Below are 72,089 nucleotides of genomic sequence, written 5' to 3'. Positions count from 1 at the left end.
GTTTATTTTGGTGACTGCCAAGTAATCAGTAGCTGATTCTGCAACTTGAGTTTGATAAAAAGGCTGCTCTTACTTCACCATGAACTATGCTATACAATGCAGAATTGGGTGTAAAATACATTGGCGTTCCATCTACAAAATAAGATGAAAGTTTTGTAATGGGAAGTAATGCTCAGAGAGATCTGGAATGCATCTCACTGTCTAGCAACAGAAACAAATTTACTGCTGTTAGTGTTGCAAAAGACAATAGTAATGTAAAATTTCTGTTCTAACATAAAAAAATCAGTTAGTATTTGTGTCACAATCAATCTGATTCAAGCTCCTTTACAGTATGTATTTATTTATTTATTCTTCCCTTGAAAGTAATTTTTCAGGTTTCATCTGTAAATAATAATGACTTGTGAGGCCTTGTTTTATGAAAAGTCCATTTGAAGGCTGCTAATGCAGGTGCTGGGAATAAACTGAAACACCAATGGAGGAAGCACTGGAGCCATTCAGATTACTCAGTGTTTTGAGAGCAGGTCACTGAGATAATGTCCCAAAGGAAAGACAGAGAGAAAAAACTGACAAAATAGATACATTTTTTGTTACTATTTGCTTGATTCCCAAAAGTTAGTTCAAAAGTTAATTAAAGTTCTGAATAAAATGAAGCTCACTAACAATTTCAGAAAGATATAGAGGAAAGAACACTGGATTAAGAAACAGAAGATTCTTCCACCAGTAAGGGTTTTCTTATTTGGGAAGATAGTCAAAAAGCCAGTCTTAGAAATGGTAGAAAGGAGGATGAATGGAGATTTTCACTAACATAGAATCATAGAATGGTTTGTGTTGGAAGGGACCTTAAAGATCATCTGTTTCCATCTCCCAGCCATGGGCAGGGACACCTTTCGCTAGACCAGGTTGCTTAGAGCTCAATCAAACCCTGGTTTTAAACACTTCCAGTGATAAGCCATACACAAGTTCTCATTTAGCAATTTCTATTAATCTAGGATGTTTTCTCCCCTTTATATTACAGTGGATTTACAAGCTACACTTTTGAAATTTTTTTCTGGCATATTTCATAGTTCTAAATAATGTTACCATATTCAAATAGGATTTGGAGCTTATCCTCTTCTGTTCTCATCAGTAGTAAACAAAAAGAAAACAAAAATAAGGCATAAATGCCATCATTTTATGTCAAGACCATCTGCTACATCATTTTGAATTTAATCCCTGTTACAGTCATTTCATTCAAAGAGTGTAGCAGATGGTGTGGAACCATCACATAAAGTACCTGAGTCTTCTTTTGTTTACAGGTATTCTAAAAAATCTGTCAATAAATCACTGGTAACTAGATACTCTGTAGGAAACCAATAAAGTTAGGTGACTATAATTAACAATTAATGACTCACATCCTGATGTCTTCACTTATTTTAAATTCCAAAGTCTTTACCAGTGGAAAATTCTCCCTGAAGCATTACCAGAGAATGGAACAACTAAAAAGACCATTAAAGTTTCAGAATTTTCTCTAAAAAACTGTTATTGCATTCACTTTCTGCTTGTGCTTTGTGAAATCGTACCTTTTTTAGCAACAAACAATGTTCTTTGGTGAAATTCAGTTTCATGTAAGTCTACATGTCTCCAGTTACCTTTGCGTAAGGATCTGCAAATAAATACAGCGCCAGGAACAGAGACTGAAGAAAGGAATTATAAAAGACAACATGGAATATTGACTACAAATTCTCTTTGAGACTTTGTCCTCTGATGTTTTAATGAGAAAGTTATTCTGAAGTTGTGCATGCTAGATAGCCCTTGGCATTTAACTTAAGTGCCCTAGTTAGAAAACCATGATCAATTAAGAGAGAGCAAAAGAAAACAAATTAGTCACAATGAGATTCAGAGTTGCAAAATTAGTCCCTGCTCTTACCCTTTTTTTTCAGGCAGAGCTCATCTTAGTACAGAATGATCTTCAAACGACAAACCAGTGGCTGTAGGTGGGTGTCACGAATCCCTCAGAAGGATTTCTGTTAAGACAGAATGGGAAACAACATCGCATGTCACTTGTGTTTAGACAAAACTACGTCAGCTCAGAATTTGAACCAAGGTTTTTTTATTGCTTATGCAGTATAATTGTATGTGCACAATAAGCAGGGTAAGTCTTGCAGGGATTATGTTTTAGTACTGCTGAATTGCAAACAAATACAAAAGCAGGAAATAGTAGCTGAAATAAGTAATGAAAATAACCTCTAACCAAGAAGCAATTTAATTTCACTCTTTAGTCATTTTACTTAAAAGTGGCAACAACAGCTGAAATACCATACAAATAAGTGTGGTATAGTTACATTATTTTTCTAATTAAAATATTTTTATGACTTTTTTACTAAGAAAAGAACTTAGATTATGTTCTAGCACGGGGACATTTTTACTTGTGTTTGTGAACAAAATAACAAATGTTAGTAGGTATTTTAAACTGTAAGATTGAACACACTAGTAAATTCTATCAGAAAATCTGTACACAAAATCCTTTCTATTAATGTACTGTATCCTGGGCATGTAGAAACTTAAGCCTTCAAAAAAAAAACGGCCATGGGATATTTCTGAAGCATTAGATTCTAAGGTTAATGTGCTCAGTTGTTAAGCTTGAATTTTAATGGATTTTTAAAGGTTTAGTTTGTTTTCTGTTTTTCATTATTTTTCTTGAGAAAATAGCAGATGCATGGAATTTTAAAGGTGTCTATTAGGCTCCAAGAGATGACCTGTAAATATGAAAGTAAATTAGAGAATTAAGACTGTCTTTGTAGCTTTTGTGAGAACATTGGTCTCAGATGCAGAAGTTTCTGATAACTTACTCCATTTTGACATTGACAATAAAACTACCAAAGATACATGACGGAGAAAAATGCCAGCAAACACCTGTGATGAGGGCACAGCACAAGAAAGGAAGGACACCTGTTAAGTGTGTATTGCTTTTCATTCTTAGATCAAGCAAGCTGACAAAAAAAAAAAAGATGCTTTCATATCTTGAAGATAATCGATTTCTTTCATCGTGCAAGAATAACTTGGAAGTTAAAGCAGATTTTGCTGTTGACTTGAAGCACAGACAGAATTTTCTTTGCTCCTGTTTATGTCGTAGAGATGGAAAATCAAGGAATAGTTTTAAGAAAATTATTCAAGTGAAATCTAAGAGGATACTGAGTTTATAGGGACCAGAAAAATTGTCGCAATGATTTCAAGGATATTAAAACTGTTGTTGCCTCTATGTTTATGCCTATGTTTTCATTTTAGAAAATAATTTGTAGCTAGTAAGAAAGTCAGCCTGTAGGTTTTTGCTAGTAAAAAATCTCTGTTTCACAGACATGAATTGAGTCAAATACATGAAAATTGTTTGATTGTGCGAAGTTTCATTGTCCAGAATTTTCTTTTGAGAACACTGATGGTTAGCTGTTTGAAAATTTGCCATAGTAGCTAAAGACATTTTTTTGTTCTACAGGATGTGACTAAATTACTTCTTCTACATTTCTTTTTTTTTTTTTGATCTTCATGTGACATTTATTTCTTTTAATGTTTCTACTTGTCATTCTGCTTCTCGTTTGCTTTTGCAATACCCAATTTTACAGACAGATGATTAAAATTCTGTTTATTATACAAGCAGGGCTTCTATACTCCACATGGAAGTCAGATAGAAAATGCTTTTGATGACTAATGGTATGTCTGCGCAATCTTGTTATTTTGAAATACATTCCAGCATCCCATTATGGAAAAGTAATGAAATCAACTGAGTAGAACAGGTTCTGTTAAAATAAACAAAAATGCCAGTAGGGAATTTCTGTCCTGTTTTGAGGCCAGATTGTTTAAAGAATTCTGCTTTTCTCACTTTTAAATTCATTTCTCACTCCTAAATTAATTAGGATTTTGATTCTTGACTGCATACATTACTGCCCTTAGCTACTTCAGCAAACTCTTGTACAGAGGTTTTTAAGCATAGTGCATAAATGGTGATGATATTAGGCAGAATGAGTAGTGCTGACTTGTTTTTATAATTTCAGAATTTCCTTTTCTTGAAAATGTGTTGCAAAGTGTTGTAAAACATGCTCTTCAAAGTCATACAGATTGCTATGCTCATCTGGCCCAGTTGTTCAGACTGACCAGGCTATATCATTAGCAGAAAATATTATTGTTGATCTATAAACACCATCCTCAATCATATTTAAGACAAAAAGATACTGAAGATAGCATATAATCACCACTGCATCACTTTACATTTGTAGATAATAAACATCTGGTTCTTGAAATGAAGTTTTAAACCAGCAAATACAGTTTTGTGTATCAAAAAGGATCTGTCCACTGATATGAATTCTGTTTTTCTATGTACCTTGCATTATTTTTAAGATATGGCTTCTTCTCTGGAAGGCCTTCTCATCTGACTGGCATCAAAACATCCACCTAAAAAGCACAGAGATCTTTTCTATAAACATTTTCAATCTCAAAGGCTAAGAGCATCAAGACAGCACCCTAATGCAGTCAATTTCTCCAAATGTGTTTAAAAGGCTTCTTTGGTGATTTAAGCTGTCTCCAGTGGTGGAATGTGTAGGTGGAAGACAACAAAATCTAAAATTATAGAAAAGGTCTTCTTAAAGATTCCTAAGACAGATCAAATCTCTTATCTCTTAAATTTTGAATAATGTTATTTATATTTCTCAGGACTTAGTAGTTAGGGCTATATGTCAAGAAGATACTTCTTAAAACAGAATAAGCTAGTTCTTAATTTAAGTCATACATTAGGAATGATTGCAAAGAAGAAACACAAATCAGGTTACAGTCAAGTTTTCTTCCCCTGCCCTCCAAAATCTTCTTCCCTATTGATCCAGAGGAAATATTGTCAGCTGTCAGCTGTCACAGATTGTTTGTGTTGGTTATTTTTTATATTGGATCCTGCAGCTAGAAGTCGTCCTAATCCCACTTTCTGTCTGCCTGCAAAAGAGTACATCCCTCACTGTCTCTGCCCTCACTGTCTACTTCTGCCAGAAGCAGAGTACAAGGGACAACACTTTCTGCTACCTTATCTCTCATCCTGGGCAGACATGAGAGCAAGCAGGCTTTAATTCAACACAAATATCATAAATATATTTTAGAAGCTCTTCCATTGGTTCTACCATCAGTCTTGGAGAGTTCCACAAGAGGAGCACCTGATTTTTAATGTAAAAACTGCTATTGTTTTAGAAAAATAAGTGCAACTGTTGACTCTTATTTCTTCATGAAATGTAAAAGTAATTACTGTTTATAAGGAGAGAAAAGAATTTCACTACAGGTGTTTTTCTGGTTGTATATCTTAGGACAAAATGACCTCATTTTACTGTTCATTTTTAACAAAAAGTCTTCTGATTAAACAACTCAGCTTGTGTAACAAATTGCATTAGGCTGAGATTTTTGGAAATAACCTTTTCCTGATTGTATCATCCTGTTAGATGCTACTACCATCAGACCTCCCCCTGTGAATGTTCTCGCTTAGAAAAAATCAGCACAGCCTTGGAAAGGAAGATGTGATCAGAGCTTGCCTTTTGAGGGAGAAGCCAGGTAATTTGAAGAACAGATTTTCTGATTTATACTTCTGTGTGATTTCAAAATGTTTTAGTTAAAAGGCAGGAAAATGGAGTAGCTTTTAAGTATTAAATAAGGCTCCCAACTCTTTTCTCAGTGACTTGACTAGAATGAGCATTGCCAAACATTAGTCAATTACTCCACTTATTATAATCTAAACTTAGCCTAGAAAGAGAACATTGAGATCCTATTATAAATTTCACCCTAAAGAAGTGAAAGAGAAATAATAGTATTGAGTTTAAACATGTTTTGATTCCTTAACTTTCCCAGCAAAATATACACCAAAATCTGAGGGACAAGAGGAAATGGCCTTAAGCTGAGGCAGGGGATATTCAGATTAGACATTAGAAGAATTTTCTTCGCTGTTCAGGTGATCAGGCATTGGAATAGGTTGCCCAGGGAGGCAGTGGAGTCACCATCTCTGGGGGTGTTTAAGACACATCTGAATCTGGTGCTGGGTGATGTGGTTTAGTGGTTTAGAGGTTAAAGTGATAGTACTGATTTGAGGATTGAACCTAAAGGTCTCTTCCAACCTTGGTGATTCTATGACTATATTTCTTTTGGTAAATTTTTTCCTCTGGAAAGAAATAATGGCAACCCCCTTACCATGTAGAAATACTTGAAAAGAGTTTAATTAACAAGTTTATTTTTACTCAGGTAATTAATCACTAGATTTGTTATGAGAAAGTGATAGAAAAGGAGCACTGTTTTTGTAAATTGAATTATGGGGACTATTTTTGCCTGCTTTTACCTTCATTTCCATCATAAAGCAAGTGCAAACATATATTTTTAGTACAAATATTGCTAGCATTTTTAGCCATATACTACAGGGACCTACTCCTAGTATGTACTTCAATTCAAACTACTTGGTTTGAAATTGTAAAATATTCATGGTGCCTACAGACATTTCTTTTCAGAGCTTCCTTTTGATGTGTATAAATAAAACTTAAATGTTACTAAACTTATAATGTTAAATGTAACATTTATTTTAACATTATATGTTAAAATGTTAAATATGTAATTAAATTTGAACACTACTCTGTGGAGCTAACATGAGTGCTGGTAAACTATGTTGTCTTTTTGATTAATTTAAGTTTAGATAGATAGAGTTTAAAATTTTAGGAATAAACATGCTGTCATGTACCCACTTTGGCAAAGTGAGTAGAGATAAAAACATACTCAAAATATTTTTTTCCACAATATGAGACTGCTTACACTAAAGGCAGTTTGCATTAGTTTGTGTGGCATTAAGTTTGATATTATCATAGGTTTAATTAGAGGTAGCCATGAAGAAACTAATCTAGTGCCTATTAAGAATTCAATCCTCTAGTCAGTTCAGTTTGTTGATCTGCAAATTCAGGCTCATCTGACATTTCTGGCCATTAGTTTTCAAGATCTTGAGATCTTGACTTAGTTTTTCCAGAGGAACATGTTTTCCACTAACTTGCAGAGTTTTGCATGATTTATGTGCTGTGAGGTTTTTCACTGTAGTGGTTTTCCAAAGAAGAACAGATGAACTGAACAATTTCTAAATTTTAAGATACATTACTTTTTTAATATCTCACTTTTTGGATGAGGGACAGAAGCTAGATTATCATTTGTGTATGCTGGCCATGGATACTAGAGAAGGCAAAAAACATATGACAGAAGTACTCAGTTGAAAAAAATAGGTGGTACAATTCTATTTATTAAAAATAGATTCATATTATTTTATTAGAAATGGTTGTGTCACAGAACAAAACATCTAGGAAAGCATACTCAGTTTCTTAATCAGCTGTTTCATGAAAGAGAAGAACAGAATAAGTTGAGAAAGTTTAGAAAGTATCATCACAGACATAATTCTTGAATTCCAATTCACCTAAAACCAAATGTTTCAATGTATATTATTCAGAAAAGCTCAATTAAAATCAATGTATTTTATTACTCAGTAAAAAATTAGTTGGCAATTAATATTTTGGAGTTCATGATAATTCCAAATCTTTGAAAAACTTTTTTTTCTGTTAGGAATTGGATGAAATTAATATTTCAGGATTGAAAATGCAGACTCTTTTGTGTGATTTTTTCTTTCATACATTTTGAAACCAAACAAACATAACGTTTGCACAAAAAGTGCAAATTTCAGGGTATATGGAGTACTGGGGAATTGTTAGTGAGAATGAGTGATCTGGAAAAGAAGAAAGTAATGGTGACAGATACAAGCTGGTATGGTACCAGGAATAATGTGACCAGACTTGGGTACCTGCCAGAACTGTGACTGCTTCAAAGCCCCATGCACAAAGAACAAATGAGAGGAGGAGGTTCATTACTCACTTCTTCACTCCTTAAGTAAAATTTAAAAAATCAACAACTCTGAAGAAGTTTTGGGTGACTTATCTATTAACTGCTTCCAGATTACAAAGCAAGTGGGAGCATAATTTTAATCCTAGTAGACATGTTACAGATAATCCAAGCATTAAAACAGACAAGATATTGCCTCAATAGGACTCTCACTTTGAGTGCATTAGCATTGTTGCACAGAGAAGAGCCTGATTATATATAAGAAGAATAAAATAGTAAGTATTCTAATCACATCTGCAGGAAATGTAGGTGTACTTTGAAGTGTCCCTTTATGCTGTACATATTGTGTCCAGCGTGTACAGTGTTCAGCTAGTGGAATATCGTACATCAAGAATTATAAAAACTTTTGACTTAGAGTTGCTCATATATCATATAAATGCATATAAATGGTCATAAATGTTTGTAGGGTTATTTTGCTGTGGCTATGTAAAACTTTGGTTAGTATTACTTATTTTCTTCATGCTTGTGTTTCCACATTGCTGTTGAAATCAAGCACCGAGTAAGAGGATCATGGGTTTTTTGGGGTCCTGGCTCACAGAAACATTCCTGATCAGGACTGCATTGCAGTTCCCTTGAAAATGATTTCTATTTATGGGATTTAACTGAATGGCAGAATCATTGAAAGATCCAAATTAAACGTACCATTCCCTCAAGTCTAAAACAAGCCAATATTACTACTTGTAACTAATAGAGAATGAAACAGTATGTGAATCAGTGTCTTTGCTCTTTGAATTTGTATGATTTTGTGTTCCTGTGTATATTCTGACCATTGTCTTTTGGTGGAAGTTCTAAATAATTTAAGTGTAAGGATCAAAACATTGAAGTAATTCACCTAGAAATGCTTAATAATTATTAACATGCAGGTAATGGATTGCTTCATTTGGAATTCATCCAGAATCTCTAATTTTTTGTTTGTTTGTGTGTTTTTTATTCTGGGAGAGATGAGTGCTGGCAGCAATATAGCAGCACAATTTGAAAGGCTCTGTTTTATCACACTGAGACTTGTAGATGGAAATGACCAAATAATAAGTCACAGTACAGCAAAAGAAATCCCGAACTCCCTTAAAGACAGAAAGCCAAATCTTTGTTTCAGTAGATGTTAATTTCCATTCTGTAATATTTTAATTTACATTCTATAGTATTTACTAGTATATGTTTCTAGGCCTAGGTTTTTCATAGTTTTGAAATCACTTCAATCCTATATCGATTACTAATATATTCTAAAAAAAAAGATTTATTTTCCCAGATGCTTTGGTGTATTAATTTACATTTATGCAGAGCAGAAAATTCATTCTGAAAATTAATGAAAAATTGTTAGTTAAATGAATGCTCCCTACAGGAACAGTGAAATAGGTTCCTCATGGCAGCCTGTGGGGTGCCACCATTGCATCAGAGATAAATGTCTGAAGAAAAACTGTTGATGCCAACCAATTATCAAAGCTTCTTGTGCTATGTTTTGTGTGGGTATGGCATGGGAGTGCTCAAACAGGATTTCCCTTGGATGAAACTTGTTTGGAAAATACATTCCATCTTTTATTGATTGTTCAGTTAATCAGATTTTCACCAATACAGTGCTAGACTTTGGTATAGAAATTTGGAGGTTGTTTAATGCCATCACCTTCTTAGCACAACTACAGACATTCTCCTGGACACTATTTGCCCATGCAGGTGTAGCCATATTGTGTCCAGATTTCCACTTGGACCAAGTGTCTGCATAATCCACAATAAAATAAAGCTTGACCCAATTCGAGTAACTCACTCCTTGTATCTAGAAAGTCTTTAATTTCTTAAACATTCAGTTATTTCCTGTTACAAAATCCTGGAATTTAATGGTATAATGTCAAAGGGCAGAGGAATAGCAAGACATCTTTTAACTTAGTGTATGGATTTCATGTGAAGCATAAATCAGGTTTGTTAGATTTCATTAAAGCACAAGTTCTAGTTCAGCAGTAGGCAAAAAACCCACAGCACACTAAAAACCCCAAACCAACAAACCAACAAAAGCCAAAAACAAAACAAAACAAAACAAAAAAATCCCCAAAAAACACCCAAAAAACCCACCACCACCACCACCAAATCCCAAAACCAAACAAAAAGCCCAGTCTTTCTTCGATAAAAGCTACCCTGCAGAGGGAAACTATTTAATATTGTGACCTCTCTCATTTTCTAAAAATATAGTCAAGAGGGGAGTATAGGGTGAGAGGTTATTGAGTTACATTTGCTGCGTAAATCTTGTTTACCTTTAAGTCTGCCAAGGCACAAAAAAAACCCAACAAAAAAAGAGGACTTAGTATCTTCTCTAGAATTATATGTTTCTTTTGTGTACAATCATGAAAAACAAAAACCTGTAACTTTTTCCCCAGTTGTATCTTGCAAGATAGAAAACTACTATTTAAAACCATATACCTATTATATTTTATACTCATTAAAAAATCCACTTAGTTGCATATTTTAGGAATGTATGAGCTTTTGAGACAGGAGGAGTGAGGCAGTTTGCACAGGAAACTGCATTCAAACACCTTGAACTGAAATAGGGTCTGACCTGACCATAGGTTTTGTTTGCAAGGTGTAAGTAAAGAAAGGGCCGCTTAATTCTTAGAGAACAGCACAGACCACAGATCAGGCTTCTCTCTGCCCATTGACTTAGGCAAACACAAAAAACATCACATGAGATTATCAAAAATTGAATTGTTTGAAGCCTCCTTTGCACATCTACTTTATTAAAGTGATTTTTTTAAAAATTATTAAAAGCACTTTATATTAATATTAGTAGGCCTGCATTATGCCAGCAAGAGTAAGAATATAACCTTGGACCTTTAAGAATTAAAACTAAAATTTTAAAAACTTTTCTTTTTTATTTTTTAAGGTTGCTATTGTCCACTGATGTGTCATATTTGGAAATATGGCATATTTCCAATTTTTTGCCAGATCAACTAGTATTTTACTTCAAAATGCAGCATTAGCCATTTAATGTAATGGAAAAAGCTGGTTGAACTCCACCCTAGATTTGTTATCTAATTGTGTGGCTAGGAACATTCCCTGTAGCTTGACCTAACCTTTATTGCTTCAGGTACTTAAATAATAATATAGTAGTGACTGCATTTATCTGCACCCCCTTCTTTTTTTAAATTGCCAGTCAATCCAACTTGTTTAGTTATAGTTCCAAATCTGTCTTGAAGTGGTAGAAAATGGGAAGAAAGTGAAAAGTTCTAGGAAGACATTGTTCTTAAGGCATGCAGAACCAAACCTAGCGCTGCTAGCAAGCGAGAAAGCCTCAGTAGCATAAGTAATCCCAGTGCAAATAACTCCCCAAGATCCACCCAGATAATGAAGCTTTAACATCTGACTGCACATGAAGTTGAAAAGCAATGTTCTATTCTCTTTAAGTCAATGTTCTGTGTAACTGCTTTGTGTTTTTCATCAATAATGCAGCCGGTTGCAGCTGTCTTCACGTTCCACCAAGCTCAACTATGAATTCATTCAAGATTCTGGGCTCTTTTTTATTCATACCTCTGACTTAGAAAAATTAATTCATTAAGTTTGAATTGCTTCTTTTATAAAAATCTTTGTCTTTGCCAGTGAAATTTGTCTAACTTATTTTATTCTATTTACATTAAGAAACAAGCAAACTGAAACCAAAAAACCCCAATCAATCCCAGAAAAAGAAGAAGTATGCCTAAAGAGATGCAGGGAACCTGATATTTTACGTATTGTGTGAAAAAGCTTGTTGAGTAAAGGGGCTCGATAATATAATTTTTAGGATGAAGCCAAGAGACAGAGAGTTGCAAATGAAAGGTTTGTAAACTTTCTTGAGTTTAAAGAAATATTTAGAGAAAGATTATCCTGTGAATCATTACTTTGACACATACTGATTCCCTAATGACTATTCATTCTTTCAGAGCACTTTATTTATGCAACATTCAAGTGCCCTTTAACAGTTGCTAAAGTATCATTCTTATTTGATTTTCAGTTAAAAGGAGTTATTTAAATTGTGTAGAATGCTGCTACCATGGCCAGAGTTAATAATGGGAAATTTAGCATTAAGCAATCTCAAATAAATGCATTATGATTTTTAGAAATCAAGCTGGATTTTGCTGTAATTATAATTACACGTATTGAAAAAAGACGAATTTTTCTTATACAGGGAAAAAAGAAAAATCAATTTTTCTTTATAGAAAGAAAATTTTTCTTTACAGGCTTTACAGAAGACCACTACAAGGACATAGGGAATGGTTACCAAAAATATGGCAGTTTTTGTGGGTTTACTCAAGCTCCCAGTCGAGCTCCATAGCAACATTCAGGCTCAGAGTGATTTGGAGTAAGTGACTCAGGGTCTCGAGGTCTCTTTCTTCTGTCCCAGCTTTATCCACTGTTTACTAACCTAGAGTTTTATCTTCCCTGAATGTTTCTCTGCCAATAAATTTCCAAGATCTTATCTTTCCAAAAAACCTAATGGAGAATTTCCTTTTTAGTACAATCCATCTTTTTTCCCCCTCACATTTTCAGGTCAGTTCCTCTTTCACCAGCTCTAGCCATTGAGCTCCTGCTCTCCCAGAAAAGATGCAATCTACCTCAAAGCTCTTCAGCTCTGTTGCTTCTACAACAGTCCTACCTCATGAATGTATTTTATACAGAAGCTCTTGACAGTTCCAGCCAGGTTTTCCTAACCCTATTCTATTTTACATCTCCATTTAAATGCTGGCATGGTATTTTTGGAAAATAAAGGTTTTATTCTCATCAACCACCTCTTCAGAGATGTAATCTCTGACTTCAGTTTCTGAGAGGGATAGAAAATAATTTAAGGAATATCCTTAGTGTTTCTGAAAGAAGTCAAGAGGGAATAAATCCCAGCCTCTGATAGCCTAAAATTTTGATCAGAAATCAAAATATTTTATGAGAACAAAGTGCTCCTGACCTGAAATGCTGTCTTGGCCCATTTATTTCTTATTACATGAGTTCTCTGGCCTCAGGGGAAGCTTATTAAGTATTAAATACTTACCTACCCAAGGTACTAGGCCATATATAATGATTTCTCTTCTAATCACAATCCAGAGATGTGAAGTATATTTTTCTTTTTTTTTTTTCAGTTTCTTCAGTTTCCAAATTGCTGCCCTCATTCTTGCATTGATACCACCCTCTTATGAAGTAAACGTGACTGCACTCTACAAGTAAAGCATATGCCAATATTTTAATAGAATGGCAAGTCTTTTGCTTCATGGTTATGTTGTGTTTTTCTTCCCCTGGACATTTTGAGAATATAGTTTTTTACACTTTCTGTCCCCTCTCATAATTTTTCTGAGGTTTTCTTTTATTCCTAGATTTCAATCCAAGTTGAATTTCTTTTTCAAGTGGTTTGCATTCCACTTAAATGTTTACTTCTACCTAGAGGTTTACTTCTACTTACATGTTAAAGTCATTCAGCTTTAAAATAACTTAAATACCCTTTAAAGAAAATATTCTTCATTTTCACAGTTCTATAAAAAGTAGTTCTATATTTCTGAGCTTAAAAAAGCTTCAGATGCCTGAAGTTTTCAGTTACTATAAACATTCTGAATACATGTGGCTTATGTCACTACAGATATCTAACAAGGTGATTTAATTCCACATCCATTCATAAAATAGCTCACTACTCATGTACAAATGTATGTGGACATAAAATGAAAACAAAATCCATCAAAAACAGGTTTAAACCCCACTAAGCATGTAAGAGTAAATACTTTTTCTTCTTTGAGAGGAAAAGTGGATTTGTCGTAAGGAGGCTGTTTTGGGGAGGGGAGGGAGTTCTGAGTGGAGAAGGCATGAGAAGAGAGATAAAATGTTCTTTTAAAAAATCTACATTCAATTACTTCCTAATTAAAAAACAGAGAACAGTAACAGTAGCTGTACATTAGAAAACTCTTCTCTTTTTAACTCTGAACAATAATCCATAGTCATGCTTTGTTATCCTTTTAACAAGCCAGATTTACAAACCTGTCAGTTATTTGAAATGCTAGGAAAAACTACTGCAATATTTAATGCTAAGAATATTCTGCTCATTCAAATGTTTAAAACCAGGTTGCACAAATTATTTCAGAAAAATAAGACATCATAACAAGCCACCTTGCTCTCTAGAACACTGAGAATCTACAAACTCTTTTCTCTGAAGACAGAGGTATTATCCTTAAAAATTTTTAGAAGAAAGTCAAATTTCCTTAGTATTTTTCTGAACATAGCAAGCTACAGTTTTATATTTTGTATCTCTCTCTCTATGATGAACTACATTTTCCATATTATTTCAATGTCTTTTTTTTCTAAGCTGTCATAATGCATTCCAAGGGAATTACTTTGTCAGATTTCATCGTTGTTCATGTAGTCTATTAGTTTCTAAAGAAAGATGAAACCCTATGTAACTAAATTAATTTTTTTCATATTTGGGATAATGTTTTTAATATATTTAAATATTTTTCTACTTTTATATACATAGATATAAATTAGATTTTCAAGATTGGAATTTTAAAATAGAAATTCTTTAGTCATCATCTTGGTTTGCTGAGAAAATAAATATAAAAATTACTTCCCTACCTTCAAAGCAGTGAGACGTAGAAGAGACTTGAGTAATTGTTACTGGTTTTGTTAGATTTCACATACACAATTTTCTGATAAGAAGTTACAACTCATACTGAAAGGAGAGTGGGTTAATTTCATATCAGGATTTTTAGATAGGAGAGAGAAGTGTATATGCTTTGTCAGATTGCAAACAAGATGTTTAATGACTTTGACATATTTATGGGTATGATTTCAATACCTTACATGAAGATTTGATAAAGGAAAAAGAATGTGGAAAAATAACTGTTGCAAATTTGGTTATATGTCACAAAAGTAGTTTCTTATGCCTCCTTTGACTAGGCTGATACCCTTTTCCTGAAATAAGTCAGAGACCAGGAGGTGAGGAACCCAGGCTTTTACTATCATGCTGAAAGATCCCTACCCTCTAAGGGGATATCTGGATCTCCATGGCTGGAGAAAATGTCAGGGGTGGTCAGGTATGATGATGATGACATTGTTCTTGTGCACTGCTATTCAAAGAAATTGTTGTGACAACTGTGTTAGTTCAGAGTATCCACGGCACCAACTTTCAATTATTACTATTTCCTGTATTTTTATTGGTGCATCCTGGAGCACTGTCAGCTGTTGAGAGTTAAGTACAAAGTTTTCAGTTATGTTCTTGGTTGAGGAAGAAGCATGAGTAATGCCATGTCGCACCACTTTGAGTTTATTTTGCTACCATTTATTCATAACCTTGAACACTGAGAGAAGAATTTACTAATTTTATATTGGCTGCTATTTTGGCTAATGTGCAGGTGTCCAAACTAGGCATTGTAGGCCTCTTGCTGAATGAAAAAAAATAGGCTTTCATGTTTTTTCTGAGCACTGATACAGTAAAGGACTTTTTAGCCTGTTGTTTGCCATTATTAGCACTAGTTGATGAAATACTCCTATGAAGTCTCCTGCAGAATGAGTTCGGATATCTGGCACATGCAGAAGCACGTAGGACATGCACTGTGGGAATACACAAGACAGAGGGTAAGACAGATTTAATTAGCATAGATAGTTTGATGACTAGGATTCCATGGCAGGAACAAACACACTTTTGAGATTACAAGAAGATGGGATTAAATCCGTTTATGGGAAGAGGAGAGATTCAATCAACCCCCTACGAGAAAGATGTTGTAAAATGCATGAGTTGTTTGTATGATCTTTTAACCTAATTATTGTAGTAGAAATTATTAACCTTCCTCAAATGGCATGTAAGCTTTTGGAAAACCTGAGTAAAATTGAATTCTGATCACGAATCAGTCTTCCCGTCTCTCATCAATCGCTGATAATACATAAAATGACAAGTTGCTTAGATGAATCTTTTGAAAACAGAAAGCCTGTCACACACAAAGAGACAAAATACTTAAACCCTGGGTAAACTTGTAATAGCACAAGGGATCACAAGTTATGAAGAATAACCTGAACTTAGTTGAACCTATGATTCAGCTATAGGGGCATGAGAGTTGCTTTCTCTGTGGGCCGTGCACAGACTTGGCTACAGAAGAATCAGTGAGGGATAGATTATACAGACAATAACTTCTAACATAGTTGATGTTATAATTTCCACATATTTCTTTATATTTGACATGTATTTTCCTGAATCACGAGAGTGAGTCAGTTACAGAAAGTAAAGCAAGTGAGCAAGTTTTTCCAGAAAACAAGTGGTTTGTTTAACATAGCACAAAATAAGTGTGAGGGATTTTGGACTGTTACCTGCAGAGATAATAGCATGGAAAAGAGGAAAGTTTATTCAGTAAAAGAAAAAGCTTGAGATATGGACATTTCATGAAATGGACCTGATTATGCTTAAATAAGAAATGGGAAGAAAGCAGATTTAATTAGTAAGGTTAAAGGATGACCTTCCAATGGGAAGAACACTCAGCAAATAAAGTAAACTATTTAAAGATAATTAATAATGTTGGGAACAATTTGAACATGACAAGGTTACAAGAAAATTAGCACGAAAATCTTCTTTTGGTTGTATGTAACACAGAGAATAACCTTTTTGTTTATTCTTAGCACCAGAAGCTTTTGACTGTTTCTTTAAGGCTCTTTCCATTAATGTCGTGTGTAATTGTTAATAAGTTCTGCTGTGAAAACAATTGGCTTCATGTGTTGGGGAGTTTTTGTGTTTTGTTTACTTGTTTATTTTCATTTATATATATTTTTGTTTTGGTTTGATTTAGTCTTTTTCTGCTACAAAAAATGAAATTAAAGTTGAATCAGACCAAAGGGAAAACAAAAAAAATTTAAAAAGGGAGAGCTGATGCAAACCTCTAATAAACAGCTGGAAATTGAAAATCTAATATAATGAAAATAGTGGAAAACTTAAAACATAATCTTTGCATATCACCACAAAATATCAATAAATTTAAGCAGAAACATTTTGATTTCTGTTAAGAGTTCCATACATCTGTATATACCTGCAAGCTATTTTGAATTGCTGACAGGTATATTGAGATTCCTTAACCTTCAGTCTATAATTGAAGATCTAAATTGATATACTACATTAACCTCAGAGGGAATGAATTGATTGTGCAGATTTAGGCCAATTACAAGGTGTTTAAATAATTAGAGAGATGAAAGTTTTTGTTACTAGAGCAGAATTGTGAAGAGATATGCCACCTTAATGCTAGAAAATTACTTTTTAATACAGAGTAGTGTAAAATAGATTCTGTTTTGCAAGAAAACAGCCTGAGGAAAGAAAACAATTTACTAATAGAATGTTGTGCCTTCTTTCTTACTTCTCAATATATTCTAAGAATTTAGAAAATCATAAAGACCTAGAGCTGATAAACTAACTTTGTACCTGTTGAGACCATATTCAGGAATAAAATCTAATTGAAAATCATGGTGCATGATTTTATAAAATAGTTACATTATTTACTTTCTCTTTATAATTTGTTTGCAATCTGGCTTTTGTTTTATGACCAGGCTTTCATCAAACTATGAGAGTTACACTGTTATTTTTCAGTGAGATAAAATGAGGACTGCAGGTAGCTCAGTGGCAGAGTGAAGTAATGGATTGCTGAGTGATTCTTCCCTGTATGAAATATTCAGACAAAGTTATGTCTATTTCAGTAGGTACTGTGCAGAAGACCTGATGATGGAATTATTTGCCATTGGTTTCTTTATCTCTGAGCTACAAATGAGGTTATATACTCAGAATAAAAGCACAAACAAAGAAAGAGATGTCTCTCACTTCAAACACTCTAGGTTTAACACGGTACTTTGCTCTGGATTCCCACTAGATTCTTGTGTTTACCCTGTGCTAGAAAAAACTATTTTCTGTGAGTCCAGAACAGTTTGTGTTCCCCACAAAATGTCCAGCAGGTTCCGTAAATTTTTGTATTTCCCAGTAACTTCATCCAGGAGGAATAAAAAAAGCAGAGATGAAATAATATGACTGGGAGAAAGCCAGCATTTCTGCTCCAAATTAAAGGGCATTTACAGATAACCGAAAGTTTTATGTACAGAGGGCTTTTTTTGAATGATCTTGTCACTTGAAAGAGATAATGGCTGCATGGATGACTGAGGATCATTGGATATCCAGCAGCATAAGTTGTCTTTTTTTTTTTTTTTTTAATTTTATCTTACACTTAGGATATGGATTTCTAACAGTAGTGAATATATTCAATATAGATATTCAGGAAAAAAGTTTAATACAGCAAGAAGATATCAGAAAGACATCTGACATCAATAACAGCTACTTATTTTAAGCTCCACACAGTGAGCTGATTACAAATGCCATGTGTCCTGAAGTGACAGTAAAAGCACCATTGTCAAATGACTCAGTGAGTGATCTGAAGTAAAATATTTTGTTTTCAATGCTTCAACAGCAAGGCTCAAAATGATTGAAATTTCAGATATTTAAATTTATAACCTGGATCACAGAAAAAAAAAATCCATTTTTTGTGAGGATTAGATTGATTGGTGGAATGCCATGAAACATCACTTGGAATAATATTTCATTACTTGTGATGCCTACATTCTGTTTTTCATGTATCTTTAAAGAAATGAAATGCAACAATTGCCAAATATTTGTTGGATATATATATTGATAATTTCTGAAATACATTTTATTAATGCCAAATTTTGTTTTATGGTAGTAATCTGCTGAGGAAAAAAATGCCCACAAATTTCTTTAATAATTTTACTGAGACAGTTGTGTCCCTCAGAAAAAATTATAGATTGGAATATCCAGATAAGAAAAAATGAAATGTCTGTGTCCTCAGTACTGTTGTATATGATTGTTTCTGGCCCTTGTCCAATTAGACAACACTTCCATTTTCTCATGTTTAGTTACCATACATGTATTAAAACCTTCATTCACACTGCTGCTTCTGTATTGTAGAAACGTAAGACCTGTATTTTAAGGGCTGCCCCTGATTTCTTTTATAACATATTATGACTTTTTAAAAACTATTTATGTTTATTGCTACGTACTTTTTCTGTCTTCTATGGTGTTCAGTAATGATGATACATTGGAAGCTATTACAGAGGGGATTCTCCTGGAACTGCAAGTACTTGACCACTGTCTCTTGATTCTAACTAACTGGGGCATGATTTTCTTAGATAAGCCTCTCCTGATTGAAGGCCATGTTTTTGTCCTGGAGATGGTTGAAATTTGGTTGTGTTTTTTTTGCCTTCTGAAACATGGAAAACTAGGAATCTCATAAATATAAACTGGACTGCATAGACATGATAGAGGTTGTAACTTCTGCTGAAACATAAGGACTACAGCAGCATATGCTTAATTCTTCATGATAAAACTGTATAATTCATAGAAATTTTTGGAGTAAAAAAATTATACTAGGTAATCCTAAGTCACCCTTTTTGTCATAGATCATGAAACTTTACTTTGACCAGCTGGGCCTTGGGAAAGAAAAATTAATTACCATTGCCTCCTATGTGCATTCTGAAGAATGAAGATTATGTAAAAATGTCTTCAAAATCGCTTAGGGTAAAATCGGTACGTTCACATGATTTTGGCTTACCTGTAAGCACATTTGAAATTAGAGGCAAGTTTTTCCTAGGATGTTGCCAGATTTTCTAAGGAATTTATCACAGCTCAAGGAAGAAAAAGTATGATTAAATATGACATATGTGCATGAATCTTAGCTAAGCAAGAGGATGTGAGGTAGTAACCTACTGCAAATGTTTGTGTTCCATTCTTGAAATGCTTAATATAGAATCATGTGTATTCATATTTTCTACTTCAAAGATTTAGTTATGAAATAAGTAGAATGCTTAGGAGGACAGAACTGTTGCAGGTTTTATGATTATTGTTCCTGATTTATACTCTGGTCTGTCCATGCTATAAGTTCTCTTGAATTATATATTGTTTTGACAGTCACCATTTTTAAGGGAGTATTTCTGTCCTTGTGAGTCCTGATCCTTCGGAACTCATAAGGTAAGCATTATTTTGATTTTATCATTTTATACTTTCATGAAATCTTCTTGCATGTCTATGTAACTCCATGCAAGATATATGACAGCAACTGGGACTGCCTGCAAAAACAGCAGCTGTTTAAACATCAAATATCATGAGAAAGCAAAAAATTGTGTATTCAGAAGAGCTGATTGTAATGATTTGTGCAAATTTTCATGCGTTTGTGTTTTTGTGCTCTTTGAATGTAAATGGAGACACCAGCTGAAAAAGCTAAATAGGGAGAGGAGTAAACAGCTTTCACTCCTTAAAATAAACCTTGCCGTAATAATATTTGTTGCCTTTAACGCTCTACCTTTTTTTCCTTCCCCTTTCACTGGGTGTTCTACTTTACAGATGAAAAGAAATCATATCGACTATCACAATCATAAAATTAAAAACATTTGAAATGGGCACTGTATTTTTATACAAATTAAATTATGGAACTCTAGTTTAGTTTGTAACAGGTAGTCTCTAATAATTGATTGTTTCAGACAGTGGACAAGAGGGCTCCTAAAAAGAGTGTGAATAGCAATTCTGTCTTACCATGGTGCTCCAAACTATAAATGAATGTGTGAATTTATTGTGAAGAATTACAGAATATGTACATGTCAAATTGGTGCTACATCTGCTACAGAGCAGCAAAGCAATGGTTGAATGAGGTTTGATCAGATTTTCAAGGATGACATTGGGGTGTCTGATTTCTCGTGGTGCTTCTTTTGCTATTCTGGTATTCCTCAATTTTGCAAATCAGGTCTTCCTTTTGATTTTATTTTTCACTTCTTTCTGTTCCCATAATCCACTTTTCTGCAGTTTATGCATGTTCTGCAGAGCTCATTGAGTCAGAGGTTTTATCACCTCATGTTATCACATCTCCCACAGACAGCCAACAGTCACTTGATGTTTCCTCCTACTTGTTGCAGACTTCAGACCATTTCAGTGTGTTTTTTATCATCACTGAATTGGATCAAAGGCGGGTATCTAATTCTTTATAGCAAGGGCAACTTTCTAAAACTATTTCTTTGTATATTTTGTCAATTTTTTGACTGGGTTTTGGAGGCATCTAAAAAGGCTTTCTGAATAAAAATTCATCCCTTTGATTATGTAAAACAGATTGCAAGTGGTGATGGCTACAGAAGATTTCAGGAAAAATCTGTCTCTATTTTAGCCTTGTGATACAGCAATAGAGGCTGTTTGACCTATTTTAAGCACTGGAGGCTAGTTTGTTGACCAATTCAATATAGAACTGAAATAGTTCTTCATTCTCTAGATAAAATAATGGTGTAGGAACATGTTTTTCAGATTTTCCTTCTCGTAGCTGCCCAGTGTGAATGTTCTTGTTGCTTGACAGAGCACGGCTTAGTTATATTTTCAGAGCCTAGGGCAGTGCAGAGTGAAATGAAGAGATAAAATAATAAAAAAGTGCCATGCATTTTGCAAACAGAATGGATGGATGCCCATGGGAGCCTTGTTACTTCCAGCAATATTTCAGAAAAATCCACCAAAGACACATAAAGTTGTGAAAACTCTAGTGAACCTGCAGAAATTCAATATCAAATGCAAGGAAATACTAAACCACAAGTTCAGGAACAAAAGTCAATGCTATTGATTACCAGAAAGAATCCATAACGGGAACATGGGGATGAATAAGGGACTGGAGCATCTTTCCTATGGTGAAAGGCTGGGTTGCAACTGCTGATCTTGAAGATCTATTCCAACACAGGTCATTCTGTGATTCTATGATCATCAAGCACTATTTTACTGGGAGGATGACTGAGTTCTGGCACAGGTTCCACAAAGAAGTTGGGGAACCTCCCTATTTGAAACTATTCTGAAGCTGTCTGGAAAACATCTTGAACAAGGGCTCCTAAGTGGCCCTGCCTGAGCAGGGTGTTTGAACCCTGTGATCTCCAGAGGCCTCTTCCTCAACTATTCTGTAATTTTTTGATTCTACTTCTAAATTATTTTTCTATGTATCATTCATTCAGTGTCAGTATGCATACATTGTTAATGTCTATGAAATACTGTTCTTTTATTTTAAAGAATCTCAGCAAAGAGATGATGGCCACTGATTTATCTAGCTCACAATTACTTTCAGAGTTTTTTAATTATACAGAAAATGAGCTGGAAAAACACACAGTAGAAATTGAGGGACTCATACATCAGTACTCAGTGTATTTGTTAAAAGCTTTGTTCACATGCCCTGACCCTCCATCTGTGTTGTAACCAAACAGGGATGGTCTATTATCATAACTGCTTTTACTTGCAAAATAGCAGCATAAGGGGCCAACATTCTTCTTTTCAGTTCCCTTTGCTCCCTGAGTCTGGTGAACTTTGTAAGGTACAGATCAGTACAAATGTTGCTATTTTATGAGCAGAGGCATTTTTAAACTACTAATTTCTTAGGTAATTTTTTTCCTGTCAAGGTGCTAGAGGGAGGCTACAAAATCTTCATTTCCCTTCTCCCAGTCTAGGAGAGCAGGAGATATAAATAGAATTTCTGACTTTTTTCTCATGGCAGGTTTAAATTGTATCTCCGAATGATCTTTTCTGTTATTCATTCATTCAGTTTTCCTTCACCTCTTCTAAAAAGGGTGATTTTTACTTTCTTCATTTACATCTAATGGGAGATTAAGCATTTTTAGTTCAAGTAGATGTTATTTATCTGTCATTACATAAACACACTTAAAATTTTTTCGTTTCCCAAATTCAATTATGAGAGCAGTTTTCTTAGCTAGTTGCCCATTTCCCATATGAATGTTGGTAACTAAATGGCCTACAATATTTTTGAAGTCATAGCCCTCGCAGAAGACAGAAGAGTGTCATGGGATGCATCTATAAAAAGGCAAGCTTTGAAATTTCCTTTTTGCCCCTAATTGACTGATAGCCTCGAACAATGAGGCACAGTGATTGTTGTTTATGTGGTTTCTGCTGAGGCTTCAGAGTTTCTCCTCAATGAATACTTTCTGATCTTTCTGTATTTTTAGGGAAGATATTCCCTTTAGATGGAATGCAAACATCTTACACATAATAGTTAGTCTCTCACATAACTGTACTCATTTTTCTTCATTCTTCCCAATGAGAAAAACTGTAGACAGGTCTAGAGTCTTTCAGAATTTACGGGTGACTAGCTTTTTTTCAAGGTCCTTTATACATGTTACCATCAAAAAAGAAAAAAAGTGCTTCCGGTAACTGCAGCCTTTCATCTGAGAGGCTTCATAGAACTTCTACAAAATATTGGTTCTCTTTCTCTCCAGGGGCAGCTTTGACTTCTTCTGGCAAAATAACAAGATGTAGTGGCATTTAAACTTGATTGTAGGGGAAGTGTGAGGAAAATTAATGTGCATTTTCTAAAATTAAGCCTATTCTTTACATTTTTCCCTTTTCCTGGGCAAGTATAAGTTACTGGCCTTATTCCTTGTCTATAAGATGAAAAAAAAAAATCCAAGTATATTTCCACTACAAGGAGTAATTTGGGGTGTTATCACAGTTCAAGTTTTTTTTACATTTGCCAGCAAAAATACCATGACATATATAGATATGTCAGTATTAAAAAGACGGTGTGATACAGCTACAAAGACCTAGTTTTTCATAAACAAAAACTGAAAGATGCAAGCTGGACTACACATTTTGCAGAAGAAAAAGATTAAATTACTTTTTCTCTTACCAGAAGGCAAGGATTGCAAACAAACAGTAATGCATCCTGTCAAAGAAAGACATTATTGAGTTTTTTAATGTATAAAAATTCATTCTGGCAAAATTATAATATTTTTTTTTACCTGTGTTACCTGTGCCATGCTGTTCAACTGTTAGCAAATAAACATAAGGGACAGTCATTTGTCCTCAAAAAAAAAAAAAAAAAAAAAGAAAAAAGAAAAGATACGGATCACAATGTCCAAAACAGAAGCAGTGGTCTTCATATTTTGTCAGAGTTAGCAGTATTTACTACATTGTGCAAAATAGATGGAGTTATTCTGTTGGCTATATAAGATTTGTTTCTTATTCAGGATTAAACATTTATCCTCAGAGTTACAGATATTGCCATATACCAACAGGTTAACTTGGTAGTGCTGCAATTCTGGCCAGTAGAAGTTCTACAGTGAACAGAAGAATTCACTTTCAGTACTGCCAGAGGTACACAGTATTCCAGGGGAGAGGCTTTCTAAAGTTTTGTTGTTGTTGTTGTTTTTTTTTGGTTTTTTTTTTTTTTTTTTTTTTTTTAATAATGAAAAAAATTAAGTCAAATCTTTCAGGTAACTTGAAGAAAATGAAAGAAGAAGAAAGACTAAAAAGTACAAATGAAATAAGCCACCTGCTGGAAAAATTGAAATATTAAACTTTGGGAAAATGAGACATTGTAGATGGAAATTTAGACTTCTGCATTTACGTTTTAGGTAACATTTTGTCAGATCAACTGCTTAAAGAAAGTTCTCTCAAGTTAATGGAAACTGGAAAGAATCTGACCCACTGCCATTAAGACTTGGAGACTGTAAAGTCTTGTCTTACTTTGTTACATATATCCATAAATTATAGGTCATATAAATGCCAAGAAGGGCACATGATCCTTTAATTGTTAGAGCAGGTAAGCAATTCCACAAGATTGAAGATCCCAGAACGCATGTAAAGAATTATAAAAAGCATATAAAAAGTTAAGGTAAAGGAAGTACACTTACATCTTAAGGCATCTTCTCCAAGACATATACTGGATTCAGAGATAATTAATGCACTATGAAAACTCCCGCTGTAAAATGGTGAGAAAAACCATCCGTTCAAATCATATTTTAACACTTTACATTTTCATTCTGTTACTATTATAATCTTTATGAAGTTCAGGGTACAATTTCAATGTCAGGTCTTGTCCTTTTCTATGACACTTTTTTGCGTATGTGTCTGGAAAAGGCATTGTCCCATTTCTAACTTGTGGATCTTTTCAAGCAGTGTTCTGCATTCACTGCACTGAAAAACTCATACTCTTTTCTCTCCAGGAGAGAGAGCCCTTTTTCAACCCCCAGTTAGCAACTGAGGACCACTCTGCAAATGAGATAAATTCATTTTGTCTCTTTCCATAATCCTTCCTTAAAACTCATGATTTGATTTTTCCATTTTTTAATTAAATTCACAGACTTTGCCTCTACAGCCACCCAAATTGAGGGTGGGATTTATCTGTTCTATTACATCTGTTAGTGTAATATAATGTAATGTACAATGTGAATACCTAAGCTATTAATGTCTTTTATAAGTCACTTCCAAAAAGTCCTTTATTTGAAAATATTCTGACCAGAAAGTATTCCATTTTAATGAAATGACATTTTATTTACTTCTGTTTTCTTTACATGCATTCTATATATTTTCACTACTACAACTTCATAATTTTTTGCTCTTAGATATTCAGTAATATAAAAAAAAAAAGTCCCAAACTGTTCTATAAATATTGTAAAATAAAAGAGTTAATCTCTGCTATCCCATCAGAGGTATGTCAGGTCTAAATCTTTCATTGTCTCTGAAATTTTAGTTTCCTGCTTTTCTGTGTATAATATGTCTGTTTAAAACCTTGGACAGTTAAAATCCTCTTCACAGAGCACCCAAAAATAGATTCAACAACCTCATCATTAAATGCATATATGCACATGAAATACATTTATAGAGTACATATATAAATATATATGCAAATATATTTATACTTTTTTCAATCATAGATGATGCTACAAATATAAGGTTTTACTAATGTATATCCACATTAATATTTAAAGAATTCTTAACATCCATCATTTTTTAACACTAGAAAGATGTGATTCTAAATATGCTTTTTCAGCCCTTCAGTTCTTGGAGTCCCCTATATAATTTTCACAAGCATTGTTGCAACAACAAATGGAAAGCTTCTCACGCAATTTTATACTGCATTTTTGTTAGCTGTGCTCATTTTTGACTGGGGCTATAAGAATGTGGCTCCAGTGAGCCTTTGTTTCTCCAACCGTTGCATGGCAAACTGCTTTCTCTCTGAAGAAAGTGGAGCAGTCTGGCTGTCTCAGCTGTGTGTGCGCTGTCTTCCTCAAGATCATTTGCAGGACCTACTCTCTATTGCTTGGTTTCCTTTACCCTAGTCCAAAAGGATTCCTTGGTGTTTTATTTCTAACAGCATTTCTTAATCTTCATTTTTCCTAGCCATTTCTTGTCAAAAGGATTGAGTCTGTCTTTAACTCTCTCATAATCATTGTGAGTTGAAAAAAGAGTATTACACAGGCTCTGGTTGAGGGGAACATAAGGGGTTCTCTCTTACTGACGCCAAGCTCCATTTTTCTCTCTGCTGGGTGATTTCCATCTTTATGAAAAAAGTCTTAAAAATGTTCCTGGTAGTAGAAAGTTCAGAAAAGACTAATTTTAATTTGGCAATGCATGACATTGGCATGGAGTAGGAATTGTAGCATTTCTTTCAATTACCATCCCACCACACTGTGCAGCATGCAATGCTGCACTGCATCTATCACAATATTACACTTTCTCAAAGGACTTAAAGAACATAATTTCCTAAATATAAAAGATGATTTTGAAATTATGTGTAACAAATTTCATCATGATTTATAAAACTGAAGCATAGTCACTGAAAAGCAGAGTTCATATTTCCATGATTACATCAAAGCAACACTTGCCCATCAGAAATGTAGCCTACTGCTAAACATTTAGCTTGTACTTATTAGGTAATACCTCACCTATGTCTGATTTTTTTTTTTTTTTGGATCAGAGACTATTTGTATATTTAATTCCTCTGGAAAAATATTCTTGCTTTTAGACAAAACATCAGGCAGCTATTTGATTTAAAAAAAAAAAAAAGAATATCTATGAGTTTGGAAAGATCTGTGAACTTTATATGTAGATCTTGCTTTCAGCAGGAAATGTAATCCATGTTAATAAGCATTAAATAAAGCAGAAAAAGTAATGTAGGTATCCATAACCACAAAGAATTCTCTTCCAGTCCTAAGTCTTAGTGAAGATGAAATTGTTTACTCTTCCAAGGGTGTGATAATGGCTGAAGGAAACCACAGGATTTACAATGAATTGTTGAATCATAATGAAATTGCAAATTGTTCATTTGCTTTGTTATTGAGTATATATATAGTATTTTTGTCTTCTTTGTTATATAATAATTGTTTTCAAAGAGACCACAGTACCTGAGAGGAACACCTCCTTGGGCCTGTGTCTGGGGACTGCTCATTATCCTCAGTGGTGCTGAGGAAAATTCACACTATGAAGAGAAATGCATGCAATGGAGGTGTAGCTATTTATATATTTGTAAGGTTATAGTGGTTTCATGTGTAATCTGCCACAACTTTGTATCTCTATTCAGAGTAATGTGGGAGTGTTTATCTCCCAGAATGCATTTTTGTTCAGTCTTGTCACTGAAGGCACCATCAGGGCATCCTGAGGGCCAACAGCTGCCTCAGGGGTAGAAGCCCAGAGCCCAGCACCACAACAGCTCAGTGAGGAGCAGGGCAGCTGGAGGGTCCCAGCCTCAGGAGCTGGATGGCATTTTCCTTGAGGATGGACTGAGTTAGAAGATGGAAATGGACCCACTGCAAGGCAGGGTAGGGCTGTGGGGAGCTGGAGAACAGCACTTCTGCAGCTCTGCTCAGGCAGAGGCTGACAGCCTTGGCGACTGCCGTGGGTTCTTGGAATCTCGGCAGGACAAGGGAAGCATAAGAAGGATATTCTTTCATGAATTTGTAGTTTGATGCACATTTGATGTAGTCTTTTTTGAACCAGATTGGTTTGGTTTTTGTCTGTCATGAGTCTAATTTGACTGTATATCTGCAAGTTGAAGAGCTTAGTAAAGATTTCTGGGGAAGGGTATGTGAGTTCTTCCATGTCTTGACCAAACACTAAATTCTTTCTTTGATTATTTGGAATTGTTAAAGGCTTTCACAGGTTTGAGAATACAAAGATTCTAGAGTCAATATGGCATGATGTTACTTACAAAAATATTTGGCAATTTTAGTCTCAATTGTCTTCTCATTTCTTTCCATCTACCAGCAGCAATGAGGTTCCAATGGTATCAGTGGAGAAGTGGTATTATGCGTGGTATTATTCATGTCAGTGTAAAGTCTCACTGGATTTTCATGGTAATGCAGCTATCATAAATAATGCATGTGTCTTCGTTAGAGTAAACTGATGATATGGCCAATTAAGGCTGAACTTCTGTTAAAAATAATATACTTACAATCAGTAAGGCACTTATTCTACTTAATTCATTACACAATTAACAAGATACATTCTTCTCTAATTTTCTTATACTGAATCAGGTGATGGTTAATGGCAACACCTAGACAGTAGTCTAGGTTACTGCCCAAGCCACAGCTTAATGTGTTACAGAGGAACTAAAAGGAAAACCCTCACTGCAAACCAGTGGTATCTCAAATGTTCTGTTGAATGCAGTAATTTATTGTTTCTTGATGAAAATAACTTTGCAGTCATAACTAAGCAATCAACCACACCCTATTGCTAGATAATCATATAGTGCATCTAAAAAGATTTTTAAAAATTTTATGTTCGTACTTCCTCTAAAATCTCTACCAGCTCATTAATGGTCCCTGTGTCTGCAGAATTTAGATAATTTTTTCATAATTTTAAGACTGTTAATTCCTTCTGCACTACATTAGGTACAAAGACATTGTGCACCTAATAGCTAATTCAAAAAGAAATCCCATGAATTTTTATAAATATGCACTTTCTGCATTAAAATATGGGGAAACCCCATAAAGTAGAAAAAAGCCGTAGAAACATGAAGTAAGTGTAAAATTAGGAGGTGAGTTTACCAAACTAAAAACACATACAAAAGAATTGTAGCTCCATCAACTCTCTATTAGATGTATGTGTGTATTTTTTTAAATATTAAAAAACCTTTAATGTAGCTTTGAAACTTTTCTATTACTTAACAAAATTTCTGTGCAAAGCTTATTAGATTTATTAATCAGGGATTGTCTTTGTCATGTTGTCTCTGACTCCTGTTCACATGATGTTTTCATTTCGCAAGTTAGAGATTGCATGCTTAATTAATTTTTACTAAGCTCTGATAATATTTTTTGAGTAATGCATTAGTCATTATACCTTTGGCAAAATGCCATTGGGAACACTTTCACTTAAAAACCAGAAATGTGAAGTGCTTCTTCAACATGGGAAGTTAATATGACCTGTTATTTCCTTACTCTCTACTGACTTCAAAGAAAACTGTAAAGCCTTTATACTGCCTTACCTCCAATCTTGGGAGCAAGTGTGACTTCACAGAAAAAAATCTTTTGTATTGATAGCACAGAGACCATTCTCAAAGTTTTTTAAAAGGTGCTCTACTATTTAGCAGGAGCTAGTCTTGCTTTAAATAAATTTTTTGGGTTTTTTTTGTTTGTTTGTTTGTTTTTGGTTTTGTTTTGTTTTTTTTGGGGTTTTTTTTCACTTGATTTTGATTTTTTATGGTTACTCAGATTCTGTGCAACTCAATCATATTTTTGGATCTATTTGTTCAAAATTTTAGGCTTCCAGGATGAAAGGGAAATTCACAAACCAAAGATTATATACTTTTCTGCTTTTTGATGCTCAGCAATGAGCTGAGGATATAAGCAACACAAATACAAATACATCTCTGCCTAGTAACACTTAGTTTCTTCATATCTGCTCAAATTCTTGATTTAATATTTTCTACTATTATGAAGAGTGAGAAATAGAAAAGAGCAGGCATGCAAAAGGACTTATTCATGTCACCCTTGGGGTTGAAAAGCTTTAATATTATTGACATTTATTTTGTGAACTGTCATCTTACTTAGGAACCTATTGTTTGACAACTTAAGATTAAATATTGTTTAAAAATATTTAAGTCTTGTAAAAGTCTTTTAAATAAATCCTTCAAAATGGCCAACAGGTTAAATGTAGTGTGAAAACTTACGTTAACATGCTTCTCAAAGACATCATAGAAAGAGAAAAGTTTTAAGCTGTTTCTGAAACATAACAACATTCTAGTTTAGTTCAGGTTTTCAGAGAAATTTTCTCAAGCAAAGGACAGTCAGGGAGAAAGCAGGAGAATTCTTCTTTGAAGCTTAAGAACAGGACAATTAAATCTGGCACTGCAATAAGCAAGGCAGGAGTTAGCAGTGTGGCTATTAACAAGAGAGATGGGATAAAATGGAGCATACCAGGGAAGAACAGCAAGTGACCAAGAGTAATGTAGCAGGTAAAGAAAAATCAGTGGGGTAAGGCAAAAGAACTGACATAGTCAGCAATATTGTGGACTGGGAAATTGATCTTTTAATCAGCATTCTGAAATAAAATGATTTGGACAAAAGGTTTGAATACAAGGGCAGCAGTCCAAAACTTCACAAAAGAGAAGATAGAGGTGTTCCAATTCTATGTAAATCACTATATACAGCTGTACTAAATAGAAAACTCAGCAGTATACAACTCTTAAATTGGATCTTTAATCACTGTCCTGTATCCCATGAAGGCATAAATTTCATCAGTGTACATGAGGAAAATACTTTAAGTAATTGCTTGTTCTTATATATATATATATATATATAATTATTTTTTGGTGGTTTTAGGAGAAATCTTTACATAATTAAGCACTTCAGATTCAAACATGTAGTACCAGAATAAAAATGCAGAATTTTACAAATTATTAAATACTTCTGGATTTTTTTGTAACAGCAATGCTGTAACTGACAAACAGGCTGTACCATTGGAGAAATTATTTACAGTACATGTATGCATTAGAAAACATTGGTCTGGTATGGATGTGCATCATCACTTAACAGCTGAATGAAAATTTTATTATACCTAGCAACTTAAAGTAGATGGTAAAAGACACAAACCACACACATTTATATTACTGGTGCAAGAAACTGAGAAAGGTCAAATCTTGACTGGACAGCATTTGACAGTATTGTAAAGGAAAGAAATGTCAGTGAAAGAACTACCCTGATAAAAGCTATAAGCACATATCTCTGAACATTCAGTGGAAGTGTGAAATATTTAGTGGCAGAGATGATGCTTTCACACCAGAAGCTGGCAGATGAACCCTTCTATCCAATCTTGAAGCATCAGTTGATAGGTTTGGAGTAGTCCTAAAAGACTCTTACTTGTAAGACTTACTGAAAACACCTCAACTCACTCAAGTTAAGTAACTGTAAGTGAACAGAGTAAGTAGCACAATTTGTATCCATGATCCTCCCAGAAAGGGAACTTTGACATTCATATCTACTTTCATGTAGATTGACCAATTAAACCTGGTAATACCCACTTTCCACTATGAGATATTTCATTTAGAGATTCCAATGTGTGTTTGATAACTCACAGGTTGAAAATCATTGCTGCTAGGAGAAAAGCTGTGGTTTTATAGTATTTTAATTGCTAAAAATGTACATTAATAGTTTCATGCCAGTTTTCCCAGGGCTGCTAAAGGAAAACCTATATATAAGAGAAGATTATTCTTTCTGAAACCCTGTTTTAGTTTCCATTAATGTCTGTAAAAGATATTCCCTCCTTGAAGCCCACATGAGTACTAGAATGTTGTTGACAATTCTGCCCCCATCCCCCAAATATGTGTTTGTAGCACTTTGGGCATGGAGATGTATGCAATTTACACCGTCCTATTTGACATCAACAGACAAACCATCTGTTCAGGTAGGGAAAATAGGCTAAAAAAATCGGGGTGTTACCTTGGCTTCTTGCTGAGTGAGAGCTTCCAACTTCTGTTCCCTTTTTTAATTTGGGAAAACGTGTACAGTATTTTCTAACAGAAATAGAAAAGCTTTATTGACATAATATCTTATGATATTGGCATAAATCAATGAGAAAAACAGTAAAAAAAAACCTTTTGTTGTTCTGCTTGATAGAGTTGTCCTGGCAAGATTAGATCTATCTGATTTATGGTTGAGATTGTCAGTTGCAGAATCTGGAGGACAGTGACTAAACTCTGCAACTGTGTATGCAAATATGAGGAAAACTAAAGATTTCAGGTAAAATGTGTTATGGCTTTAAAGATGGTATCAAAACTGGTGTCAGTACTCTGCTTTCCTAATAATTTCTTTGTTTTCTGTTTCTTTTTTTTTTTCTTTCTGGTTCTGGTTCTGTTTAAACAGTTGAAATCTGTTTAATTTATTCATACTTTTTTTTTCCCTTCTCCTGCCAGGACCACTAAAAAAACATTACTCAAAACTTCAAAAGATTTGCATTCGCAAACTCAGTCTAGGATTTCCATTTGCAATGAAGAATACTTTTCTCAACTAGACTTTTGTGGCTCAGCATCAGTGAGTTTCTAATTAGGTAATGAGATTATGTAAACTAATCTTGCCTTAAAAGAGAGCACAATCAAGGCTAGGCCCATTTCCAGGTGTCATTTTCCTGGTAGATGAGCTTTTTTCTTGCTATTTTTTTTTAATATACATTTATAGAGTTAAGTTCAATTTGTATTATTTTGAAATCTGTTTATTGAAGATTTGGGGAAGACTGATAATTTATTAAAATGAATGTAATTAAAATACCAAAGAATAGAGAAAGCTAGAAATTATGAAGATTAAAAGCCTCCAGAATTCTTTTGGGTAGATGTAGGCATTCATGGATTTGAAAAATGGCAGTAATTTACAGATGCATTGTGATACAGATATTTATGACTATTTATCAGTCACCACATATGGTGAAAGCTTACCAGTCACCATTTAAAAAATGGTACTTTTCTTCTTGAAACTGAGGTTAACCATAAATACGTAAAATAGAGGATGAATTAATAAGTATGTCTCATCATCTAACAGTATGTAAAAAAATATATCTGCTTTTTGGACACATTCAGGGGGAAATTTTAAAATGCATAATCCCACAAATTATATTCTAGTCATAGGCATGGGCTTTTAAATATCCGAACATATAATTTGATTGAAAAGTAAAAGCTATATTTCTAACTACAATGGAAGGTATAGAAGAGGAAACTGATTCCACACTTGCAGTCCTTTCTTGCCAATTTTCCCACTACATGGACCCAACTTAGCATTGGAAAATTGTGCCATTCCTATACTTCTTGTGTTACCATTAATGATCTTGCTTCCATGTTCTCTTGGCAAATGAGAACACTAGAGATGTATTCCTATCCTTAACTAACTCCATTTTTCTTATCTTTTTGAAACTTTTGAAATGAAACTTCATGAATATCTGATTTTTGCTTCACACGGGAGAACAACAGCAAGAACCATCAGCTGTCTCCTCAGCCTTAAATACCTAAGTCTACATATTCAAGGCTGGGTCCTTTAGCTGTCAACACTGAGTGGCTGTGTATTGTGAGAAATGCTTATTGAGCAGCAGGCTGCGTTTCCCCTCCATTTGTTCACTTCATTGTTTGCTTGCTGAGTTGTTCTAGACACTTTAACAGTGAGTCAGTGTCTTCTAAAGAGCAAAAGTGCTCCTGGTAATTTTTTTTAAGTGATTTTTTTTTTTAATAAAATGGGAAGTTTTCTATAACACATGCTCACTGGTCCTGTGTTAAAAAGTCTATAAAAGCAGGTATCCTGAACCATTTTGCAAAGTGGTTGTGCAGAAGCTTTGAAGTGTTAGAGAGGCTTTGAAGTGTTGCAGTGTTCAGCCAAAACAACAGTATATCCTTCTGTTAAAAGTCTTAGAATATCTTCTTTTTTCAATCTGTTCAAAGTTGTGAAGTAGAAAATAGAAATTCTTTAAAATACCTGTGTTGGCTTTGTCTAAGATGCACAGAAGAGATATTTCAGGGACTAAGAGCAGCATTGACATAATGAACTAAAGACAGGATCTCTTCCTTTGTGTGGTCAGTAATGAAGATCTATTTAGAAATCCAAAGCTTCTTTGTCATCCTCAAATTACCTAACACAGAAAATATGTAAAACATACATCATTATCAGATGGTGAAAAATGTTTACTTGGTTTGGGTGGATCAGACTGAATTTTACAGGCACCATCATTTAAAATGATGATAATTGAAAACCACAGGCATCATAATTTAAAAACTTTCAACAGAATGGTAATAATGAATTTGATATGCAAAATAAAATCCAAATGACTCCAACTAAGCTGAAGAGCATTCAATGTGTCTGTGAGGAAAAAAAATAACCAAAACAAAAATATTGTAGTCATAAAAATTCAACCAGAGCAAAACGCGGGAGAGAGGAGTGTGTTGGAATTTAATACATTCATAATCTACCTTGCAACCATGAAACCAAAATTGTTTTGACTATGTATTCTACACAAATATTTGTTTATTCAAACTACCTAAAATTGTCACAATAGCATATTAAAATCACCAGAGCAAGCAAAATGACAAAGAACTGATGAATTTCATTGTCATACAGATACTATTTGGAAGAAAAAAAAGGCCAGGCTTTCCACATGGAAGCTAATGGTTCTCTCTAATAGCAGGGATAATGGGATTGAGAAGCTACTGATATAGCCATTGCCAACAGATACTTGCTGTATAGCTCAGTCTCTCTATGATACAATAGGTGCTAGTGTGTGTTGATAAAATATTAATCATATTTATATATAATTAACTGTTTGTGGGAAATACATCATACCAGATGTGACAGAATGAGAGAGGTGAGTCCGCCAGAGATCCATGTCCCCAGGTTCACCATTAGCAAGAGTGAAGATGTTCTCCTGGCAGACACAGGCACTCAGATACAGCATGCATAAATAAACATGTGCACCTATATAGTTAACTGGCCACAGAGATCACAGGCAGATACACAAGACACTCATGCAAACCCAGAAAGCACCAATTTGCTCATCCTCCTCCCCAGTTTGGCTGAGCAGGGTGGAGTTCCATTAGTGAGAATATTTATGTGTGTACACACAATATATATGTACACATATATAGTATATATGTATAGGTCTGTACTTGTCCATCTCCACATGAGCTGTATAGGATTCCTCAGGTCCCATAGCCAACTCATAGATGGTTCTATACATTTAGTTTACAGCTCAAAGCTTCATGAGTATACTACAGTCTGCTAAGTGGCATGGATAAACAGTGACTTGATAAACAGCAAATAGTTTTAAAATTATTGAAATTATTGCTGGAGATGAGATAATGTTTTCTGACAACAAAAAAATTAGTCCAAACCAATTGTTCAGATTTTTTTGGTTATGTTCCTTATCCTCTTCTTAGAATGCTGAATAATGGTATACATCAGACTGTAAATTTAAAAGAAATTTTGCTGAACAGTAATTCTGTCTGCATTAATATTCCCATTATCTTGATCTGTGTTCATTACACTTTCATACAAACTTTACTTTAAGTGCTGTTGCAGCAGGTCAATGCCTTTTGACAGCTTCTGTTTCACAGCTGCAGTTTCCTATTGATGAAAATATAAACTATTTTCAATACACAGACATCCATTTTCTTAAGCTGAAGAACAGTAAAATTCAATTTGCCCAAAAACCTCAAATGCAGATTGTGTGTTTCATAGACAGCCACAGTGGTTCATTACTTCAGGAGGAAAGGCTTGTAGTTGGAGATTGTACACTTTCACAGTGTTTGCTTGCTCTTGACAGGGAGATAGGACATTGTGTGTACATCTTTCAGATATTGCAACTCTGCAGCTGGCATGTTAGGTAAGATGGAAACCTGTACCCAGAATTGCACTCTCAGACCTTCTTCATTTCTTGACCAGAGAAAAAAATGCTGTAGAGCTGTGTGGCTCTCTAATTGTCTTCTTGTAACATCTGTGCAGCATTAGGACAATGGTCTGGGGACTCAGCAAGTTTAGACTGAAGAAAGAACTAAAGTGACTGGTGCTCTCTCCCTTCTCCTCAGATGTTTGCTGGTGGGATATGTGGGTTCTTAAATCCTGTGACACACTTTTGGCCAATCGACCAGCCAAACCTTCCTGCTTTAACCTCTATTCAGGTCCAACCTCTTTATTTCTTTTCTTGGCACAGTTCATGCAAGTCACCATCTAGCTCTTGAAGTCATAACTTGAACTCCTTCTTCCTGAAATAATCACAAAACTAAAACGCTATGAAAACTAAGGTGCTCTGAAAATCAGAATGAGCAGGACAAATCGTATGAACAACTAAGTCCCTTTGTGCAGAAAATGTACATGGAACAGATCTTCCAGTCCCTTGGTTTTCATCAGGGGTTGAATGTGTGCAGGCAAGATCTTCAACACTGCATTTCTGTCTATTTGATAGAAGCCAGACCAATTATGCTGTAATTCTACATATAGCCTACAACTAAGAACAGACATGAAAGAACATCATAATATAATATAATATAATATAATATAATATAATATAATATAATATAATATAATATAATATAATATAATATAATATAATATAATATAATATAATATAATATAATATAATATAATATAATATATTGTCATTGTCATAAAATGTGTGCAATCTTGTTTTCATATAAAACCTGTGAGTATATTTGATCCCGTAATGTTACTGGGAAGCTACTACGGTTAACTTGGAATGTTATGTTCCCATGGAGGAAATTTAACAATAAATAATAGAGGTTATCCTGGAACAAATAGAAAACATGCCTTGCCTACATTCAAGCCCTGACCACTAGTGAATATCGGAGGTTACCATGTTTTCATGCAAACCTATATTTTTCTTTACCTGTTTGAAGACCATAACTTCCTTTGTGAATGTGCTGTACTGATCAAGAATAATGAATACAAGGTAGAAAAAAAGACCATCTGCTTAAGGAAGGAAAGGGGAATATTGCTACCTAATAATTAGTCTTTTAGAGATGACTAATGAAAGATAGTTGACTTTATTGTTGTATAAACACAACGAGATTACTATCTAAGAGAAATAATAGGATAAGGGAAACTGAATGTGAAGCACACAGAAACTCCTAATTTTCCTTCACTACCTGTTGATTCTAGTTGCCATGGTTTAATAGACTCTTTAGAACACAAAGTACAAGGGAGATGAAAATTTTGGAAAGTTCAATGAATATACAGGAGCTGCTTTTGTAACTTTTATTTAATTTCCTAATTTTTTTAACCACAGGAACGTAAAAGCTATGTCAATAAAGGTTCTGAGTATAGACAAAAAACAGAGGTCAGAATGTGGTCGTTTTCCCACATAGAGTCCTCTGACCAATTGTCAGAAAAAGAAAATTTAAAAAATAGAAAGCCACGTACCTCATAATGAATGTATCACTATATACAAATTAGTTAAATTAAATTTTCATTAAATTTAATGGTATAAGAGAGCTCCAACTGTAAAGTAAAGATAAATTCAATCCCTCTAGGCATCCTCAAAGCAAATTTTTGCTGGCTAAGAATTTTAATTTTTTTAAATTTGGACTGCCTCCAAAACAAAGGAATTTTCTGTATTTTTCATATGATTTTACATGTCTATCCGCAAAAAAAAAAATAGAACATTTTTCCTTAGGCCAAAATAAATATCTTACCTGTTCACGCCTGAATTCAAATCATACTGAGATGATTATAGAGTGCTATAAAAATGAGGCAAAATTGGATACACAAACTGTAAGCATGTGTACACAGGAACATCAGCATTATAAAATACTGTGTGTTTGCAATTAGAAAGCTTCCTGATAGTGGAAGTAGCATCATTTCTCATTTCTCTGCTCTGCTGAGCAGATAAGAGGATTTGCCACCAATCCACAGGTCTCTACCCAGCTTCCCTATTCCCTCACTTGTGACTATAAAGTACTCTCACCTGAACCTGCTGGGATAATGCCCTGGCCAAGGAGCAAAAGTATGTTCTGCAGGATGCAGTCTTTCCATACATCTCACTGATCTACCATCCCTTCTGTTGAAAGTTACCCTTAGATTTCCCTCTAACACCTGTATCTGGCTGGAAAACATCTGGCTTAAAATTAAGGAAAATTTCTGTACTGCCTAGTGTACAGCTGAATGCCAGGGAGGCAAAGTGAGCTAGATCATTCTGACAGCATGATAAATGCATTAAGCAGCATATCTTCAAACTCTTCATAGTGATGAAATGCTATAAAGATTCTACTGAAGAAGGTAAAAATATGAAGGGTTTTCTCCCCTTCATCTTTTGATTAAAAATTTATTCAAAAGACTGCATGAGCCACATTTTTGGAAGTTCCTAGCTCTCCTCAAGACTTGCAAGATCAGTACCTTAAGGTAATTTCAAGGAACAAAAAGGAGCTGTGCTAATCATCAGAGCTGTGTTTTATTCAAAATCAGCAGGTATTAATCAGTTGGATTTGCTTAACAGGTGAATCTCATTGGCATAATGTGGGAAAAATTTCATCTACTGATATTTTCTGCATCAGGGATTTAGCTATAAAGGCCATTTTATGTTTTTAATTATTTATGTATAGCATGCAGACAATCTACCAGTTGTTGCTGCAGCCCATATTATAAGAGTGCACTTTCTAAAGCTTTATGGTTTTCCTTCTTTTGAAACTCCTGCCTTTTAATGTTTATAAGGAAATAACAGCATTGAGAACTTATTTTAAAAAGTTAGTATTACGTGTTTCCAGTGTGACTGGTTCAATATACAATTGAAATACAGCATGTAAGAAAGAGAACATTTTGTTTGTTTGTTCTTAATGCAGAGAAGTCTGGTATGGCCTGAGAACTGAACTTGGAGCCATTCTAATAAGGCGATTCAAGGAAATATCAATAAATGGCTAAAATAAGTTTAAAGGTTTGCTAATTTAATTACACATTTCTTTGTATTTTTAGTTCATTGCATAAGATAAAATGTAGCTGAGAAGAGAACAGAGAATGTATTCCCACTTTAGCTCTTTTGAAACCTGAACAGTTTTATTTGTTGGCTCATCTTTTGATACAGATTCTATTTAATGTGCATTTACAAAAAGAAGTAGTGGTTTGGTTTTACACTCTTTAGAAAAAATATAACTGTGATCTTCTCACTCTTTAAAAATGTGGAGGGACTGAATGGTACCACATTCCATATGGAATTCTGAATGGTACCATCTGGGAAGATGAATAAAACCACAGAACTACACAAATCCTTTAGTGGTAGAGATTAAAGCACAACAAATATTCTGCTTGAAGAACTAAATAAAGGGAAAATAAGGCAGGATAAATGTGCATCTTACTTTCATAAATCCTTATTGAAAGGAGAAAGAATTACAAGAAGCTGGGAAAGAAAAATGGAACTTTAAAACCAGGTATTTTGGCAGAGACTACTGCTTCCTCCTTGTTCAAGTTTGTGGCATTCTTAGATATAGGTGTTGATGAGCATTGTCTATTCAGACCAGAAGACTTTGAGAACTTAAACTGAATTAAGCTGATTAGGATACAATTTAAGATCAGGATATTTTGGAATAATAAAAGTAAAAATTGTGGTAAACAAGAAACTTTTTCGGTGACCATGGTTTCTTTCATCTATCAAGGCCAGCCTGTGTGACCATATTTGCTGTACATAATTTAAAATAGAAAAGATCTAGTTAAATTAAACTGATAAGCAGAGTAAGTAAAATCAGGTGAAAATCGGTTGCACATAAACTTTTCCACTGGGAATGAAAATAAATAATTTTCTTGTGTGGGTAGTTGAGATAGTACTCAGAGCGATTAAAGATCTTTATCTTCTTTCACCTTCCTATCCACCATTAAACAAAGAGTGAGTGGGACCTCTGGTTCAGTCAAGTAGTAACAGCAACACATGTGAATACAGATGACTATATAAATATTTGATAGGAAATTCTTGAAAGAGTACATTATATTTGCAGTGGGAGTAACCAGCATTTTTAGGTCCTGATAACATCCATGTCTGTATTAGCTCCACCCCACAAAAAAACCCAGAGCAATTTCTTCTGCAAAATTTTTTTAAATATTTAGTTTGTAAAGTATTTTATTGGTACATATAGCATATCCTTCAGAATTATATATGCAATGTTTAAATATACACAACTTCATGCACTATATATTGCATGTGATATGAATACTTTGGATACTACATAGATGTAGTATGTATACAATATATACTACAATACAGATAATGTGCCTATATCATACACAGATAAATATCTTGATTGAAACATGTATTTTAGAGTACATTGATATTCCCTAAATTTGGGTGCCTCAAATATGGTTCTCTCATCCAATTGTAATGACCTGTGGCCAGTAGTGCCAGCTTTGGCACTGACAAATTTGATTTGGAGCCAAGAATGTTTTAGAAATATAATTGTAAATAAACCCTCAGCTGGAAAACCGGATGAGTAATTTTTAAAACCTGATTTAATTTTGGTCTCACCTGCAGTTGCACTCAGGTTTTCTGAAGACTCTATGTGTCCAAAACTTTTGACTATCTCTATGGAATTAATTTTAAAACACCTGACATAACACACCAATATGGAAATGTCCTCTCCTTTCTTTACCTAATAATTACTTGTTTAAATGCAAAGTAACTGATTGCTGTTTCTGTTGCAATGCAAGTCTTGAATTTCTGGGAAAAACTTTGCTTTACTAAATGCAGTGCAAGATGCTCTCAGTGTGAATGCTATTTAAGTTTGGTTAATTATTGGTTATCAGAAATGTAAATTTAATACAAATAATTAAATCAGAAATAATGTGAAAGATGGCTGGAGTTTGTATGGTTTGTTACACATAACGTGCCTAATGCTGTGCTATAAAGCTTTCTGTGACCTTCACACTGTCATACAAAAGGATTATTCCACAAAAGGCAATGGAATTTCTTTCTTAGTTCCCTACAGAATGTCACATTCAGAACATGTTTCCAAACTTCTTGATTCTGAGTCATACCACTTTGAATATTTGCGTAAATCTTTGAAGTTACCACGTCAGTATCTAAAGCTCCCTTTAAGTCTCGCTTTCAGTCATGTTGATGCTGGACAGTGCTGGTATTCTTGTGATCATCACTTAGAGCCTGTAGCATTAGTTGCTTATAAAATGTTTTTCCTCAAACATCTTATGCGAGATGGTGCCCCTTGCATTAAATGTTCCAGGGGAATGGTTCACGAAAAATGGTTCTGGGATTTTTTTTTTCTGCAAACTGGATAATTTAAGGAAAGCATTTCCATATTCCAGGCACAGTGAAGCTGCAAGAGATTTACATTTTGGGCCTAGGATTTGAAAAAAGAAAACAAACTAGAATCCATCTTATGGCCTCACTGTTTAAGAGTTCTACGACTGAAAGAAATATTGTATTGTATTGACCAAGTAGCGTTTGAGAAGAAAACTTACAAAACTCCAACCAGTGTTAAATATATTCTACACCTGTGAATTATGCTGGGAAAAGCCTTCAGTACATCATCATTTTCATAATTTGTTTTCTGCTGTTGGGCGGAAAACAAATGCTGTTTCTGCCCTAGTTGGGCATCTGAAAATTTTGTATGCTTTCAGCTGTGCAGATAGTCATTGCTTAGCCTTTTATAGAGTTCTCTTGAAATACAGATCCTTCACATGACTTTTAACCTAATCACTTATGCCTATGTCCTCAAAGATATTTTGGCTACAAATGCTGAAATAATGTAATACTTAAATTCTTTTCTTTTAGAAGATAGTAAAAAGACACACCTTCTCTGCCTTTGGACCCATATAGCAAATGAACATCATCGTGTTATATCATCTTAGACAAGAAGTCAGTTGGCAGTGAAGTTGTGGGGGGTTTTTTGGGGTTGTTTTTGGTTTGGGTTATTTTATTTTTTTTTGAGCTTGACTTAACAACATAGAGAGTAAAAAGATCTAAGGCTTCCAAATTGAAAGAAGAGAAAAATCAGTAAAGTCACTATTAACTGTATGCTAGTCTTTTGACGTACTGGACTGCTGTAGTTGTGGAATCAAGTTTGCATCCTAATACTTCTGCAGAAAGGAATGAGATCAAGACAGTACTCTTTCTGAGTAGTTAATTCAAAAACTGGTTTCTCTGAAGTACTATTCACGGAAGAATATATATATATATATCATAACTGTACAGATACGGATAAATAGGTGCACTTGGATCGAGCCTCTTTTGTACTTATATTGGTCACTGTTTGCTTGACATAGCTCTGTGTGGAACAAGAGGAATATTGTCTAGACAGCTAAAATTACTACAGTGGACAGTTGACAAATGTAGCTTCAAAAATTGTGTACTTGAATTCTTGAGAAATGAAATGGTTATGTTTTGGGTGAAATCTTAGAATCTATTATATTTTTTAAAAAGATCTTTGTTACCATTATATTTTTGAATATGCAGAAATATTTATTTTTTGTTAACTAATAGAACAGACAAATATTTGGAAAAGTTATGATGAGTATTTTCAAAGTTCTTTAATAAAGAAACTCTGATTTTCAAACAGCTAAGGATAAAATGTATTATGTGAGAATACATTTGGCAATGAAATGAATTACATTCAGTTTTCAGTTGCAATTCATCTTCTTTTAACCCAATATGAATTATGGAACTTGCCAACTTCTTTTTGAATTATATTCTTTAAGTAAGTCTATCTTAACTGTATGTGTAATGGATATAGTGATCACAACACATATTGATTTAACTAGATAAGGAAAAACTATAGATAGTAATATTTTTGGTTTGGTTTTATGTTCCATTTTTGGTAGTGTGTTGTCAAAACCCCTAAGAATGAATATATCAAAGGACCAGATGTGATAGGGCCCTGAGCAACCTGTTCTAGTGAAAGGTGTCCCTGCCCAAGACTGGGATGTTGGAAATGGATGATATTTAGGGTCACACCAATCCAAACAATTATATGAATCTATGATCCTATTTGAATGAGTTTCTCCCCATTTAGTTATAAGAAGTAATTGTCCATAACTTCATATAAGGTCATGGAGTACTAATGCAAATTCCACTCCCTTTTGAAAAAGGCAAAGTAATCTAGGTCTTTTACTTGTGGATATGAATATCCTTTAAAATACAGCTCTGTTATAAAATTGAAACACCTTACCTTAAAATGCAGTTCACTATAAAGACTTGTATCTTCTGCAAATTTTTTTTATAAAACATAGTCCTTGAAGATATTAATTGGATTTTAAAAACTTAGTGCAAGTAAGGACTTCAGTCTCTTCTCCATCTCATCTGTTCTCAAAACCTAAGACTTAGGCTAACTCACATCTAATCCCTTTTTCGTGGAGCTTCATATTCTAAATTATTTTCTTCTTTGACATCAAAAAGGTAAATGTTGACTTATTGAAGTTTATTGCTCATCATGTATGAACTCTGACTTTGAGTTCCAGAAATAGAAACTATTAAAATTATACTAAATTATACTAAATTAAACTCAAAGAACATAAGAGGAGATCTATGTTACCAGCATAGATTTCCCACTGCATAACCCTAACTCTAGGCTTACTTGTTCTTCAGGCAGCCATGGTACTGAAAGATTCTTTGACTTTATAGAAGGTGACAGCAGCATGGGGACCATGAAATGTCTAATACTTTTTTGACAGTGGGATCCAAAAATTTCCAGAGCTTTGAGGGGGTTCCGTTTTGGGGTTTTTTTGTTTGTTTGTTGGTTTGGTTTTTGTTTGTTTGTGTGGTTTTTTTTTTTTGGTTTTTTTTTTTTTTTTTTTTTTCCCTGCATTTGCATTAAGAAAATGAGAATGTGTTCGGCCAGTGTAATTTTTAGCAGCATATACACTATAACCACCAATATTTTAGGAAAATAAATTATATTGTTTAGATGGGAAAAAATATGTAAAAACAAATCTCCTTCACCTGCCCACTCTCTCAGAGTGAAGCATTTCTTCTGAGTTTGGTCACACTCTAAGTTTATCCAACTAGGTAACTGGCTATATGACATAATTTTTGATCAAATTACTTTTAGGAAAACGGTCAGTGCTGGTGCCATGACCAGACAGACTGAAGGTAGCCCTAGCACTGACTGAGACTATGAATGGTGGTAGATTTGCAGCTGAGGCCTCTCTGAATGACCATATGGATTTAATGGAGCTCAGCAAGGAACAAGCCTGTCCTGTTTGGCACAGCTATATCAATTCACTGTAGATGTAAAGAGGGATGGTTTAAAGCAGTCCGGCCAATACTATCAGTTACCTCTAATGAGCCAAGCCAATCCTAATCTCATAAAACTTAAACTTCCTTTATATTTTCATTGAAACTATAAACACTTTAAAAATGAATCATCCAATTCTGTCTTAACTCAGCTTCTAATATACAATTGGTAATGGAGGGCTTAATGACTAATTTTCTCTCTTTACTTAAGAAAACTTAATTCTCCTGGGCTTGCAACAAAGAAGAAATAGTTCTGCTATAGCTATCTTTTGTTTAAATCTTCTAATACTACTTCCAGAGGCAATTCAGACAGTTCCCATTTTCCCCACTGTAAATCCCCACTTCCTTTTTGACTTCCCCATGCAAACTTCTCAGAGAATTTAGCATACTAGTAAATTACATACTTGGCAAAACAGGATTTATTTACTTATTTATTTATTTATTTATTTAACTTGACTTTGATCATTCTTCTCCATAAACTTATAGTCAGGAAAATTTCCTGTCTTGTCTACATTCTGACTGATACAGAAAGAAAAACAGGTAAACGTTTATATAACTAAAATGTGTGACTTCTTAAGCCAGAGGATTCTAAATTTTACCTTTATAGTATATTTTCTTGAACATATTAAAATATATTAAGAAGAAAAATATTATTGCTCATATGTAGATGTCTAAAAGTTTATCTAATATTTAGCACAAGACTCAAAAGACACTGGGTGTTTTCTGTATAAAATATTATCTTCTGGCTTTTTGGAGTATGACTGTTAATACATGTCAGGGTGCTCAAACTGGGACAGTAGCTCTGGCAGAAAAAGACAAAACTTGTCTTAGTACAAAAGAATTAAAAAGCAGAACAAAAAAATGTACACTGAAGACAAGGAAATACAAAACAAATATCCTGGTTCTGGATACCACTAAAATGTGCCTTGACATTTGGAAAAAGCATGAAGAAATAGCTTAGCCTACTATTTTCCCTTTTTTTAAACAGCAGGTATTTCAGAAAGAAGAGCTCTTACCTGCAAAAGATAAGTTTTATTAGAACAATAAAAGGCATAAGTAAGACTTTGAAGGACCTCACTTTTAAAGTACCTATGAAAAGAAAACTCAAGGTGAAACAGAACAGGAATAAAAGATGTTGTAAATAAGCCTTTCCAACCATGTTTTCCTCCTTTGTGTATGATTACTGTGAGGGTGGTGAGGCACCTGAGGTGATTGCCCAGAAAAGCTGTGGATGCCTCATCCCTGGCAGGGTGCAAGGCCAAGCTGGATGAGGCTTTGAGCAACCTGGTCTAGTGGAAGGTGTCCTTGTCCATGGGAGGGGGGTTGGAACTAGATGGTGTTTAAGGTCCTTTCCAACCCAAACTTTTCTATGTTTCTTCTCACAAGTTTATTCCCAGTTTTACTGGTTTCTGAATTGCAACAGATTTCAGTTTCTTCCATCCCAAGGAACTTTTTCTCTCCATCTGCTTCTTTGCTGTGAACAAGAAGACTTCTTCCAAAGAGAGCAAGTGACCTCAAGAGAAAAACAGGAGTCCTCTGATGCTTTATGGAGAGTGCTCCTTGATATAGGGTATGGAAAACTGGTTGCCACTTATTCCATCTAACATGAATCTAAATAAAATAGTAAAATTGTTACTGTTTACCACAAGGTTAAACTGAAAGCCTGGATATTTTCTTTAAAATATTTACAGGAATATTTCCCCTGGAAAAAAAAATCCTTATGATTTCCGCTTCTCAAATTTATATCTATTTGCAAGGAATTTAACAAATAACTGCAAAGATAAAGATCAAATCACTAGAAATGTAGTACTTACAACTAAGTTTGAAGCTATAGAGAAATTCAGATTTAGATTTCCACTTTCTACCCATTTGCTACACTATTTCAGTACAACCAAGTCTTGCAGAAGAGCATCTATGTTTAAATAATTTATATCAAATGCTATTAGGTGATTGTTGCTTTGGAAGATTTTTTTAATTGCGTTTTGCTGGGTTTTGGTTTTGTTTTTGGTTTTGTTTTTTGGGGTTTTTTTTTGTTTGTTTTTTTTTTAAGGCTGATTATTAACATAATAAACTTTTTTTTTTTTAAATTGCAATATGACATTGCTGGTATGATTAGTTTATGTCTACCTCTGCTTCTATTTCTGCCAGAATTTGACTATTCTCTGCGGAGAGTTGCCAAAGTAAATGATGATATCAATTTGAGTGACTTAATATATGTAGTGCTGTAAAATAGCTTGACAGTCTTTCTGTTCTTCTTCTATTAGTTTTTCTTCTGTAAACCCTTGCAGGAGAAAACAAGGACACCTGGAAACATCCTTGAAGACAGATTATTTTTCCACAGAGTGTGAAATGTAGATTTAATTTTGAAAAGGGAAATAGCCAACTAAATAGAAAAACCTGAGCTGTCACCGATCCTACCATAAACCTAAAAATGCAGCATTTTTTCTCAAGTTCATTGAAAATCCAACCACATTAACCATTTTACAGTACCTTTTTATCTAATAATTTTTCCCTTTGGGAGACACAGAGAAAAGACAATTATAAATCATAGCTAAACATTTCAGAGTCTCAAAATTTTACTTGCCTTAGAGTTCTCCCTATTGCTTTTCTGTACAAGCATGATGAATCTCCAAGACATAAGTTTAAACACAGCTTTGGGTTTAGATATTCTGAAAATAAATAATTCTGCAGATAATTAGGTGTTTGGAAGACACAAACTAATCATGCCCTGTTGTAAAATAAAATAAGACACATAGACCATATGACACTGGAGTATTTGGAAAGGAAAATTGTTCCCTACTTTAGTAAAAATGTGGTAAAGGACATTTTTTAATCTGCAAGATTTTTGTGAGAAAACCCAAGTATCTCATTTACAACCCCTTTCCATTACAAATTCTTGGACTCCCTCTCTACAAGCAGCCTGCAGCACACCAATTAAAAGAACCCTTTAAAACATATTACATATTAATAGAAAATAAAATATTTATTTTATTTTAATTTAAAAATAACTATTGCTTCAAAACTGGAGAGACTTTTGACAAATTTCACATAAAATCTGTAACTTTGGTCTCTTTGTGTATTGCATATTTTCATATTGCATTCTCTGAAATGCTGAAAACCTCCACTCATTTAACTGTATGCTCATTTTTTAGATAAAATATGATATGTAGTGTTTTAAAATTGATTATGTATTTTACAGAAAATTATCTGTTTGAAATAACTACTAATTCTAAAGTAAAATTTTAAATACCCTGAACTGGCTAGATTTCCTTCCTGGAGGTTACTTAAAACTAACATAGTTCTGCAAGTCTTTCCTTAAAATGGTTATACTTCTCAGAGAGAAACACTTCTCTTGATTATTACAAAATCCACCATTGAAATGCTACTGATTTCTTTTCTTTTGTGCTAAAATGTGTTGGATTAAAGAACCTAAGCATTGTACTTGCAACAAAGGTTCCCTTTCAGCTTGGATTTTCATTTCCTGTTGTTCATGTTGATCAGTCATTATGAGAATGAATAGGTGAACTTAAAAGCCTGTGCTAAAATTGTTCCCCTCCTTAGTCTACCCATACAGGAAAAAGCAGAACTAAGGGAAAGGTATTATTATGACCATCAAGTTAGCAGCTTCTAGTCTGGCCTTTGCTGATTATAATCAAGCTCCTTATGCTGACAGGAAAAAAAAAACTCCAAGAAACAAACAAAACAAAACAAAACAAAACAAAACCAAAAAAAAAAAAAAAAGAGAAAAAAAAAGCACTAAAAAAACCCCAACCCCACCAAAACACAATAAAACCCCCCAAAACCCGATGTACTTTCAAATAAACTGTGATTTTATGGGGGGTTTTTTTACACACAATTTATTTATATGAGAGAAAACTTTACGAGTTTGTGTTAATAATGTTACATACTTTAGCTCTTTACTGAACTGGGCTGTTTACCTTCTTCCTGCAAATCACTGTCCAAATCTAACAGATTGTTTTAGGGATTCCGTAGAGATCACACAGGCAAAATAGCTTTGTCACTTCATAAATGCTCTTAAGAAATAGGGTTAAATGGGAAGTAGGAAGATATTAATGAGGACATGATCTCAAATTCTTTGACAAAGCTTGATCACTATTCAGTCATTTGACAAGCACAATTTCACTGTCCAGATAGTAGCTTTCCTAGCTCATTCAGCTTAGCTTTCCCCTGTAAAGGCAAAGCATTAAATAGCATCCCTCACCTTCCTCAGCCATTGAACTGATAACATTTAATACTGAAGATGTCAACTTTCAGGGTCAACCAGCTTCGTGGCTTTTGTAAAACCTTGCTCAAGAACAGATGATAGCAGCATATACTGTATTCGTAGACTCTTAAATTTGTTTTAAATATGATACCTGACAGTCATTAATTTGTGTTATTCTCCAGCCTTTTCTTTAAATTTCAAGAGGAAGAAAAATACAGTACTATCATAAAAATAAATAACTTACAGTTTCAAATTTTACTTTTACCTTCGAGCAAATCCTCCCCAACTCAGAACAAACTAAAAGCTTAGACTATGAGGCAAAGTAGTAAATACAGCCATTTGTTTAGTCACAGATGTCAAAGTCATGAAGATAAACCTACAGTTATCCTAATCAATCACTGTAAATAGTAAATCCTTGAGTAACAAATTGTGTCTATTCATTAAGTATGTGATGTTCTTCAAGTTCTTTTTCTTTAGTGATAAAGACTTGTTAGACTGTGACTGGAAGCTTAAAACTGTGATTTTCAGTACATAATTAAGTCAATGCAAAGTCAGTGCAAAACAGCATGTGGAAGAACTTCTAGGAGTTCAAATTCAAAAAGTAAAACATATGCGTTCATAATTTTAAATTAAATTATTTTCACCCTGTCCTTCCTAATGCCAGCAGTGATTAGATTGTTTGCCTAATACCTCAGATATCAGATAATGTTTGATTACCTCTGAATTAAATGAAGTGCAAGCAAAAAGGGCAGGTTGCTTCTCTCAGTTTTTGGGGAAAAGGAGTGGCCATATTCCTTATAATGAAAGAAAGCAACAGTCAACCTCACAAGAATCGCCTTGACATGAATATTTCTTAAAAATAGCTTCTTTGGCAGGAACTCTTTATTGCTGGATTTCATTTTAGATTTGCATTCATCTTCTAATGTTGCTATAAATGCAGCTACTGTAATTGTTACTTGACCACTTTGGGTAAGATTCTACATATATATACATGAAAAGTTATTTGTCTCTTTGAGGTTTTTGTTTTATAGTCTTTATTCTTTTGGCCATGAATCAACTAAAATGTACTGATAACTGATTATTGCAATATAGTAATAAGCAATAGCCTTTCATGATTTTTTTCTACACATGATGCATTTATGTGAAAAAAATTCAATTTTTTTTTACAAATGTTACAATCCTGAGACCTTAAAACATGTAGAGCTGCCATATACTATACTCCTTTTTGTTCTGAATTATCCAAGTTCCTTGAGTGCAGATTGGCAGTATTTCAGTAAATTGTGTTTTCCTTTACTTTGTGGGTATATTTTGTACAATAAGTGAAATAGTGCTAAATTTTTGCTGAACTTGGTATTAATGAAGGAGTGCATATTCAGTTTGACCAAAACCATCAGAAAAACACACTATGAAAAAGGTGGCTGAAAATATTAAAACCAAAAATATTTGGAAGTTTCTACTTCTCAGGAAAACAAACAATGTTTTGGAACTCGCTTTTATTCTATTAACAATTGAAATCTGTTAATATCTCATTCTTAGTTGTAAGATACTAAGCTGTCTTGCTTTCCCTTTTCTGTGAGTTCATCTTTTCTCCCTGTAAATGTTTTTGCACTTACCACATTTAGGATTCAGAGAATAAGGTACAGAGCTAGCAAAGTTTATCCTCTACCTGTTTTTAAAGTTTCTCTGCTAAGAATATGTAGACATAAGATCAAGGATATCTATTCTATCTTTGATGCATGAGCATAAATCCTGTAAAGTTTATAGGAATTATGTGCATACTAAGTGAAAACTACTCCTGTGGGGCAATAGAAAAAGAGTCTGGTAGGATCAGTGGAGAGAGAAATGTCAGTGCCATACATTTAAAGGGTTCTGAAATGTCTGGAAAAAAAATATCTCATTTCCTATAGAATATTGTGAATTCCCACATTATCAAACTCCATGTTTTTCTCCTTTAGGAAGGATTTCCTCATAATAGTTTTTCTCTGTAACTTCTCCAAGGGAGGTAATCTATATTTTGACTTTACGCACAGATTTCTACATCACATAAAATGAGGTCATGAATTGTTCAGTGCCACCAATTTAAGTTTATTCTACTTCTGTGGGAGACTGTCACTTTCCTGTCTACAGTAAGGTACTTACCAGTATAGCAGCTGTACTAAAAATGATGGTTTTAGCATATCTTTTTTGTTCTATTTATATCATATACTATCTTTTGCCCTCATGTTGCTTTCTGAAGGCAAACTATTTCACAGAAATGTTCAGCTTCCCTTTTTTTCAGATCTTAAGGTTTCATTAAAGAAAACTCAAACTAAAACTTGGAGATGACTTCTAATAAATAGAAATGTAGGTATCGTCTGGGTCATAGGTTACTTTTCAGTAGAAACATATAATTGGTTTCTTTTATTTCAGGGCTTTTTCTTTTTTTTTTTCCTTTCAATTGTCTACTGAAAAATAGCTTATAGTATTATATGTGACACTGCTTTTCAAGGAAGTTATTTTCTTTTGGCCTTCTAGCCTCATTCTACATTAATATTGTCTCTTTTTGGCATTTCTTTTGCATAATTCAACAGTACAGTCTGCACTGAGTAAACTATATTTCAAGAAAAGAGATCATCCAAATCCCTCTGCTCAGGGATGTTTTACAAGAATTAGGCTGCAGGCCGTGTTCTATAAGTTAAAATTAAGGAATACAGAGCAATGAGTAATGGTGATCATAAAGTACATCTATCTAAATTAGACTTCCCTGCTCTGAGATAGAGCCTTGTGTTGTCAATGTTGTACACACTGGACAACTGGACGGTTTATATGACAGAACCTCTACATGTGTGTGGCTTTGCCAAGGTTCTCAGGCTGAAACTTCCACATAGCCGTCATCTGTTTATGCCAACAGAGCCACAGGAGATGTTTTGTAGATGTTAGGCTGCAGGATAACTGTGCTGCTGATGCTGCCCATTTGAGAGATTCACTGAGGGGTATTTGTAATATTTCAATTTGTGAAAAGACCTTTTTCCTTTTACACAAACTGGGTAATATTTTGTGGTACACCTACTACTGAAGAGGTAATAAGAAAGGACACCTAACAGCAATTTGGGTTTCTTATGCTAGTGACCTTCTTTGGAAAGGGATAAGTATTTACCTCTCTGGAAGAGAATCAGAGAGGGCACAGAAATTAAATACTGTTCTTGTGAAATTTTATCTGTCCTAAGCTAACCTTTCCATAGTATTTGCTTAGGTTAGTAAGAACAAACCACACAGATCTGAAAGTTGATTTCTCAAGGATGCAATCAAGGTAAGACCCAATCCTCCTGTGTCTAAGGACACAGCAGAATTTCACCAAGCTGCATCAAGGGCAGACTGCTCCAGAGATCAAGTTTAGCCAACAGCTGAGGATGACAATGAGGCAGGCAAGGATGGAGACATGACTGCCAAACTCTGTCCCCATAATCCCCTCACCTGCTCATGGTGAGAGAGCAGGTCTGTTGTGAGCAGGAGTTGAGAGTGTTAGCATTGAAACACATAATCACAGAATGATTATATGCAGGTGTTTTTATTGAAGAGCTCTGGGAATCAGGGGTACAGGATACAAACCCAAATCTAACTCCAACATGGATTCAAAATGGACATGTTTTTCTACCCTTTCCTTATATAACTACATATATTAATTATTAAACCCATATTGCTCTAGTGTATGAATTCTTGTAGTTTTCATCAGGGCCCCCAAACATCGTTTCTCATGATTCTTAAACAATAATCATTTTCAAGTACCAAGCAATCATTACATTTAACAATCATATAATTTATCATATGATGATTATGCAGGTGAACTTTCTCCAGTACACGGTCGAGTAAAGACAAAACTTAACCTTTGTTTCCAGGGCCTACATAGTTTTGGTTCCCTTCCCAGGCCTATCCAGGCCCAATCTTTCTTTCCACCTTGTAGTGGTTTGAAAGCAAAACAAATGAGAGGCTCCAAGTCAGAGATACAATTTAATAGGAAAAAAAGGAAAGAAAGTAAAATAAAATCGATGCAATAATACAAAAGACCACTGACAGAGTCAGAATACAACCTGAGCAGAGTGATGGAAGCAGTCCAGATGAGGTGGTCTTCCTGAAGCAGTGATCCTGTAGAAAAGTCTGGTAGCTCTGTTCCTCTGGGAATCCAGTGGGTAAGCCCCCTCTGGTGTTCAGAGTCTCAGCTTATATCCAGGCTGGAATGCTTGGTTTCTCCCTCTGGGCGGAGCATCTCACAATGGGATGGTGAGTCATGTGATAAGGCCTGATGGGCCCATTAACAGGAGGTAGTCCAGGAGGGGGTTATCTGTGAGCTGTGTAGCAAAGGTGCTGATGGGCCCATTAACAGAAGACAAGCCAGAGTGGAGGAGGCAGGGAGCACTGCCTCACCTGGTTTCAACAGTTCATGAAGATGGTGATAGAATATACTTCAACCCAGGACACACCTCCCCTGAATCTATTGTATACAGTTCCTATGATTTTTAGAAACATTTTAATGCTATGCTATCAAGAGTACCACACAGGTCTGTAGTAGAGAGGTGCCAGCACTGCCGTGGCACAACTTGTCCAGGACAAGGGACAAGAATTACAAAGCAGGGCAGGGCAGACCTCGATTCTCATGACTCTTTCTGCACAGCTCTTTCTGCACAGCTGTCTAACCTGAGGTCACACAGCTGCACCAAAATCTAGTCTTAAGCCTAGGCAGCAAACCCCTGGGGGTTTGAAGGAAGAAGGAATTACACTCATGGCTTAAAGACATTTGGCTTTCAAATGTTACAATGGGATTTAATTTCAGTCATGTCGGTAGATACTGAAAACAGAACTAAAACAAATGTATCATGGCCTTCAGTTTTTATATCCTTGTGAAACACCAACCAACCTGAAAATGCTGGCAATTTTAGATAGTTTGTAGTGCTTGTTACCGAGAGATGGCAATTGATGGTGTGAGGGGGAAGATGTGCAGCTCTATTGTGTAAATAATAGAGGGAGAACATTTCTGTAAAGTCAGCTCTGTGAGTCAAGCCTGAAAATTCTTACGCAAATTTCTAAGTTACTAATTATAGAACTTACCTGCTATGGGGATATCTACCTTGTCAATTTTTGTCATTAGGAGACAAAGATACATTGGTTTTGCATATTTTTCATGCTTCAAATTAATAGGTACAACACAATCAAGATACTTGTTAAAGCTGCTGAAAACTTTGTGATGAAACTCAGGTTCAGACTGGGATATTTGGCACAGTTTATATGAAATACATATTTAGATAGGATTCACTGGCTCAAGGAAATAGCATGATCTCTTCAGGGCTGCATACCATTTTAATGTGTGACACTACATTTTGAGCTCTGAGAAAGATGAGAACTTCTCTGTATTCTCGTCACAAATCAAGAGATATATTTTCGATATACCAAAAAAAAAAAAAAGGTGTGGGGGGGGACTTTTGCCAGAGCTATTCTAAAAGACTGTTGAAATCCAAGTAATCTGCATACCTGTATAAAAGGAGCAGCTGATATCATTGAATGTGTTTTTCAACTCATCTGCTTCAATGGATGAAACTGATTGCAGCCAACTTCAGCCATGGACTTAGCTATGCACCACATGCAAATTCCCAAACAGAGAATTCAAGAACATTCATACATTATGAACGTGTTTTTCACAGTCCAGTGCGTTTATTGCTGAATAACAGATGTTAAAAGGAGATTTAGGAACTGAGGGCCAGGCCTGGATTATCAGCTCCCAAAACTGGCCTGTGCAACCATGTTCCTGCCAAGTCGGTGAATGTATGATATGCGTTTGGCTCATATTCAAGTCTTACTGTGTGAAAGCTAACAATCTGTGTCAATCAAAAGACTGATGGATTGCAAAATGGTGTGCAATTTTAATTTGATGAGAAGTTGGAGATGAATTTTGATGTCTGAAGTATACACTTACTGTTTTAAGGCAATTTAACACTGAAGATGAGAGGATGAGAAATAAAAGTAGGTATGTGTTCTGGTATAGTAAGGTAATTGGTGGGTCTGTACTTCTATTAATTTCATTATAAGCAATAATTAAAAGTGGTAAATGCAAAAGTATATTCATACTCAGACTGGAAGGGAAGACTGTCACAAAAAATACTTCCATCACTACTATGCTTCCCATCATCAACATTTTGATAGTAGGCACAGTGTCTTGTTCAGAGACTGTTATATTTGAAAATTATTGCTAAAGTTTCCCACTTCAGGTAGTAAATTCTGTTACCTGTATTCAATGACCACTTTTGTTGTACCTTCATTGTATAACAAGAGTAGAAAGAAATTTGCTGACACACCTTTCTCCTACCACTTTTCCTCTTGCTGTTCTTCAGATTTCTCCTCTAGGATTTATTGACCAGAGATGCTGATTGGGAATATGCTTTCCAGGCTGTCTAAGCTACTTTCATTAGTGACCTGAAGTCATAATGTAGAACAATGAGAACAATAACCCAAAATCTGTATGTATTTTCACTTTATACTGAGGTAAGTTGATTTTTTAAATGAGATTTTTCAGACAAAGGCAGTTTTAAGTACAATATTTCCATTTCTGGTTAGGCATAAAGGCTTAACTATGAATCTTTGGATCTTTTCACTCAATTTTTATAGCAAAAAAGTGCTAACAGGCTACCATGTATTGCAGCTAGTAGTTTTTTTAGGGGGGAGGTGTGGATGGAGGCAGATGGCTATGTTCTGGAAGGTGTAGAGAAAAGAAGAAATCCATTAGGTAATTTTCTATCCCAGTTCTATTGCAATTATTGTAACAAAAAAGAGGTCCAAATTGCTTTAGGGTATTGCAAATTTTTCCTCATAAAAAAAGTTCAGTGTTAACTATACAAGCAGTAATCCCACTCAAAATATTTGATAAGCTGTTTAACAGCAGTTGTGGAAAGACAGTAAGTATTCCTGGCTTGGATTTTTATTTCTGCTCATTCAGCAACAAATCAGCCAAATAATCATAACTCTGTCAATTCACTCGTCCAAATACTCAGGAAAACAGTATATAGGCAAAAAAAGTTTTACAATGGCTCCAGCATAACTTAGCTATACTGACCTGTGTCTGCATTTTTCAAATGCATACCTTAGTACAGGCAACAAGTAATTAAAGTGATTGATTACACTGTGATCTGTTATAGTGATTTTTAAAAAACCTCAGCTAAAATGTATTGATGTCCTAAAGAAGGTCTGCATTATTTTTGACAAAATGTCTTCTCTTAACATATTTTAGGGGAAAATCTAAAAGAATAGTTTAAGGTATCCGCAGCCCTTTTTTTAGGTTGAGCAAGTTTAGATATTTGCTTTGTTTTGAATAGAACCCAGTTAGAACTCAGCTGTGAAGGTGTGAATCACGGCTGACTGATACTATGGCCTCAGAAAGGACAGTAATGGAGATACTTTAAACCCAATCTCCTGTATGTTAAGGCTAAAATCCAGTTAATTGTATATGATTTCCTGGCCAATTATGGTGCTTGAGTAGAGCATTTAAAATACAAAATTTAAAAAAATTTCCTAACGAAATTCGTGAAAATAATAAAATCTCATTCAAGAAACCATACCAAACTGAATAGAGTCTTGTCGTGTTCTAAATGGTACTGTTCAGCCTCTTACAAACCCCAAGCAAACCAATTGATTTAAAATCTCTCTTCCTTTATAAAACCATTCTCCTTGACTTTATACCATCATTTTCTATGTGCATGTATTCATGAAAAGAGAAACCAAAATTTTTACATTCTGTGTAAGTACTTTGTTACTGGTCTTCATATGCCAACTGTGCAACAGTTTTCATAATTTCAAACACTGTATGGATAAGTTTTGTAAAATCATTTCTCCAAATGCTCATAAAAAGGATTTAGATAAAAGCCTGAGTGGTCTGTTTAAAGAAAGGCTCTTTAAAGTAAGGTCTCTATGTAACGATTAAAAGATGTCCATCTGGGAGAATAATGGTATCCTATAATTCTTAGAGGACGTTATTTTTTGTAGCCAAGGAAAAGAATGTTTTATTCAGGCCTTGAGTGTATTTTTTTTAAAGAGATATAATGCTATTGGATGAGAATGCCTCAGAACAGTTCCTCACTCAGCTAAATTCCAAAATGGAAAAAGAAAAGTTATACCATATTCAGAACTACATGCCTTTTTGATTTTATCTGCTTGGGATAAAAATATAGTTAACAAATTAGTAAAAAAAACAATTAACAAAACCTAAAACATACCACAAACAAATTTACTCAGTGTAGAAACTATAAACTTCCAAACCCTATTTAAAAGTAAACTGCAATTTTAATTTCTTGGAAGAAACTCATACTATTTAGATGCACCTTGACATTAACATTATGTTACTCTGGAAACAAATGTTTAGTTGTAAACACATTATGAGCTATGGTGAGCACTTTTACTGAAGAACTGTGCCCAGTATGTACTGTGGTACATTGAAGATAGTCTAAGAAAGAGAACGGTAGGAGCTATTGAGTTTTGCTAATAAGCATGTTCTTTTTTGAAGGTTCATGGAAAGTTTTAACAGAAACAAAATTCCCTTTTTGGTTAGTTCAGTATATGACTCAACATTAGAAGACTATTTTAAACATGATTTTATTGAGCCTTTTTCATTAATTTTCATTACAGTGGGATTATTCAACTAATCTTCAGGTAATTAACCTCTATTCACCTTTGTAAACTTCTGCATTGGAGCTCACGACTAGGAGCTGTGGATATTATCTCTCTGTAATCAGTGGATGAGCTACTGTATGACAAATGTTAAGTGTAAAGGTATCATGACTTAAATTTAGAGCTTTCTCATCCGAAACAATAATACAAAGACAACTTTTCAAAGAAGTGTGCCTAGAGTTATTAAAAGGAGCTGATTATTGAAAGAATTACTTTGCTATGCACAATCCTGAAACTACAAAGTAGCAAAGGCAGAAGTTTTCTATTAGTTTACATCATATCAATAGGGCTATAAAAAGTTAAATCAGGTGACAAAATTAAGGGCCAGATTCACTAATCTAAATATGATCCCCTGTGTGCCACTGAGCTGATCATAAGTGGGTGAGATGTAGAAAAAAGCTTTGAGCAAAGACCCCTGAGATAAAGCAAACTGGTTTGCCAGGACACTTGAAAAGGTGGGGGGGGTGTAGGGTGTGCATGTGGGGGTGAGATGCTGCAGTGTTTTTCGACCCCTCTCTGTACTTGAAAATCTGGCAGTAAGCTGATTAAGAGTCTATTAAGGATCCTGCACTGCTCTATGAGCAAAGCTACTAAATAAGAGCTCTAAATGGTGCATAATCACAGCAGCAGAAGTTGCTTCTGGATTTCCCACTGAGCTCTGGACACAGGCAAATATCATGTTTCAATTTGGTAGTTACTATTCTTTGTGGTTTAACTGTACTGGACATTGCATTACTCTCTCAGCATGAGTTCCATCTGCCCAGCTGCTGATGTTTATTCTTGACACTTCACTAGAATATAATGTTCCTGAAAACATCTTAGACACAGTGCATTTCTCTTTTCTTGGACTTGTGTATCACTACTTTTTTTTTTTTTTTTTTTTTTTTTTTTTTAAAGTATCGCTCAAACAACAGAATATGATCTGTTGATCTGCTCTCTGCCCTTCGTGAAATGGACCAATATGGATTTCTTGGTGGTGTTTCTGAACAGTTAAAAGCTTTTTAGATCTTCCCAGTATCTGAGGGAGTTTTTTAACTTCTCTTTTTTGGTGCTTTTGAATGCTTTGCCCCCTCCTGTGAAGGAAGGAAGAAGGGGGAATGGCAGAAGAGGAATTCTGGTACTTGAGTGCTGTGAAAACTAGGAATGATTCTCTGCTTGCACAGACTTCCTTACACCACTCTGTTGGGAAGGCAGCAGACACTGGTATCAAAGCTGATGTTACATCCTCAATTATTTCTCCCTTGTTTTTTGATTGCCTGTGGCTGCAAATCTTGTATATGATTTGATTTCATCTCACAACTCTAAAACACTGTGAGAGGGTTACTCTGAGTTTCAAGCATCTTTACTTGCATTTGAAAGTCATGTAGGTTTGATAAGAAGATATTTTAAAGTAATATTGTTAAATGCCTCTAAAGTCCTGTGGCTATTAAGGAAGGATTTACAATATTGGTTTAAACTAGAATTAAACTAATTCATATTGATATGACCTAGATATAGATTGAATCACAATGTCCATGCAAGGTTTTGTTGTGGTTTAACAATTCATTACTAAGCTAATCTAGAAAGTAAATTTGCTTAGATTTAATAATAGAAGAAACATGGTTTAAAACCATTTAACCTCTGAAATTTAGGTTAGGTACCTTGATTCTCTATTGTTTTTTAGCTCACATTTTCCTCAGTCAATATATCAGCATATTTTTAATTAGTCTACTTTACAAATTAGCATTGAGTAAATACTTTTCTAAGAGTTCTTAGAAATAATTACAGGCAAAGAGGTGATTTACAAAAGAAGCCATAGTGTAAGAATTCTGGGGAACATGATTAGAATGTTAAGAAAGTTAATGTTTTTCCAGATAAATTATTTCATAAAACTCTGTAGTTGGAAATAAGGTCCTTTTTGCAATTTTTCTATTACAGGGATTTATTTTAATACTACAGAAAAATCATCAGCCAGCTGAAATTGTTTCTATTATATAAAAAATCCCCACTCTTAATGATTTACAGTGTCTAACACAGTGAAAAATTAGCAACACTATTTATTAACAGCATCTCTATGCAATTTACAGTTCAAATATCTGTAATATTAATTTGCTTTGTTTCTCAATGTTATCTCTTGCTTCCATGTAAAATCAGAAACTTCATTTTATATACTTTTTATATATTTTGAACTATTCTTGGCCTAAATTAGTCATCCATGAACACTGAAGCAAATAGGTGAGCAAATACCCTCCAAATAAACATATTTTTGTGTTTATGTATTACCATGAAAATAAAACTTAAATAAATTTGCATGTGAAGAAATCCTTGTGAATATGACCCCTTATGAGTGTTTTATAAAAACCAGTCTAGGTTGGGTTCCTTAGACTGGACTTCAATAAGAACTCCTCATCTGGAAAGAGGAGAACCAATATTGTTGGCAGAGGGGGTATAATGTGAAACCAGTGAAGTGACAGCCTCAGTTTGTTCCCACTAACTTCATGTACCTTCCTGACTGAGGCTGTTGGGGTCCATAACTCCTGGAAAGTCATACACAGCTTACAGCAGCTGGGTTTCCAACATGCCTGCACTGCCTTGGAGAAAACCCAGCAAAGGTCAAAACTAAAGCCTTGAGGTGAACTTTCTGCATCTGTAGGTTTCCTGATACACACCTGGCTGCCAGGTCTGTAGTGCTTGTACTTCTAAACCCACCACTCTGTGGAAGGAAAGTCCTTTTTATGGTAAGGCTGCAAAGCTTTTTATTTGGTGATTACAAATATAGAAGAAGATGGCCTTTGGAGAAGGCCCTTTATTAGGATGTTGCAAGGGGTGGAAGCAGCTGGTCAGGAAGCTTCCTTTTTCTGCAGGAGTCTTCAATCTTGTGTTCCTCAGTGCTGTGTGATACAAAACCTGCACTTTTGGGGTCTCATGTAACAAAACAGGTTTGTTATAATAAGATTTTCCCTTTCAGCTGATTTTCCCTTTCCTTAATTCCCAGTCCAACATGAACAAATAATTTTAATGTAAAAAAATTAGTAGATGACATTATTACCAGAAAGTAGAATTATACTTGAGGCCTGAATCAGGAATAAATTCGTGCAGGCAGGTTATAATCAAAAAAGAATAGCTGCATTCCTGTGATGCAATGTTATTTAATCATCGGCTGTTACATCACCATTTTCTTGGCTGAATCAGTTCTTCCTTCATTGAGGAATGGAGAAGGGCATGGGTATGTGAATGCAGAATCTTATTTAAACTCCCAAGACACAGTGAGGCTGTGGGGAGCATGGAATGCTGTGGGGAATCTCACACCCCTTCAATCAGAACATGAAAGCAAGGAGGGCATTTTTACTGCATGGAGGCTGGATGAGCAGGAAAGATGATCTCATTGGGAAAATTATTGTTACTATTTCACTATAAGGAGGCAGCCACCTACAGAAATGTATTATTGTCATAGTAGTCTATATTAAAATAACACCTGATTCAGAGTGAATTGCTGTCATTAATGATGATTCTGAGAATCTAAAAAGTAGTAAAGTCGTAAATCCTACACAATAACTGCAGAATGGTCAGCTACTGTCTGTGCAATGACTGTTATCTAATCAAACACATAATTTGTTTGAATATACTAGGCCATTCTAAATCCATTAGGTTTATAATGGTTGCCTGTAATCTAGCTGACCTATAACTCAGTTTGGCCTTCTTGTATTGTGTAGTATAAATATACTGTGCTAAATAAGCATCTATTTGAAATAAAGTCTTTAAAGCCAGAAGAGGTGAAAATGAACATATTTCTGCTGTTGGATATTACTTAATCATACTTCTAGATATTTTAAAATATCTGTTTAATGATATCTCTCTTCATTCCAAAATTTCATCATATTTGATGATGATTCAACTAATTCACCAACATTTTAATCTGAGAAGAGTTTTATATCTAAATCTTTCCTGTAGTCTCAGTGCACACAGCATTAAGTAGAAACTTCCTTTCCTTATTAGGGGGTGATGATCTGTTCATTTAAACTTCTGTCTCAGAGCTGTAACCATGTGGTAGTGTGGGTAAATTAATTTTTTTCAAGACACTGCCTTTTAGAGGTAAAAGAAAATAACAGCAAGCAATCTCATCTTGGTAGTTAAGTGTCTCCTTGTATTTCCCCTGCTGAAGAACTGCCAACACATCTGAAAAATCATCTTGAAAGGAAAGTTCTCTATCCTTTTGATAGTTTTTTTGTAATTTTCTCCAGTATATCCTATTTTTCAAGGCATAACCAGGCAACAGTTACAACTCATTTTCACAGGCTGATGCTAATTATAATTGCAACTAAACCTATTTGTTATCCAAAAGAACAGAAATCTCTACAAATTAGAAAAAACCACACAACTGCAGCCCTGTGAGAAGGCAAAGTTTGTAATTTTCACTTTCCAACTTACTGCAGCACAAAGTGTGTAAGCAAAAGGAGTTGATGGGTATCAAAGAAACTACTGCTCTTTGTCAGTGTGAATTGAATACATATATAATAAAATGTACTTTGCACGTTCTTATTGTCACTTACCACTGAGTAATCTACACTCTGCTAAAATTTGGCTATTCTGCATACTACATAACTTACTGATAGTAAAGTTTAGCTGAACTTAGGCTGCAATCAAAGCTACACAAGGCTTTCACATTTTGCCAGTCACTTCTTTTGACTATAATTTTATAATCTTTTTTCCTGGTAGCTGCCTAAATAACCATCTTTCTTTGCAGTCACTCTTTAGATAAAACATTAGTGACATTTCACATCATCTCTCCTTCCCTTTCTTAGTTCAAGTTGTTCGAGAGGCTCCCCTAATAGCAGTCCTCTTTTCCTGATATGGCTGTATGGAACCGAACTCAGTGACTACTTTGTGCTTTATACTGATTACAAATGAACTCATGTCTGCATGTCACCATCTATACTTGTTTCTGCCTGTTCAGGATCATAAAAGAGCATTTAAATTGCAAATTTTCTTGTGATTTCCTGTCCCAAATATCCTGTATGAGTTCAATAATGTCCTTATAAAATACTGAGAAGTAAGCAAATTACCCTTAAATCCTTATAAAAAATTGTCAAGGAGGTATATCTCTACTATATGAAGACTTTCTCTTTGATTTCAGGGTGTTGGAATGGCACTCTTCTTTTTTTTTTAATAAATTCACCAGGCATGTTTGTGTCATATAGAAGTATATTCAACTTATGTTGTGTCTATATTTCTTTGCTATCTTTATTAAAGGATTTGTTATATTATCAACATTGCTGTCATCTTATTATACCTTATTGACTTTCTCTCACAGTCTAGAAGTTGTTCAATAAAACTTGTCATTCTTTAAAACTTATTCTCTTCCAAGTATAGCATTTCATTGAACCAAAGTGAAAGAACAGCTCTATTTTTGATAGCACTGTAAATACATTGCACAAGAAAGACTGTATAAAGTATCCAAGAAATGAAATAATGCTCTCTTTTAGTAGGTTTTTTTTAAACTACCCTTCAGTTTGCCAAAAGAAAATATCCATATCAGTTCCTGTGCAAGCAGAGAGGTGCAGAAATTATTAAAACCCTTAAGATTAGCACTCTGTGTTACTTAATCAGCCTGAATGAAACTGAGAGAAACAAATTAAAAGCCACCATAAATTGTGTATGAATTAAAAAAAAAGAAAGGAATTTATTAGCCAAAAAATTAGAAAATAAAATGCTTAATAATCCCATTTTATTTTCTGGGGGCGTTGGTCACCTTTATGCTTGTCCCCAGGTATGATATTCTGCCAGCACTTCAGTGAGAACTCCTTATTCAGCAGTGGCTTACACACAGCATGTTCAGTGCTCTGATATAAATTAGTGTTATGCGATTTAAGTTTAAATGTATATAAACAAGCAGAAGAGGGAAGATACTAATTTTTTGTACTTGGGAGACGTGAGACTCTTCCTCCTTCAGTAGAAGTCTGGAACTTGAAGATGCTTTCAATAACTTTGAATTCCCCTTGCAAGGAACTAACTTTTCTATTGAAACTGAAAACTCTTACTTTCAATACTTTACAACAAAGAAAAAGCCTTACCTGTATGTAAAAATTGAATGCACACATCTCTTTCCCCTCCCACCTCCCCAGCAAGAAACATATTGGTTCAACAAGAGGTGACTCAGTGTACTTAAATCACTGCTTGAGCACATATCCTACATGCTAGGCTAAAAGAAATCCAGGCCTGAGAATGAGACTATGAGCCATCTGCTCTTATTTGAAACACCCACAACAAAATGATTGTATGAACTGTCTCTATACTTAGTGGAACAAAATGAGCACCCTAAGAGGCCTATTATTTCTGAGAGATTTTTAAAAGTACTCTTCATGATACCATCACTTTCCTTCAAGTTTCTATTAATTTCCCTGATGAGCCCAATGTGCTTCTCAGAAAATTCATCCTTTCTTCTCATGTTGCCTGTGCAGGACATACTGTGGTTGGACCATGGAGCACACACTCACTTGTAGGCTCCCTTCAGGTACCCAAAGGCTGCAACTGGGTCGCCCCAAAGCCTTCTCTTCTCCAGGCTGAACAAATCCAATTCTTTCAGCCTCTCTTTGTAGGAGAGGTGCTCCATCCCTCTGATTGTCTTTGTGGCCTCCTCTGGACTTGCCTTAGCGGATCAACATCCTTTCCATCCTTCCTGTGCTGGGACTGCAGAGCTAGATGCAGCAGTGCAGGTGGAGTCTCACCAGAGTGGATCAGACTGGCAGAATCCCCTCCCTTGCCCTGGACACACGGCTTTGGATGCAGCCCAGGGTATAATTGGTTTTCTGGACTGTGAGCACACATTGACAGACCATGTCCAGCCTCTCATCCCCCAGCACCCCCAAGCCTTTCCCAGCAGGGCTGCTCTCAATCTGTCCATCCCCAGCCTGTATTGATATTGTTATCCCAACCCAGATGCAGGACCTTGCACTTGGCCTTGCTAAACTTCATGAGATTCCCATGGGTCCTCTTCCTGAGCTTGTCCAAGTCCATCTGGATGGCATCCTGTCCTTCAGGTGTGTCAGCTGCACCATTCAGTTGGATGTTATAATGCAAATTTCCTGAGGGTGCACTTTGATCCCTTCATCTATGTCATTAATGAAGATATTAAATAACACTGGTCCCTATACAGGCCCCTGAGGGACACTGTTTGTCACATTCTTAAAAATTAATCAGAAAAAAGTTATCTTCTTCCCTTTTCACATAAATAGCAAAAAGATACTAGATTTTGAGTGAGACTGAAATTATTGAGTATTTTGAAGGGTCAGTAATGACAGTTTTAGACTCCTAAAAATGTCATTATTGAAAAATTACCTTGAATAACTTAAGTTGGAACTGTAAAGTCAAACATGGTCTTTTATCACAAGTATCAGTGAAGTCAACTGCTAAGCAATAAAGAATTCTGCCACACCCTTTTATTGCTCTCTTCTCTGATAAGTATTTTGCCATGAATTAAATAATTTAGACAAAATGATTGGTATAAAGAAGGATCCTATATCCTTGTTGCTGGTAAATGCAAGAGGGTAAAAAAATAGGTTATCACCTTTGCATAAGGGAGTATCTAATTATTTATACAGTATGTATCAAGGTGAAGAGGAGACTGAGAGCATCCACACCAGTTTCAGAGTATCCAGTATGACTATTGCACTCGCGAGAAGTGTACACCAGTGTTCACATCCTCACAAGAAAGGGAAAAATTAAGAAAGATTTTTTTAACTGCAGGCTTGACCCCCATAGAGGGCATTCATTTAAGAGCTGGACCCAATGATACCTATGGGTGCCTGCCAACAAAGACTATTCTGTGCTTCTGTATCAAAGGCTGAACATCAACTTCAGTTTTGTAATACACATACCAACTTCTATACATGGTTTACCATAGACAGAACTCTCAAATGGAAGAAAAGCATTCAAGTCATGGGAAACATTTCTGATCCTGATAAAAAGCATTTAGTAAAAAATTATAAAATTCACAACCTTGTGATTGCTAAAGCTATGATTTTCAACAGACCTATGATTCAGCTTCTCTGAAATTAACCTTCTTGTATTAATAAATCTTGTAAGAAATACCACGCCACTCTCAGAAAACTCAATTGCTTTTAAGTTGATTGCAAACAGAAGTAGACTTTAAATAATACAATTTTCATCCAAAATGTGTAGCATTATATCATAGAAAATGTATAAAATAATGATATGCTATCTGCAATAAATATTATTTTAAATTATTGGTTTATATTTAAGCATTAAGACTTTAAGAAGTTATTCAAGAAATTTTATTTTAGTGGCCTTCTAAACGTATATTTGAAAGTTATTTTATTACAGTAATAAAATATTATCTAAAAGAATATGTGAAAGATAAACAGAATATTGTGAGGTGAGCAAATGATAGCATTCTATATAAAGTTTCAGTTGCTCAGGTACATTTAGCATCAATAAAGAATTAACATCCGTGCTAGACCATTTAATCTTTGATAATGATATTTGTTGGGTAAAACCTTAAAATTCTAATGCTCCTTATAGGCAAACTATACACTATTGCCCATGTGTAATAACTTTTTTTAATTGACATAAATGGGAATCTTTATAGGTTGCTTGCAATAAGCTACAAATTTGTGAACCATTTATTTCAGATTTTTGTTTCTGGAAACTTTAAAATCATTTATGTGTGAATAAGAATAAATGTTTTCTAAGTTCCTTCATTAAATAATACAGAATATGTATTTAAAGATTAGCATCTTCTACTTCTGTTATAAAATAGGCCACGGTATTTTTCTATGAAGTTTTTTCTTTTAAAATGGGAAGTTCAATGGGATCACTGAATGTGTGTCTCTGAAAAATTAGGAGAAGCTGGCTATTTTCAAGCAAAGGTTGGTGGCATCCCTGGTATAATGCCAAGGAGGTCTGTCACAGAAAGAATAGTGGGGATTCCACCTCTGAGTGAGGCAATAGGCAATAGAGAATTCTATAAATGTTCTGTTTTCAGTGCAGCACGTATCTGAGTTTTGATGAATGCTCCAGGCTCCTTCCCAGATTTTACCAGGTCTGACTGCTGTTTCTGTGTTGTACCATCCTTAGATGAGCTAGTGCCTTTCAGGGAACTGTAACTCCTATGAAAAAAAGCAAAGCAACATTTTCAACTGAACATTGTGCCATGAATTTTCATTCAAGATTCCTGAGAATTTTTTCTTTATTAAATCTCTCCCTGTGCTTTCTGTTTGTCATAAAATATCCACATTTTGTACAATGGGCTGCAAAATTTGCTACAGGGAATGTAGTACCTTGAGATTTATAATGAACTATTGCAGTTATCAGGTCATTATTCAAAAAAACCCTAAAAATTCCCAAAAACAGAAAGAAGGAAAGGGACATCAAATAATCTCCATATGACAATTTCGATTGTCCATCCTGGAGAAGAATCATAGGTGAGCAGCAGTCTTTGAAGTGATATTAATTATTAATTGTTGAAAAATATCCTGTGATCATTCACGAATCAGTAGATCCAAATCTGTTTGAAAGTAAGTGTGGAATTTCATTTGTAAAATGAGGATGCAAGTAATGGAATGCTTTTTGCAATCTTATTGAAGCTAATGCAAGGATGAAACTGTATCAGAATGTGTTAACTGCTTCACTTATTTTATCATATTAAGTATGACAAACCATGTTACACCTGAGAATTAATTAATTCAATGTTTTTCTATGCTATTAAAATGACGAACTAAAAGAAGGACACTGCTTCTGTCTGCCTCCTACATCAGAAAGTTTTAAAGGATGATCTTTAAAAGCAGCCTTTTCTTTCTATTCTGCTTTCCATTGTCCATAATTCTGACACTGCAACCGGCAGTCACAAGATAACAGTTTTTTCCTTTGTTTAACACTGAGCAGTGTAGTCCTATGAGATTAAGATTAAATATGATGAGGGCATACAAATGGCATTTCTTCCATTCTTGGCTCCATAATTCTAAAGTGAAGACTGTAACCAAATACCTCCCTTTTTGTATCCCATAAAGATGTAAAATAAAATTAAAATTAAAATTTTTGAGCAAATAACACTGTGAAAATACTAATTTGTAACTAGAGTAAATAAGATTTGAAGGTTGAACCGTTGCAGTTGCCTCCACACTTTCTCTTTGCTCACTCATGTGTCTGTTGCTATCATCCAAGATTTTTGTTTGTTTCTTGGTATAAACAAAATTCATCACATTATGACAGCAGTTACAAAAGAATTTGACCATATACTATGATAGCTTAAGGTGGTACAGTTGTCATTCTTGATAAGATAGTTTTTCATGTTTAAAAAGAAACAATTTATTTTTATATATACATTTTGGCACCTATTACATAAAGGTATTTACCTTTCTTTTCATCATAAAAATTTCTTAAACTCTGGCTCACATATTGTTTGTGTGTGACTTCTTGTCCATCACTTTTTTGGGTAAAGAAAAGCTTTGCTAGTTTTGTTAGTAATAATGTGCTATCAAAACTGTGCCTTACTAGATCATCAGTCTTTGTTCTAGCAAATAAATAACAATCAAGACGTTTTTCCATTGAGACTCTTTCAGGCAAAACATGAAAAGCAGCCAACATTTTGTTGTGGAAGCTGTTCAGTAGCTTGCCTGGGTGATCATAGGTCAGTTTTCAGTCACACCTTTCATCTATTGTACTTTTCCATAGTGAATTTAAGCTTTCACAGTCATTTATTCGAAAGTTTTTCTATAGCAGGTAAAACAGAATATTTCCCACAAAATCATTTTTAGTTCCTAATAGCAAATCATCACTTCCCCTTTTAAAAAACAAATTATTCTGGAACAGAATAATATGATGTGACTCAGTGCTAAATTTTATCTTCTCCAAGGTGGAGTGCTTTCAAGAAGAAGGAGCTGAGAAGGTGTAATAACACATATTTTATTTTTAACCCATTTTCTTCTAATTTCTTTGCCCACACTTCTCTGCTCTGAATAAGGACTGTCGCTTCTATGCTACCTATATCTTTAATCTCTTTAATATCTAAATGTTAGAATATTTGACACAAGGACTTAAGAAAAAAATCTTAAATAAGAGTCCTGTGAGCAGTTTTGGTGAATGCTATATTACGTTGCCCAAATGCTTTTTATCCACTTGTTTAATTCAAAAACCACCCTTGCTCTTGAGCTTTACTTACAATTTTGTTCTAATATTTTTGAGACATCATTAAAAAGAGAAATTAAGGCTTACATGGAAAATAGCATATGGTCAGTTTTTATATTTAAATATAATTCCATGCTTTTGGAGACATCACATATTCTTTTGCTGTTGGATAAATTCTTTCATACGCATGTACTTGCTATCAATCTTTGCCCTTCTTTTTTCACTAATTTGAAGAGCTCCAGTGGTTTTCAAAGGCTGCTAAAGCCTACATCTACACAGATAACAATGGAAAAATGCAAAATTTTAGCCTAAAATTAATGAATCTACCTAAGGGAAGTGTTTATTACTGTCATTAATGACTACATTTGATTTAAACTTAGCAGTGATTTACAGAGCAGCTGACATTGACAAATGAGAGGATTCCTCTGGATAAACCATATAGTAAAATCTTACCAACTACTGTTATCCATCAGCAATAATATGGGAAATGTTTGCAGGTCCTTGCATAGAAAATGCTTCTTTTACTCCAAGGATCTGTTCAGACAACAAACACCTCTAAAGAAAAGAAAAATAGTGACATTTCAATGAGTCAATTCCTGTCTTGATGTTTAATTTTTTTAAGATTGAGCCATAACATTATAGCAGTAAGGTAACATTGTAATTTTATGGTTTTTTCTACTTTTTTTATCTTTCAACTTCCTAAATCTCTACAATTAATGTTACTTGTGTTGATAATGAAGTTGTGTTTTCAAAGGATTGCCCACAGCCTTCAACACAGGATTTTTCCCAATAGAGACATAATTCCTAACAGGTAGGAGCCAAGAGGTGGTTTTGTGACTCACTTCTCAGTTATTTCAGTGTATCATTTAATGATAAAAAATTATATCTCTGTAAGAATTTCTCAGATGAGATCCAAAGTCTTTCTAGTGGTCTTCCAAAATGATGTGTGCTTTTAGCTGTTGACTATTTGATTACAGCTGCTGAAATAGTTATCTAGGCTGCACCTAAACCAACATCCTTCAATAAAAGATGTCTTTGCTGTTACCTAGACTTCAACAGGTGTAACAAGTAAACTGTGGCATTTTGCTGGATTTATAAATAAAGGAATATACAATCTGTCTTTCTGATGCTCACTTTGTGCTTGAGAATAATTTTCTTGCAGAAAATGTAAATTCCACATAAACTTCCTTACTTTAGCTTTTGATTTCAAAGCCTTTGGCTACCTGCACAAAAGAGCTCCATTATACAACAGTAATTTTATTTTAGTGTCTTCACATTGCGTAAATGTTTGGGTTCTTCATATATGTGCATATCAGTCTTATAACTGAATCCTGGAATTTCAGAATGCATGTGGAACAAGGGGACAGGTGTTCTTGTCCATTATTTTGGTAAGACACAGTCTTTTCATATATATAACTATTGAAGTTATATATAAATATAATGCCATGCTTGTTATCATCAATACAGACTACAGGCAGTGATATAATTGTGCTGTCTTTGGTGATGGTGTTTCCAAAGTTCATTCCCATTTCAAGTTTATCTTGTTCTCAGTAGTGCTCTGGTTTGGTTTTTGTTGCTGTTGCTGCTGTTGCGTTTTATATTTTATTTTCATTTTTATTTCAGTAAGTTTTCTGGTATGTTTAAATAGCAATGTGGGGGTAGAAGATTTGGGGGCAATTGCTCCTCAACCCTCCCAGTTTGAAGATTGGCGCTTGTTTTAATCCATGTGACTCCTTAGGTCTACGAGTCATCTCTAATTCACTCCTCACACTCTTCTCAAATAGTTAGAAATTCTCCCTTGGAAAATATCCTGGTTTTCTCTCCATATAACATTTCTAGATTTCTTTTTCTACTTCTCCTCCCTTCTGACCATAATGCTGAATTACTTTCCCACGTCCAGCTTGAATTCCTCCATTGTGCCCTTCTTTTGGAATTTGAAATAGCTTTACTTTTCATGTAAAGTACTATGCAGTGGGTGGCTATACCATATAAACAACTCTCTGTATGCTGTACACTGCTAAAAGAAAACATGTTGCTTGGTTTTTTTATTCTTTTCTGCTCACTTTAAACCCTATCAAGAATTATGTTAAATGTCTCCTCAGTGGTTATGATTTCAGAGTTGAAATTCTGCATAATTTTGTGACCTGCTGAACCCTGCTTTCCCATCTTCCTATTTGCTTAAAGGTTCCTGACATATTCCCATCAATACTTCTTCAAGCCAGCCTTGTTGCTTGTCTCTTGAATTTCTTCTGCATCTGTCAAAACATTCCCTTCCCTAATTTTCTGCGTTGGTGAGCTGCCCATTTCTGCCTCACTAGTACCAAAAACAAACAACTCAAGTAACTGTCCCTTTTGTCCTGTGTACCTGCACAGAGAACAGAATGATAAACTATTTCCTTCTAAGTAAATAGAATAGTGGGCTATTTGAACTGATTTTAATACACTGTAAAAGTGACTAAATTATCCGTATGCGTGAATAGCTCAAATACCTGCCAAGTATCTTAATTCCTCCTGGGGACATGGTTGTGTGCATTTTGCTCAATGTTTTATGACTTGTGAAGAATATATGAAAAAAATTTTAAAAATCTGCTGTTTCAATTGATATTTTTATCTCATAGATACTTGAAAAAAATCACACACTATTCAATAGAAATGATTTTTCATATTTTCTCATGTTCGTATGTTCTCATTTTCAATGGTTGGGGGTTTGTTTACTTGGAATGTTTTTACCCATTGCTTATGGGACATAGCTCCTGTACTTGTTTTATGCATGTAAACCTTCAGGGCACAGAAAGGCAATGGTACATATTAAAAATAAAGTAGATTTATATGCCATGCTTTCTCAGTGAAAGCTTCTCTTTCAGGGGAAGAAATTACAGATTCACCTTCCCCAGTATCCTGGGTTCTATTTAGTTTGGAAGGTTAAATGCAAGGATGTAAATTAATGAAAATGTAAGAGTGTGCTTCTTCTTTGGAGGGTTAGTCTTCTATTTCAGGTGAGAGCAGTATAATTTAATGGCCTAAATTTGAGTTAGGGAAATGGAAATTTCAGCTGATAGCTAATGACTTGTGAAACTGACTTGAACAAATCTTTTATGTTCTCATGACAACTCTTGGATATAACTATGAGTAACATTAACAAGTGCTTTGGAAAGATCTCATAAGACTCTGAATGGAACTGGCAGACCACTTTACAGGTCTTTCTCTGCTTATTGACTGCTGGCCAAAGTCTGGCTCTAGGTCTGAGATAAATAAAGCCATAAGGAGGTGGTCAAGAACATAAACAAGTAGTTCTACTTTTGAAAAATTCCTGTGGACCTTACAGTCACTGAAACTGCTACAGAGACAAAATGCACCCCTGGTCTGAACAGAGGAGCTTGCAGACATGCCCTCCTATCACTTGCATAGTACTGCAGCTGTGGGATGTGACCTACAGTCCTTTGAGATTGCTTCCATTTTCCACTGAAAAATCAGTACCTGAAGATGTGTGTCTTCTATTCTAGCACGAAATTTGTGGGGAGAAATGCCGCTGAAATAGAACTCTGATTCAAGACCAATAACTAATTTTTTCCTTTACACCTGCATTTCATGTTCGTATGTTATAAATCATAGATTTTTTTTTACTTGAAAATGTTCATATACAAGGCAATGCAAACCCTCCTTAATTTTACTTTTTTTTTTTCTTGCCCTGCTGTACTGAAAAAAAAAACTATTCTGCAATTAAAACTATTTTCCTATGTTGTACACTTTAAGGGTTGGTAAAAGTTTCTTATATTCATATACAAGTAAATCTAGGACAGTCATTACTCAGTTGAATGAAGTTCACAATTATGTGGAATACCCAGTGACACAGCTCTTTGAGAATAATATTTCTGGAAACACATTTCCTATTTAGCTCTCAGCCAACATGACTTAAGGCTTTACTGGTTTGCAGTTTAGATCTTGGGTCTTAATTTCAGCTATGGTCTTGCTGATGTTACGAAGAGTTACTAAGAATACCTCTAAAACTATTACTATATTGGAGGGAAGGCACCTCATTACGATAAAACGTGGTTAATACCAAATATTGTCTTGCATTTTGCAAAATTAAAATGTTAAGATTAAAAAAAATAATTTGTATTCAGAGTGGCTCTGGATGGACCTCTTGGGGCTGGTTAAGTCATGCAGAACATGTAA

General features: G+C 34.6%; 1 long non-coding RNA gene across 1 annotated transcript; it reads right to left on the bottom strand.

Moving 5' to 3' along the window:
* Positions 1-32,606: 32,606 nt before the first annotated feature.
* LOC136302009 (uncharacterized) lies at positions 32,607-38,015 on the bottom strand. Its single transcript, XR_010723985.1, has 3 exons — positions 37,625-38,015; positions 37,353-37,397; positions 32,607-36,148 (listed from the first exon to the last, which is right to left on the bottom strand). It is a non-coding gene; the product is annotated as an uncharacterized lncRNA (long non-coding RNA).
* Between the last annotated feature and the right edge of the window lie 34,074 nt (positions 38,016-72,089).

The sequence above is a fragment of the Chamaea fasciata genome, unplaced genomic scaffold (assembly GCF_029207755.1).
Source record: "Chamaea fasciata isolate MVZ Bird 193981 ecotype frontalis unplaced genomic scaffold, bChaFas1.0.hap1 SCAF_1, whole genome shotgun sequence".
NCBI lineage: Eukaryota > Metazoa > Chordata > Aves > Passeriformes > Sylviidae > Chamaea > Chamaea fasciata.
Note: the sequence above shows the minus strand (reverse complement) of the source record. Positions and strands in the feature narration are given on the sequence as shown.